At 45.4% G+C, this 72,089-nt stretch overlaps 1 protein-coding gene across 1 annotated transcript; it reads right to left on the reverse strand.

The window, feature by feature from the left end:
* Window positions 1-18,233: 18,233 nt before the first annotated feature.
* On the reverse strand, window positions 18,234-60,517 carry LOC136625041 (putative serine protease K12H4.7). The gene is made up of 9 exons (XM_066598976.1): window positions 60,323-60,517; window positions 54,998-55,179; window positions 51,410-51,642; window positions 40,540-40,675; window positions 37,926-38,040; window positions 28,416-28,617; window positions 26,303-26,393; window positions 21,027-21,235; window positions 18,234-18,775 (listed from the first exon to the last, which is right to left on the reverse strand). The coding sequence occupies exons 1-9, from the start codon at window positions 60,488-60,490 to the stop codon at window positions 18,666-18,668; spliced, it is 1,446 nt and encodes a 481-aa protein (XP_066455073.1). The 5' UTR covers window positions 60,491-60,517; the 3' UTR covers window positions 18,234-18,665.
* Between the last annotated feature and the right edge of the window lie 11,572 nt (window positions 60,518-72,089).

Here is a 72,089-nt window from a genome sequence, read left to right on the forward strand (position 1 = left end):
GCAACCAATTTCCCAATGAAGGGTTTGAGTCTATCTGCTCCCCGAAGAAATCTGCAGACTTACCTATTTTCTATTAGCTGTGTATCAAAGAAAGAACTAAGGGTCCCAACCTGTACCTTCAAGGTTCTAGGGCTTATTCCCTTATCTAGGCCCTCTTGTAGAAAATCTAGGATTTTCGTAAAATCCAGGCTGCTCAGGTCTGGTCTATCTAATCCGCACCAGCTACGGAATTTCTTCCATACCCTAGAGTATATAGCGAAGGTAGAGCCCTTTCGGCTCTTTAACCCCTTCCTGATATGGTACGTACAGTTACATCCTACAGGGTCGGGGTAAGTATGAAGAGAGATCGCGGGGCGACCACCCTTCATATAGCGTGAGTGTCGGCTGTTTATTAGAGCCGACATCCAGCGGCAATAGCTGCACTCAGCCGCGCTGCTGATTGGTGCTAATAACCCTTTAAATGCTACTGTAAGTTCTGACAGTGGCATTTAAATCCCCTGAACACCGGGAGCCATGCAGTGTCATGGCAGCCATGCAGGTGTCATTAGCAGACTGCATATCAAGCCGTCCCCGTGGGAAAAATCAAAACACCGCTAGTTGTTGTTCCCTGTGGGGACTGAAAAAAAAAGTTAAAATCAGAACAATAAAGTTTTACTAAATATTAAAAAAAATAAATAAAAAAAAGTTAAAAAAAAACAAACCTTTGCCATATTTACAATAAAAGAATCTAATAAAACTAAAATACATATTTGGTATCGCTTCGCCCATAAAAGTTTGATCTATCAAAGTAACACATTATTTTTCCCACACGGGGGAAACGTCATCCAAAAAAAAAAGTTTTACTGTCTCCCAGAAAAAATGCAATAAAAAGCGATCAAAAAGTCATATTCATACCACAAAAGTCCACTTTGGTACCAACACAAACTACAGGACGTCCCTTAAGTAAGCAAGCCTGTTTGCACCTTAATGACCAGGCCAAACTTTGGAAATCTGACGTGTCACTTTAACATAGAATAAAAGTTTTGTATATCCAAGTGATTCTGATATTGTTTTTTCGCCACATGTTGCACTTCATTTAGGTAGTAAAAATAGGCTGATAGAATTTGTGTATATTTATTTAAAGCACCAAAATTTGGGAACATTTTGAAAAAAATTGTCATTTTTTTCATACTTTCAACTGCAATCTCTCAAATATGTGCAAACATACTGTACACATTTTTGATAAGATATATATTTCCATCTGTTTACTTTATTCTGGAAGCACATTGTAAAAACTTCAGTTTTTTTAACAATTTAGGAGACGTACAAATTTAACATTACTTAACATTTTGAGGAACATTTTTTTTTCCTGCACCAAGTAAAGATTACAAAGGCTCATAGGTGTCAGAATGATAGATACCCCCACAAATGACCCCATTTTAAAAACTTCACCCCTTAATGTACTCACTGAGGGGGGTCAGGAGTATTTTGACCCCACGGTTTCTTTTCAGGAATTAATGCAATTTAGAGGAGAAAAAATAAAATGTCATATTTTTGCAAATATGTCAGTTTAAAGACAGGATTTTTTTCCTGTAGCGCACATGAAAATGAGGATATTCCCCTTAAAATGGATACACCTGTTTGTCCTGTGTTCAGAAACATATCCATTGTGGCCCTAATCGTATGTCCGTATGCACAACGGGGCCCAAGCTGAAAGGAGCAGCCGATGGCTTTCAGAACAGAAATTTTGCTTGAAGGTGATTTAGGCCCCATTGCACACTTGTAGAGCCCTTGAGCGTCCAAAATGATGGAAAACTCCCACAAATGACCCCATTTTGAAACCTAGGCCCTTAACACAATCATCCAGGGGTGTACTGCATATTTTTATCCCACAGTTTTTGAATATATTTGAGCAAAGCAGAAGAAAAAAATTACGATTTTCATTTTTTTTGTCAGTTGTCATTTAAAAAAAAAAGTTTTTTGTACAGCACACACAAGAATGAAGACTTTCACCAAAAATGGATACACCCATTTGTCCTGTGTTTAGAGACACACCCATTATTGCCCTAATATTATGTCTCTATGCACAACGGGGCTCAAACCGAAAGGAGCATTAAACTTTAACTGTGCTTTAACTTTTACGTAATCGCCATTATTTATTGGATAACCGGGAGCATGTGACCAGAGACCGCTCACCACGTCCCTTAGTCACTGCTCTAGGCTCTCAGCTACCTTGAGTAGCCAGGAGCAAGGAGACTTTACATTTTTCCGGGCCTTTCACAGCTTCTGCGCTTGTGTCCGCCATTTTGCAGATGGGCGCATGCGCCGAAGTTGGGAAAAAGTCCGCGGATCAAGATCATGTCGGGGAATATGGCCGGAGACCTTAGGTAAGTAATTTCCCCTCCACTCATGGATCTTATCTGTGACCGGAGATAAAACTTTACCTTTTTTTTACTTTTACATGATCACCATTTTCCAATAGAAAACCACATGACCAATGACCACATACTGCGAGCCCCCATGAAATCTCCAGGCTCTGGACTATGTTTGATAGCCAGGAGCACTAGATTTTAAATTACCCTGGCAATCCGTGGATTTTGTACACGCGTCCGCCATCTTGGCGACAGACGCGTGAGCAGAATCCGAGGTGAGGTCTGCGGATACATCCAGGTCTTATCTACATCATTTCATCTTCCCTCATGAATATGATCCGTGAGGGGAGATGAAACAAACTTTTTTTTTAACCTTTTTTTTTTTTTACTTTACATTGGATAGCAATGATCATGTGACCGTGAACTGCATACAGCAGTCCCCGGTGACATCTCTCTACTCCCATCTACATGTTAGCCAGGAGCCAGAGAGATTTAAAAATTTTCGGGCCATGCGCCCTTCTGCGCACATGCCCCACGTCTGACGTCTGGCGCACATGCTCAGAAGGCGCCATTGAGAGGCCGGAACGCTGTAGGACATCGCGGAGGACACTTGTCAGTACTTTGTTGCCCTCATGGATCTGATCCATCAGAGCAGCTGAATCTTTAACTTTAATTTACTTTTAATTGACTTTCATATGATCGCCGGCAGTTGGTAAATGCTGACGATCATGTGACCAGGAAGGGGGGGGGGCCAGGGGGGGCCCTCAGCCTAAGAAGACAGCTCCAGGTTATCAGCTACCTCCCGTAACCGACAGCATGGAGCTGTCACATTCACAGTTTGCAATCTTTTAATGCCTGCAGGGAGCACGTTTTTAAGTCCCTGGGGATTAAAGCCCAGCAAGCCAGGACATAAAAACACTATGGGGTGGGCACTAATGGGTTAACATGTCATTTTTGTTGCAGTTTGTGCGCCATGGAAAGAAGACACACTGAAAAAAGATGCACCAGAATGTATTTTAGTACATTAAATAGTACAATTGAAAAATACAACTAGTCCCGCAAAAAACAAGCCCTCATACAGTTACGCTGATGAATAAATAAAGGGCGGGGAAACAAAAATGGGGGGAAAAAAGGGTTGCGTCATTAAGGGCTGAGTGGTTATTACCTTGGACGACATGGTCTCTCAATCTCTGCCTTCCAGTAGCCAAACTGTCAGCTTCATCCTGTAGATCTCTTGACAGAACACTGGACTGTGGGATAGAAGGTCCTGCCTGAGAGGCAGTGGAATCGGGGTCTGAACTGTCAGTGATGACAACACAATGGGAACCAGGGTTTTTTTACATTCATGCTGGGGCGATGAAGATTACCCTGGTCTGGCAGTTCAGAATTTTTTTTAGTAGGGCGCAGGAGGTTAGGGGGAAAAGCATATGCCAAGTTCATGTCCCTTTTTTGGAAGTGCATCCAGTGCCAAGAGATTGTCTGCTGAGTTAAGGCCTCATGTCCACGGGGAAAATCAGGCCCGCTACAGATTCTCCATGCAGAATCTGCAGCGGGTCCCTCCTGCCCCGCGGACAAGAGGGCTGAAAATGAGAATAAATCAGAATAAACTTACCTCTCGCACGCTCCGGATACTTCCTTCGATGCAGCGTCATCTTCTCTGCGTCGCGGCCGGATCTTCTTTCTTCGGCCCGGTGGATGCGCAGGATGACGTCGGTGACATGCCCCGCGCATGCGCCGTCCCGAAGCAAAATGATCCGGCCGCGACTGAGAGAAGATGACGCGGCAGCGAAGAGAAGAAACGGAGCGGGTGAGTAAAATCTGATTTTTGTCTCCCGCGGATCCGGACGGCTTCCATAGGCTTCAATAGAAGCCCGCGGGAGCCGTCCCCGCGGAAGACCCGCATGAAAATGGAGCATGGTCCAGATTTTTTCATGCTCCATTTTTTTTTAAATCACTTTTATTGACCATCCGCGGGTATTTATCTACCCCGCGGGTGGTCAATGCATCCCTATGGGGTGCGGATCCGCGGGCAGGAGAAGAGTTAAAATCTGCTGTGGATTTTAATTCTTCTTTTGCCTGTGGACATGAGGCCTTAGAGAGAAGAACCTGCACCACTTCGAGTTTCTCCTTGAGGCAAAGAAGTCTATCTGGGCCTGACCCCACTGAGACGTTAACAGAATGAAAACCTCCATCTTCCCAGACCATGCCCCTGGGCCTAATTTCTGTTGGCTCTAAAAGGCTGCTATGTTTTGGGAGCTTTTTAGATGAATGGCTAATAAGGACATGGTTTTGCCTTTTCGCCCAGGAGAATATTCTTTGTGACAGATATTGGAGATAAGGATGTCTGGTGCTGCCCGGATGACAAATAAGAGACACTATTTTAATGTTGTCTGCAAGCATTTTAATGTGTTTCCCTGAATTTCTTATCTGCCACCTGCACCCCCAACTATCATTAGTGGTTATTGAAATAAATATGGATAGGGACCATTGAACCCCTTTTTTAATGTTTCAGGGTGGCAGCTACCAATCTAGGGGTTTTTTTTTATTGGGTAGACAACTTAAAGGGGTGGTCTCGCGAAACCAAGTGGGGTTATACACTTCCGTATGGCCATATTAATGCACTTTGTAATGTACATCGTGCATTAAATATGAGCCATACAGAAGTTATTCTACTTACCTGCTCCGTTGCTAGCGTCCTCGTCTCCATGGTTCCGTCTAAATTCGCTGGCAGCTTGCTTTTTTAGACGCGCTTGCGCAGTCCGGTCTTCTGCTCAGCGCGAGCCGCTTCAGTGTGTTAGACGCTACAGCTCTTCTGCGCATGCGCAGACGAGCTGTAACCTCTCGGGAGCGCGCTGGAGCAGAAAGGTGCAGAAAGTTCAGCAGCCCAGCCGAGCGGAGACGAGAAGCCCAGCCGAGAAGCCGCCCATGTAAGTCGCCTGTCCCCGGAGCCCACCGCCTGCCCCCGGAGCCCACCGCCTGCCCCCGGACCCCAACGCCTGCCCCACCGCCTGCCCCCGGAGCCCACCGCCTGCCCCACCGCCTGCCCCCGGAGCCCACCGCCTGCCCCCGGAGCCCACCGCCTGCCCCCGGAGCCCACCGCCTGCCCCCGAAGGTCACCGCCTGCCCCCGGAGCTCACCGCCTGCCTGCCCCCGGAGCCCACCGCCTGCCTGCCCCCGGAGCTCACCGCCTGCCCCCGGAGCTCACCGCCCGCCCCCGAAGGTCACCGCCTGCCCCCGAGCCCGCCGCCGTGCTGCCCGAGCCCGCCGCCGTGCTGCCCGAGCCCGCCGCCGTGCTGCCCGAGCCTGCCGCCCCCGGAGCCCACCGCCTGCCCCCGGAGCCCACCGCCTGCCCCCGGAGCTCACCGCCTGCCTGCCCCCGGAGCCCACCGCCTGCCTGCCCCCGGAGCTCACCGCCCGCCCCCGGAGCTCACCGCCCGCCCCCGAAGGTCACCGCCTGCCCCCGAGCCCGCCGCCGTGCTGCCCGAGCCCGCCGCCGTGCTGCCCGAGCCTGCCGCCGTGCTGCCCGAGCCTGCCGCCCCCGGAGCTCACCGCCTGCCCCCGGAGCTCACCGCCTGCCCCCGAGCCCGCCGCCGTGCTGCCCGAGCCCGCCGCCGTGCCGCCCGATGCTGCCCGAGCCTCCCGCCGCCGGGACACACACACAGACAGACATATACATATATATATATATATATATATACACACAGACAGATAGAGAGAGAGATATATATATATATATATACACACTACCGTTCAAAAGTTTGGGGTCACCCAAACAATTTTGTGTTTTCCATGAAAAGTCACACTTATTCACCACCATGCGTTGTGAAATGAATAGAAAATAGAGTCAAGACATTGACAAGGTTAGAAATAATGATTTGTATTTGAAATAACATTGTTTTTACATCAAACTTTGCTTTCGTCAAAGAATCCTCCTTTTGCAGCAATTACAGCATTGCACACCTTTGACATTCTAGCTGTTAATTTGTTGAGGTAAGCTTGTGAAATTGCACCCCACGCTTCTAGAAGCATCTCCCACAAGTTGGATTGGTTGGATGGGCACTTCTGGCGTACCATACGGTCAAGCTGCTCCCACAACAGCTCAATGGGGTTCAGATCTGGTGACTGCGCTGGCCACTCCATTACCGATAGAATACCAGCTGCCTGCTTCTGCTGTAAATAGTTCTTGCACAATTTGGAGGTGTGTTTACGGTCATTGTCCTGTTGTAGGATGAAATTGGTTCCAATCAAGCGCTGTCCACTGGGTATGGCATGGCGTTGCAAAATGGAGTGATAGCCTTCCTTATTCAGAATCCCTTTTACCCTGTACAAATCTCCCACCTTACCAGCACCAAAGCAACCCCAGACCATCACATTACCTCCACCATGCTTAACAGATGGCGTCAGGCATTCTTCCAGCATCTTTTCATTTGTTCTGCGTCTCACAAACGTTCTTCTTTGTGATCCAAACACCTCAAACTTGGATTCATCCGTCCACCACACTTTTTTCCAGTCTTCCTCTGTCCAATGTCTGTGTTCTTTTGCCCATCTTAATCTTTTTCTTTTATTGGCCAGTCTCAGATATGGCTTTTTCTTTGCCACTCTGCCCTGAAGCCCAAAATCCCGCAGCCGCCTCTTCACTGTAGATGTTGACACTGGTGTTTTGCGGGTACTATTTAATGAAGATGCCAGTTGGGTACCTGTGAGGCGTCTGTTTCTCAAACTAGAGACTCTAATGTGCTTATCTTCTTGCTTAGTTGTGCAACGCGGCCTCCCACTTCTTTTTCTACTCTGGTTAGAGCCTGTTTGTGCTGTCCTCTGAAGGGAGTAGTACACACCGTTGTAGAAAATCTTCAATTTCTTAGCAATTTCTCGCATGGAATAGCCTTCATTTCTAAGAACAAGAATAGACTGTCGAGTTTCAGATGAAAGTTCTCTTTTTCTGGCCATTTTGAGCGTTTAATTGACCCCACAAATGTGATGCTCCAGAAACTCAATCTGCTCACAGGAAGGTCAGTTTTGTAGCTTCTGTAACGAGCTAGACTGTTTTCAGATGTGTGAACATGATTGCACAAGGGTTTTCTAATCATCAATTAGCCTTCTGAGCCAATGAGCAAACACATTGTACCATTAGAACACTGGAGTGATAGTTGCTGGAAATGGGCCTCTATACACCTTTGTAGATATTGCACAAAAAACAGACATTTGCAGCTAGAATAGTCATTTACCACATTAGCAATGTATAGAGTGCATTTGTTTAAAGTTAGGACTAGTTTAAAGTTATCTTCATTGAAAAGTACAGTGCTTTTCCTTCAAAAATAAGGACATTTCAATGTGACCCCAAACTTTTGAACGGTAGTGTATATATACACAGACAGACACACACACACACACACACACACATATATATATATACACAGACAGACACACACACACATATATATATATATATATACACAGACAGACACACACACACATATATATATATACACAGACAGACACACACACACATATATATATATACACAGACAGACACACACACACACATATATATATATATACACAGACAGACACACACACACACATATATATATATACACAGACACACACACACACACACATATATATATATACACAGACACACACACATATATATATATACACAGACACACACAGACACACACATATATATATATATACACAGACAGACACACACATATATATACACAGACAGACACACACATATATATACACAGACAGACACACACATATATATATATATATATATATATATATATATATATATATATATATATATATATATAATGTGTGTGTATATATACACTCACGAATACGCGTATGCGTATACTCGTACACACGTATACTATATATATCTCTCTATATATCTATATATAGATATATAGAGATATATATATAAAAGATGTGTACACGCATATATACACACACACACATTATATATATATATATATATATATATATATATATATACACACACATACACATATATACACACGCATATAAAAAACACGTGTGGGTATGTGTGTGTATATATATATATATATATATATATATATATATATGTGTGTGTGTGTATATACACTCACGAATACGCGTATGCGTATACTCATACACATGTATACTATATATATATCTATCTATATATATAGATATATATATATATATATATATATATATATATATAGATATATATATAAAATGTGTACACGCATATATACACACACATATATATTTAGGTGAAAAAACTATTTCATCTAAAACAGTGGCAAGTGAATTGCAGGGAGGCATTACAGTACCTTCTGCTGAGAATTCAGCACTGGACAGCTCCCTGCTATTACGAAGCCTGGGTTACTTGTGCAGGGGGAAAGGATCAGCACTGGACAGCTCCCTGCTAATACGAAGCGTGACCGGCGTCTCGGGAGCGAGCACGTCGGGCTGAAGCAAGCGCAGGGAGAAGAAGCGGCGGCCATCTTTGGGAAACTTTTTATAAGTTCATGAAATGCCAGAACTGTAAGTAGGAACCGGCTTTAAAAGCCATTTACATTGGTACTTAGTAATGTATGCTGAAGAAGGGGGACTGGGCAAAAAAAATATTTCACTGCTGCCTCGAGACATCTCCTTTAAGCTTTTTGTCTAATGATGATAATGACACATAAGGTCAATTGCAACTGGAGTGGGAGCTACTAGGTTGATCCAACATGTGAGAGGAGCATGGAGGTAATGGGAAAGTTTTGAGGTTTGCAGCTCTTGAACGGTTGGACTGTCCAGAAAATGGAGGAGATGGGCATCAGTTATTGCTGCAGCGAGAAGCAAAATGGATCAGTAGAACTAGTGCTCTAGAAGGATTGGGCTTAAATGACAAATTAATTGCACGTTTATGATTTTTAACTGCTTAATTGTTTATTGGTTATTAGGAAACAAATGGGGCGTTGCTTTTTGCAGTTTCCTAGGATGTGTGAAGGCTTTAAAAAAAAAAAAAAAAAAGTCATGTGACAAAACAGTTGGCGCCTATTTTTTTGTGCACCGTGTCTTGGTTTTGCATCTTCCATTTTTTTTATATATATATATGAAATAAAGTGCTGTTTTAATTCTAAATACCAAGGAATGACACTTTTTATCTTTCCTTTCTGGATATCTAAAGGGCCATTTACACGCAAAGACAAATCTTTTAACTAATTGAAAGTTTTAGCAATCATTTTGCATAAAGTGTTAATGGACACTAATGTCCATTAAAACTTTATCATCTTCATTTGCGTGTAAAAGAGCCTCCAGGGGCTGTTTGCAGAGCCCAGCAATGTAATCTCCCAGCTCCCGCTGAGAACACAGCCTTCAATCTGTTGAGAAATGCTTTATCTCTCTGCAGCTGAAAGATGGATTTTAAGATCACCTAAAATCATCACTCAGACGAAAAATGCACGATGTGCGTGTTTGCATGCAAAGATTATCGCTCATCTGCAGTCGTTTGAAAGAATTTTGAACGATAGTCATTGCGTGTAAATGGGCCTTAACTCTGATAGTTAACTGTCTAACCCAGGTGATTCTCCATCGAGCCCAAGCTGTCAGATAGAATTAGTAGATCACCTAGATAAGGAACAATGTTAATTCCTATTCCCCTGAGATAGCCTATCAGCTCAATCATTACTTAGAGTGTCTTTTCAAAGTGCAGTGGATATACCGAAGGACAGACAAACTGGAACTGAACAATCTTTGAACCCATTTCAACCGCAAATCTGAGATATTTTTGGTACGTCAGGTGGAAGGGAATATGGTAGTATGAGTCTTTGAGGTCCCTCACACACGACTCTGCCCTGATTAAATCAGGGCAATTGTGGATCAAATAGTCTACATTTTAAACTTAAAACCTCAAACGTACTGATTAAGGGATTTTAAATTAAAGAATGGTTCAAAAGGAACAGATCGGTTTAGTAACCAAAAAAAAGGAATAATAAAAAAAATGTAAAAAAATTGTTCCTCTAAAAAGGAACTGGGATAACAGTTCGCAGTTGTATTAAGTCCTGAACTCCCTGCTCTAATCTTTCTTGAAGAGGAGACTGGTCTAGCGTAACTGAAAAATTTTTAGTGGGAAGGGACGAGAATTCTGTTCTGTACCCCAGAGATGGAATCTCTGGGTACTGCAGATTATCAGTTATCTGGTTCCATCTCCCCAAAAACAGAGCGCCTACGCCCCACGGGCCTTTATCTGGATTTGGGCTGTCTTGGCTAAAGAGGGAGCTCTTACCTCTGCCTCCTTTACGGTAGGACCATCTACCCATTTTGCCTTTCTGCTCCCTAGGCTGGTACGCCTGCTTACAAAAAGGAGGATTCTTCTTGGGTAGGTAATCAGTTGGGAAAACTTTCTTTTTATCCCCCAATTTTTCCAGAATTTTATCTAGTTCTGGCCCAGAATAAATACTCCCTCTGGAAGGGAACGGAGCATAGTTTATTTTGGAGACACTTTCTCCTGCCCATGCCTTAAGCCATAGAGCACGCTTTGCGGAGTTTCCCATCACAGTGTTTTTGGCTGAAAAGCACATGGATCTGCTGAGGCATCTGCCAGGAATCCAGTGACCATTTTAGGCAAAGACACGCACCTAATTTCCTCCATGGGAGGTCCTCTGCTTTAGATAACTTTCTACCTACAAGAGCCACAGGTACATAGAACGTGCCACAGGAGGTGGCTGCTAGATTTGTTTCTAACAGACTAGCTGTAGTCTCCCATATATTTATTTATTTTTTTAAGGGCTTTCTTATTCATGGTATCTTTCAGCTGGGAAGAATCCTCGATCGGCAAGGTAGTCTTTTTAATTACTTTGGCCAATTGAATATCAACTTTGGGCACTTCACTCCTGAGTTGTGTATCTTCAGGCGCAAACAGCAGCCTATCTTTGAATTCACAGGAGATGGCCAGCATTTTCTAACACTCATGTTTTACAAGGTGTTTTAGCGTCTTGTTCCTGGGGGAAGACCAATTTTTTGCCTTACCTTAAACCCCTAAACAATTTGTCCTGGACCTCCATAGTATTCTGAACCGCTTTTAGCAATTCCTCAATATTATGGGTAGAAAAAAAATATTTATCATCTTTGACATCAGGAGGGGCTGTTAACCATCTCCTATAATGTGGATGTATAGGACATCCACAGGCAGCAATATGTTCTCTTTGATATCGGTGATCTTCCTAAATTTTAATTTGCGGAATTCTTCACTAGTCTAATGCATATGGGGGTTGCCAAATGATGCTGCTTAGTTTGCTAATCCTATTATTTGCCCTGAAATCCCCTTTCCTGGCAAAACATTCCCATATCATTTCTAGGGATTAGAAATTTCGTAGAAATGTCCACCCTGTGGACGTTCTTGCTCAGTTCGCCATTGGCACAAAATGCAAATTCCAAAAGATGCAAGGGAAGACGACTCGTGCTTTGGATCCTTTATAGAGCATTGCTGCGTGTAAACTCCCCAACAGACAAGCTTTGGAATCTCTACCTCTACAATTCTTCCCATTTGCCTGCTACACTGATTATACTTCTTCAAAATTCCCCTCATATATGGAGTAACAGGTAGAGTCCCACCTGCTGGGTAATTAATTCAGTGAGTGGATATTTAAAAGGCAGCTTAAAGATCGGTAAGTGATCTACCTAGGGGCACAGAAAGCTGCTCTGTGCAAGTTTACAAAAATGTTCTGTGAGGTTGCCAAGTCTGTTCTAGCTGGCAGAAAGAAGCTCTCCAGCGGATATGGAGAACCTGTGCATTAGTTAGTGCTGGACAGGCAAAGTCTTTTTTTTTTTATTGTTCTTGCTGTGTTTTTGTTTGCTTGCAACCCTATAAATAATCCTGACCACGTCAGGTAAATCCTATTCCGTGTGGTTTGGCTTGGTTTTGCAAGAAAGGTGTCCTTTGACCTCAGCAAAAAGTAATCCAGAGTTCAACCCACGCAACAGTTTATAGATGTCTGTGCATTAGTGTACTGTATATCCAATAAAAAACGGGAATTTTTTCTTACCGATAATTCCCTTTCTGGAAGACATCATGACAGCATACGCTGGAGGTTGCTCACCTGCTGACCTGAAGGGACAGGAAGAGGCAGAATATAAAAAGCACCTCCCCTCCACCAACACCAGTGCGTTCCAAATGACCACAGTGACCAGTTACTTAACCAGAAGGTGTGTTTTTATTGACATCACACACCTCAGAAAACAAAGTTAAAGCATACACATTACCTCATGTGTTGGACAAACTAGGGTAACCATGTTGGTAAGGGGGGGAAAAAAGCCCGTATGCTGTCATGATGTCTTCCAGAAAGGGAATTATCGGTAAGAAAAAATTCCCGTTTTCCCCCTGACATCATGACAGCATACGCTGGAGGAATACCAAATAAGTGGCATGGGCTTTTTAGGGAGGGATTACGGCTTGGAGCACCTTCCTACCGAAGGATGCGTCCTGACTATATTTAAAGTCCAGCCTATAATGTTTGATGAAAGTATGGCCTGAAGTCCATGTGGCTGCGTTACAGATTTGCTCAATTGATGCGTGCGCTCTCTCCGCCCAAGAGGATGCCACCGCTCTCGTTGAGTGGGCCTTCAATCCTTCTGGAGGGGGGATGTCCTTGGCCTTGTAAGCCTCCTGGATGGCTCTCCTGAGCCACCTGGCGATCGCATCTTTAGAAGCGGCCTTTCCTTTGGCCTGCCCCTGAAATTGAACGAAAAGTTTGTCAGACTTCCTGAAACTTTCTGTTGCCTCGAGGTACGCTAGTACCGCTCTTTTGACGTCTATATTATGGAGCTTTTGTTCTTTTGCATTTTTGAAATTTTGGCAAAAGGCTGGAATAACTATTGGTTGGCCCCTGTGGAAATCTGACAATACTTTAGGCTGGAAGGATGGGTCTAAAGAAAAAACTATTTTGTCCGGGTGGATAGTCATATATGGGGCCCTTCGTGAGAGGGCCTGGATTTCCCCCACGCGTCTGGCTGACGTAACTGCCACAAGCAGGGCTACCTTGTATGTCAGCCAGGCGATGGATAGATCCGTAATCGGTTCAAATGGGGGGTCGCATAAGGCCTGAAGGACTATGGTTAGATCCCAGGGTGGTGCCGTGGCCCGTGTGGATGGATGTAATCTGCTCGCCCCTCTAAGAAATCTCCTAATCCACCTGTGCTCCGCTAGCGCGAGATCGAAGAATGCCCCCAAGGCCGCAATTTGGACTTTGAGCGTATTCGGACTCAAACCTTTATCCAGGCCCGCCTGGAGAAAATCTAAGATTTTCCGGACGTCTGGCTGATCCAGCTGCTGGATGTCCTGGCCTAACCACTCCGAAAATTTTTTCCAGACTTTGGAGTAGATTTTGTGTGTCGAGGGTTTAAGGCTCTCGCTAACGGTGGAAATAACCTTAGGGGAAAGACCCTTTCCTAGGAACTTTACCCGCTCAAGCTCCAGGCCGTAAGCCTGAACTTGTGAACTTCCGGGTAAAGAAGAGGGCCCTGCGACAGTAGGTCCGGTCTTGTTGGAAGGTGGAAGGGCTCTCCCACTGACAGGGATCTCAGGAGGGGGAACCACGGTCTTTTGGGCCAATATGGTGCTACAAAAATTACTGTTAGGGTTGACTGCAGTAATTTCCTTAGCAGAAGCGGGATTAGTGGTAGAGGGGGAAAGGCATACGCTAGGTCCCAATCCCAGGGGTGAGAGAGAGCGTCCGTGCCCAGGGCCTGTTTCTCTGCGCCTCTGGAAAAGAAAAGCCGGCATTTGGTGTTTGCGCTTGACGCAAAGAGGTCTACTTCTGGTACCCCCCACTTCTCCACAAGAAGGCTGAACACCTCTGGATGGAGTTCCCACTCTCCTGGGTCCACTTTCCTTCTGCTTAAAAAGTCCGCGGCTGAGTTCTCGGCTCCTCTTATATGAAAGGCCGATAGGGACTTTGTTGTGCCTTCCGCCCATTGAAGGATCCGCCCCGCCAGTCGTTGTAGTGGAGGATTCCTGGTGGTACCCTGGTGGCGAATGAGTGATACTGTTGTCATATTGTCTGAGAAGATCCTCACATGTTTCGCCACTAATCGTGTTTGCAGGCTACGCAGGGATTTCCATACAGCTTTAAGCTCCCTAAAGTTCGATGAGCTAGCTTTCTCGTGAACGTCCCAGGCCCCCTGTACATAACCGCCTTCAAAGTGGGCCCCCCACCCTTTGGCGCTGGCATCGGTCGTGATTATTACGGCCGGGTCCAAGTTCCAATCGGATGCCTGAGACAGGTTGTCCGACGACACCCACCAACGGAGTGAAGCTCTGGCTTCCGCAGAAATAGGGATTGTCTGATCAAGCGAAGCCTGCAACTTGTCCCAATTCTGGAGAATTAGTGACTGGAGTCCGCGACTGTGGAATTGGGCCCAGGGGACCACGCCGATGCACGAAGTCATTAGTCCCAGGATCCGCATTGCGTCTCTTATCGTTACCCTATGTTTTTTATATAGGTTGGAACATTCCTCTATGATAAGATGTTTTCTTAGGGGAGGAAGGGACGAATTTTGTAGACTGGAATCCAGGATGACACCCAGGAATTTCTTCCTGGTTTCTGGCTCCATGTTGGATTTTGACTCGTTAACAATCCAGCCAAGCTCCTTAAATAATTGCAATGTGGACTCTAAGTGTGATCTCAGAGCAGACGGGGAATCTGCCACCAACAGGAAGTCGTCTAAGTAGGGGATGATCATGACACCCTGATTTCGTAAGAAGGCCACCATTTCCATCACGACCTTGGAAAAAATTCGCGGAGCCGAGGAGATTCCAAATGGTAGGCAGACGAACTGGAAGTGGCGGATTTCCCCCTCTACCCTCAGCGCAAACCTCAGAAATTTTTGTGAGTTGGCGTAAATAGGGATATGAAAATAGGCATCCTTAAGGTCTATTGTAGCCATTACGTTATCCCTGGCAATTAAAGGAGTTGCAGTTCTAATGGTTTCCATTTTGAATCTCCTATATTCAATGAATTTATTCAGTTGTTTTAAATTGATAATGGTGCGGTGGGAGCCGTCTGGTTTGGGAACCAGAAAGAGGGGGGAATAGAAACCTTTTCCCTGTTCCTTCTTAGGGACTGGGATAATTGCGCCGAGACCCTGCAGGTTCCGTACGCCCTCCAACAGAGCCTGTTCTAGGCCTGGAGACTGGGTTGGGGTTATCATAAACCTGTCCGGGGGGCGGAATAGTAGCTCGATCCTGTACCCCTCCGCCACTAGGTGCAGTACCCACTCATTAGTTGTAATACTACGCCAGCTATTGGCACAGCGAGTCAGTCTACCCCCTACCGGGCCTGAAAGTATGGGCTGAGGGACAAAAGTTAAAGTCTTACCCCTTCCGCCCTTTGGATAAGACCATCTTCCGGTCTTTCCCTTCCCGGCGTACGTAGACGAGGGATGAGGGGTGAAGGGTCTCTTGGGTGGTCTGGTGGCAGGCAGTCCGTGACTCTTGTCAGCTGCTTTCTCCAGCAGACGATCCAGGTCTGGTCCGAATATACGCCCGCCCCGGAACGGTAGGGTACATAGCCTATTTTTGGACGCTGCGTCCCCTGACCACTCTTTCACCCACACTGCCCTTCTGGCGGTGTTCGATAGGGCTGCCATGCGGGCTCCGAGGCGGACTGTTTCCATCGAAGCATCTGCCAGGAACCCTGTTGCCATTCGCAGCAGAGGGATGCCGCTTGCGAACTCCTCCCTAGGGGCTTTTTGGTCCACTAGGGCTGCGAATTGGTCCAACCAGATTGCCATGGAACGAGCCACGGAAGTGGCCGCGATGTTAGCTTTCATGATGAGACCGGAAGTAGACCAGGCTTTACGCATGGATGTGTCCACCTTATGGTCCAACGGGTCCTTTAAGTGGGACGTATCCTCAAAGGGCAACCCGGACTTTCTGGATACCATGGCAATTGCAGCATCGACTTTAGGTATCTCGTCCAAAAAGGACACTTCATCTCCCGGAAATAACAGGCGTTCTTTAAATTCCCTGGGGATTAGCGGAGCCTGATCCACGCTCTCCCACTCATTTAGAATCAGCTGCTTGAGCGTGGCGTTTACGGGGAATGAAGATTTTTGTTGCGGGAGTAACCCCGCGAACATATCCTCCTGGACTGTGCGGGGTTGCTGCACATCTTCCTCCACCTGCATGGTCCTGCGTACTGCTTTTAGCAGCTGATCCATGTCCGTGGTAGAGAAAAGATATTTCTTGTCCTCCTGCGTCACTTCCCCGTCAAAATCCACATTTTCCGCTATGTCGGAGTCAGACTCAGACACCGCCGGAACCGACCTGCGTGTAACCCCGGAAGGCCCAGGTTGGAGGTCTGAGAGGGAGGACTGCACTTCTTCTCGGACAACTGACCGAATTTCGGCCATAAGGGAAGTTTTTTCCTCCTGCATAATTTTCGCGGAGCAGGTAGCGCATAACGTTTTGGTGCAGGAGTCGTCAAGTTTGGTTAGACATACTGGACATTTTTTACTCCTGCGTCTAGCCTCCCTCGGTTTTTGAGTATCCCTGTCCTGTAAGACAAGGGAAACTCTGTTAGTCGGGAAGTGTATGTAGTGCAGGTGTAGGTTGGTCCACTGGACCACTTACAGTTAGGAGGGTCTCTGGGTCCTCTCTGGTCGACATCTTGCGCCTTGCAGGAACGCTTCCTGTGCTTAGGATCGTTCCTTAGCGTGGAGAAACACCACCAGCTGATGCAGGGGCAGCAGATTTTTGAATTTGGCGCCGGCCGCGCCAGGCCACGCCCCCTTTGCGGAGCGCCTGACGTCACCGCGCTGTATCCGAAGCCACGCCCCCTGGAGTGCTCCTGTCGGCCCTGGACCCGGAGATGGCGGCCGCCGCCGTAATGACGGCCGCAGTGGTGCCGGCAGCCCGTACTTGGACCCCGGCCCACCGGAGATGGCGGCCGCCGCCCGAAATGACGGCCGCAGTGGTGCCGGCAACCCGTACTTGGGCCCCGGCCCACGCAGTCCCCGGAAAGCTCCCAGATGGGGTCCTTCCCACTGGGTTTGCCGGGGCTGCCCGAAAGATCCACGCCGCCGCTTCGCCGGTAAGTCCTCCTCCGGCATGGGACAGCGTTGCTGGAGTTCTGCCGCTGCTGTCCTGAAGGGACAGGAAAAACACTGGTGTTGGTGGAGGGGAGGTGCTTTTTATATTCTGCCTCTTCCTGTCCCTTCAGGTCAGCAGGTGAGCAACCTCCAGCGTATGCTGTCATGATGTCATGGGGAAAGTCTCAGTTCACATCATCTTTGGATCATATGCTGGACGTATACACCGGAAAAAAACAATTCACTAGGAGCTCCATCCCGGCCACTTTGAATATATGTGATACATATGCAAACACCGGCCATTGACAATGATAGCAATATATACTTGATAGGATTCCATTTTATTGAGAATCAAAGGGGAAAAAAAAGGTATTAACATACCAGAGAGATGTATGCAAAAAGCAGACATTTGGTACGCTAGATCACATACCAATGTGTATACACAATTTACACATTAACCCTTCCCAATCCACTGTCTGACCTCTGAAGACATTGTGATTTAAGGCTGTACAGCTCCGATGTTGGAAGACATCCGTCGGGGTTCTCTTACTGTATATTGCCAGCCTTTCTGCTGTTCAACGTGTCACCTCATGCAGTACTGGCTTTAGCCAGCAGACAGCACTGTTGTATAACAGCAAAAAAAAAGTAAGCCCCCTAGGAAAACCAGGATACAAATTGGACTGGAAAGGGTTAAAACATGCCACTTCAGTGACTTTTCTCCAATCTGCAGAGGACTATTTTTATTAAGGTCCATAAAACAACACTACAAGGATATTCAGAGGATGGAAAAATACTCAAGACAAGTTATTTTGCAAAAATAAATAGCAAGTTTATTGGAGCTCTAACTAAACAAGATTTGCGCCAGATCAAAAACCAAGGAGTTTATACAAACAGTGAAATAAAGCCACACGCTGTGTGGTTATATTGACACAGAAATTATCCAAAAATTTGAACGCCATCTGCAGGGTCTCCAGAATGTTCCAGACATTCCAATACCGCGATATTCTGTATTATCCAAGGCAACCTGGGGCTTTCCAGATGTCGACAGACTACAGCTCCCAGCATGGAAAGGTTTGGCAGGATATACTGTAAGTTCTAGCTTGGTAACCTCATCACCAAATTTGAGGCACAAAAAGAATATCTTTACATTTGACTTCACCAACTTAACAGACTAAACACTTTATAATCATCGCCCTATAGCAGCAAGCTATAAACATCCGATTTTCTGTAGAAGGTTTATAACTGTAACCATAGTTTAAGCTGCTCAAATATCCGTCTTCTTGTTTCCGGTAACTCTGCAGGCTCCTCAGGTCGGGCCGGATACATGTCTGCACAGTGAGCAGCATCTGTAACAAGCCAGAAATCAGGTTATATCACTATGAGGGCTTATTCAGACGGGTGAGACTGACGCAATTTTGTGCGTTGCAAGACGCGCGAATGTGTATGAACGCCGTTCTTCGGAATGGACTTATTCACATGAGCAATTTTTTTCCCTCGCAGTAATGCTGCGAGGATAAAAGTCGCAGCACATCCCATCTTTGGGTGCATCCTTGCAACACTCGCTCATTGCTTTCAATGGGAATTTAAAGACATTGCATGGTACTGATGTGCCGTGTGATGTGCATGCAAGTGTCATGAGATGCTTCCCACTGAAATCAATGGGAAACACTTGCTATCCTTTCGGATCACAATTTGCCAGAAGTGATGCGAGTAGTTTCAGATTCAAAAAAGCATCTCACCATATGGGCCAGAGTTTTAGCACAGTGTCGTACTCGCCCGTGTGAATGTAGCCCAATACAGAAAAAAAATTACACAAATCTTGTAGATATAGCTGACAGAAGGAACCAATGTTATAGCAAGCTTTCAAGGCTCCTTAGGTCTCCAAATATATATGCCTGATGAAGAGTCCCATTAGCAGCTTGCTGTAACATTGCTTTTTGTTAGCCATTATGAAGGTATATCTACAAGATTGTACTGTCAGAGAAGCAATAGGACTACATTTAATGTGATTGCTACTCTTAGATTTTGCCACGAATGCATGTACCTTCACATTCAATGTAATGGCCATGTGCAATCCACAGTGAGAAACCCACAGCAATTACATAGTGACTGAATCCACACCTAAGTGGTGAACATTTGGCCGTGGATTTTAACTTGCGCAGTCAAAAATTGAAATCCGCGGGATCTGCAGATTTAGAATTGTTGGTAGTTTTCAACCCTGCTGTGGATTTGTTGGGGACAATTTCTGCACCGTGCGAAAGGCAACTCTTAGTCTGCTCCATGTGGCTTGTACTGTAAATGCTGCAGAATTTCTCTAGCAAATTCAATAGCATTTCTGCCATATTTAAAGACGTGGGGAACTCGACCAGATATCTCGCTCGCCAACGTGTTTTTTCTACGTCGATGCGAGGCAATTTTCATTTAAAAACGCCTCGCTTCTGTGAAATTGTGATCCTTAGGTGTGTGTTGCAGGCTCATAAGAGGATGACAAGTGTTTCCCTTTGATTTCAATGGAAAACATTGCATGGCACTCACATCGCGCAAATTTGGGAGTCTCTTAAGGTGCCATGGAAATCAATGGGCAAGGTGTTCCAAGGGAACGCCCAAAAGTTCGCAGAATGTTCTCTCTTTGCGGCATTGCTGCAAGGGGAAAAAAAAAAAAAAAGTGAAATATAAAATTATATATATAATAGAGTTCCTATTCTTGCGAGTTTTGTGTACCTCATAATACACAAAACTCACACAAGATTCTCACCTGTGCGATTAAGCCCTTAGGCTACATTTATACGAGCGTGAATCTCTATCACTTTTTGTGCATTCCAAGACGCATGAATATGACTCCATTTTTTGCATCCCTCGGAATGCATCACCCATTGTTTTGGGACAATCAAACATATTGCATGCCGTGGGGTGTGCACAAGAGTGTGAGGTTTCCCATTAAAATCAATGGCAAACACTTGCTAATCCTCCGACATGCGTGAAACAGCCATCGGCTTGAGATCACGTAGCTTTATTGTGTGATATCTGACACATGGATATTTCCTAGAAACAAGGTATAGGTCTTGCTATTAGAGAATAAAAAGGTGTATTCATGTAGATTACTTACAGACTTTCACCCTTTACAAAGCAGAAGGTGAAATCCAAGGTTAAAACGTTTTATATTCAAGCCCCTTCTCCCACCCCCCATCCCCACAGTGACCTAAAAACGAATTGTGGGCTGACCAAGCATGCACAACCGGCACTCCTTTCATCTCAATGGGGTTGGTGGAAATACCCGAGTGCTTGCTGCTTGGCCATCTCCGCAGTCCCATTGAAAGTGAATGTAGTAGCAGCGCGCTTGTGTGACCAGTGTTCCTTTCAGTCTCCTCACTGCAGGGGGGCAGTAAACCCAGAGTAAGGGAGACTGGGAACCATGGACCCCTGTTCCTGAGATTGGCGAGACCCCCACCGATCAGCATGTTGGTAGGGAATAACTTGTGATCCTGGTACAACTCCTTTAAGTAACAAGATTACTCCAAGAGAAAATAAAGGAGAGAGAACTGAGGTTTCATATACTTCATCGACTTCACTAATAAACTAGATACAGAAGATATTTACCTGCCATTGGAAAAGCCAAAAGATCACTGCTAAGATCCCAGTTTATCCCCAGTGCATGCCACGGGTCAATGAGGCCATTGGTAAAAATTATTCTGCTGCTCTGGACATTAATGCCGCCATAATTTTCATTTGTCTGCTGAATTGCGCTGTTTATCAGAGGTAAATCAAACACCTTCCCATAAATATCAGCACATTGCTGGACGTGGTAACTGCAGGAAGTGAACATGATTACAATACAAAGTCTTACTTACAAGCCTTGAAATGTGCATTTATGCTACATGACAATAAGTACTGAAGACTCATCTCCGTTTATTAGGCTGAAGGAGCCTCTCGAATACTATTATTGTATAGCTAATAGGTGAAAAAAAAATTCTGTACATGTTAGGGATTTTTATATCACCAAAGCTCCAAATCCCCTGCATAAGAGATTAAACCCCTTAATACCACCAGTATTTAAGATCTTAAATGACCAAAAGTAGTTTTCACCTTTCTGCCATCAACACATTTAAAGGGGCTTTCCAAGCAAAAACTACTGAAGACTTATCCTCGGAAAAGTCAATAGTTAATTCAGGGACCCCCTGCTCAGGATCCTTGGCGATGAGCTGATCACCTGGATCTCTGTCAGTGCGGCTGGCCGGATGTGCATCATAGGTGACTGGAGCAGAAGTGCCCTAGGTGGCTTCACTCCCACCGAAATCTATGGGAGCTGAATGGGCTATTGCACTTCCATGGAAGTCCCCCGATGTAAGGAGCGCAAGTGCCAGCAGTGTAATAACCAGCTTCAGCTCCCATTGATCTAAATGGGAGTGAAGCCCGATAAGACACTTCTACGCCTGTCCCCTATGATGCACTGGACAGTGGGCCAGGCGATCAGGTGGAGCACCAGGAATTCCGAGCAGCCTTTAACCCAGCACAACTGTGCATGGTTATGACGGCCTCACACTGGCATATTACCTGCACAATGTATGTGGTGAATGGATCCAGTGAAAGTACATGGATTTTCTTTGATCCAGTCAAATTTGCCTATACTATGCACGAAGAAAAAAAAAAAAGGGACCGCAGCATGTTCTATTTTACTGCATTATAGAGCACTATGGTTCTCTATGGACACAATAAATGCTGTACATATGCAATTACATGTTTATACGCACTATTGCCAAGTGCAGTCCAAAATTGCTACTATATATAGCAAAACGCCTGCTCATACAGCATTTTACGCTGTCATAAGTGAACGACTGCCTGTTTACATGGGCCGTTCTGTTCAGTTTTCTGCACGCACAAACTGAACAATGTGCGAGAAGTGAACAAATTCTCGTTTGTCCTTCAGTCGGTGCCTACATACACTGAATAATTGCTCAGATTCCAGCTGATCCCCGTGTAAAAGGGCCCTTATTCCCTGCACCATCATTCCTGTGGGCAAGTATCACCCTTTGCCTGGCATCACCCCCCAGTCAGGTCATGTTGCATATGCACAGATATAAAGTGCATGATGTGTGGAGGATACAGTTGGATGAAGGGATCAAATTCTGGAGAAATACCGCAGGAGAGAAGTAAACAGAGATGTTAGATTAGGGAATGATCAACCTTTCTAAAAATGCATCTTAGGCCAAACTTAAAAAACTGTGGATGTTCGGAAATAACTCCGTTGCCTGCGGTAGCACATTCTAGAGGACTGATGCAGCTTAAGAAAAGTCTCGAAGACAGGAGTGAGATGTTCAGATTGTGGAGGTAGTTACTTTCAGATCACTGGCAGAGTGGAGAGCACGGGTAGGGTGGCAGACAGCAATAAGGAAGGAGATGTGCAGCACTGTGGAGAGCTTTATGCAGGACAGTGAGAAGTTTAAATTGTATTCTAACATGAATGGGTAAGTGGCACAGGGTCGAGATGTCGTGCAGCTGTTGGACAAAAAAAAAAAAAAAATGATGGACCTGGCTGTTGCATTCAGGGTGGATTAGTAAGAGAAAAAACAATTAATGAGTTCTAGCAATGAAGACGAGAATGAATCAGTTACAATAAGTTTTGGCATTTCCACAATAATGAAAAAAAGGACAGATTCTGCAGAGGCTTTTGAAGTGCAGGTGGCATTAACATGCAAACAATTGACTATAGGGAGTCACCATAATCCGCAGATGAAGAGGTCATCATTGCAAGCCATTATCAATGGAACATAAAAATCACATAATTAATATGTTCTAACCATCTTATTCATGTAATAGAGGCGCTACAGTGTGCATGTGGTTACTGCATGAAAGGTCAGGAATTATGACTATATAACCTGCTTGCTGTCATAGGGAGCAGTTCTGTTCATGAGAAATCATTATTCCCTGTTCTTTCAGAAACAAGTCTACAAGTAACACTGAGATCTGTGTGCGTTCTTGCTCTCAAATCACTGCCGGCGTCCATACTTCCTGATAGAAAGATAGCTAAGGATGTGTATAGACCCCACATCCCTCAGCATGCAGACAACCAAAGCGCTATAGGAAGGAGAATACACAGATGCAACATACTGATGAACAACCTACATATTGTGGGGGGGGGACTGCTTAGTATAATACTTGCACATAGATAAGGCATACAAAAAAAGGGTGACAGTCCCACTGACATATATAGTGCACCATGCAGGCCTACAATCCATTTAGGACGCCCTGTATAAAAAGCCTGGTGGACTGTTCTGCAGTATGTATGTATGTATGTATGTATGTATGTATGTATGTATGTGAGCGATGAGGTCACCAGGGGTGGAGCATTAGAATCAAAGTCCTACAACCTATATAAAACACAGAGTCTGACCAACAGAAGAACAAATTAAAGGGGTTGTCCCGCGGCAGCAAGTGGGTCTATACACTTCTGTATGGCCATATTAATGCACTTTGTAATATACATTGTGCATTAATTATGAGCCATACAGAAGTTATAAAAAGTTTTATACTTACCTGCTCCGTTGCTGGCGTCCTCGTCTCCATGGTTGCCCTTTAATTTTCGCCGTCTAAAATGGCCTAATGGCCAAATTAGACGCGCTTGCGCAGTCCAGGTCTTCTCCTGTTCTCTATGGGGCTCCGTGTAGCTCCGCCCCGTCACGTGCCGATTCCAGCCAATCAGGAGGCTGGAATCGGCAATGGACCGCACAGAAGAGCTGCGGTCCACGGAGGAAGAGGATCCCGGCGGCCATCTTCACCGGTAAGTATAGAAGTCACCGGAGCGCAGGGATTAAGGTAAGCGCTCCGGTAAGCTTTCTTTAGGTCCCTGCATCGGGGTTGTCTCGCGCCGAACGGGGGGGGGGGGGGGGGGGGTTGAAAAAAAAAAAAACCCGTTTCGGCGCGGGACAACCCCTTTAACAAAATGAGAATCAAGCTATTGTGTGCGATATGCCACCAGAAACACTGGCACTATAATTTCCTAATAATAAGCGGCGGAAGGCTGTGTTGCAGATCTGGCTGAACAATAGTGACACACACACACACCTAAGGGTGCTTTTACATGGGGCGATCTGTTGGGCACAGATACCCAACAGGTTGTCCTAGCCATAATAGTTTCTGTGCTTTTACCAGCATCGCTGACTAAATGGAGGCGGAGCGGGTCAGGGGATCGTTCCGTGGCGCCTGCCTGTTTATATGGCACAACCCATCATTCTGTTTTCTGCATGCAGAAACTGAATGACGAATGAGAAGCAAACAAGTTCTCATTCGTTATTTATTCACTGCATAATTAGTTCAGATTTACCATAGATTACGGGAATCCGAGTAATTGTTCTGTGTAAAGCGCAGCTTAACCCCTTAGTGACCACCAATATATGTTTTCATGTCCTGGGTGTCTGGGCTTTAATCTACAGGGCTGTAGAAACACACCGGCCCTGTAGACTAAAGCCACAGGGTCTATGCGTGTGACGGCTCCCTGCTATCAGCTGCTGGAGGAGCTGCAGTGTGCGACTCACAGTCATGTGACAGTCGGTATCCAATGGATAATGGCAATCGCATAAAAGTAAAAAAGGTTAAACAAAGTTGAAATTTCATCTCCCCTCACGGATCCAATCCATGAGAGGAGATGAAACTATTCACCTCTTGCCTCGGTGATATGGTCCTGAAAAAGACCTGCCGCCACTGTCTACGCATGCGCGTCAAAGGCAAAATGTCGGGCACATACACAGAAGGCCGGAGAGCTGGAGAAAATTAGAAAAGCTCCCTGCTAGCAGAGATAGCTAAGAGCAGGGAGAGGTCACCGGCGGCCGCGGTAGGCGGTCCCCAGTTACATGATCGACATTATCCATCATGTCAAGTTTAAAAAAAAAAAAAGTTTTCAAAGAAAGTTTAAAAAGATAAAGTTTCACCTCCTCTCACAGACCAGATCTTTATCAATGGATCCTTTTGACTTCTGCACAAATCGGCAAAATGGCGGACGCATGCGCAAAAGCCAAGGATTGCCCTGGAAATTTAAAATCTCCCTTCTTCTGGCTACCAAAAGGTAGCAGAGAGCCTAGCGATTTCAGGGAGGTCGGGGGGGGGGGGGGGGGGGGGCAGTAGGAGGTTCCTGGTCATGTGATCGATGTTATCCAAAAGGAAAACAGTGATCATGTAAAAAAATAAATAAAAAGTATTACCTTCCCTGACAGATCGGATCCGTGAGTGAAGGTAAAATTACGGCAATGTCCCCTGATGGGATGCTTATCCATGGAACTTTCCCCGACTTTTGCACATGTGCCCATCAGCAAAATGGCTGACAAACGCAGAAGCTGGGGAGTGCCCGGGAAATTTAAAATATCCTTGCAAATAGTGGCGAGGGGCGGGAGCTCAGTTCCTGCTGCTGGCTCTTCCAACCTCCCCCCCCCCTGCAGACAAAGGCACTGTATATCGGCTCAGAGTGAAAACCGAGCCAATATACGGTCATCTGAATCCACCCTTAAAGCGCAAATAGGCTTGGTCACTAAGGGGTTAAGGAAATCTGCCCATATCTTCTAAAAAAACGGTAAATGATAAGGTTCAATAGTGTGACTTTTGCCTGCAAGATTCCTGGAAAGGTAAGGAGTACTCAGGATTTCTGCGCAAATTGTTTTTAATAAAAGTGATTTTTAGGTTTATGTGAAGCCGGAAAATAAAGACCATTTACCAAAACATGCTCATTTTACAATGGTGTGATCATTTAGGTCAAATCCATTCTTGCCCTTGCATCATGCACATTATAGTGTTTCCAGTAATATGCAAAAGGACAATATACTTTTTAAATGTATATATTGTATGAAAAAAAACAAAAAAAAAAACTAAAAAAAAAAAAAAAAAGTTACCTTAAAGGAAACCCAGAAAACGGTTGATAAATGGAATCCGAGGACTGAAAATATCCAAACGCTGTGCATGTCTGGTACATCCACTGTCTACCTACAAGGAGCACAAAGAGAAAAAAAAACGTGATTATTGTAATGGGACTATACTGACTGAAGTGACATATGCATCAGGGTAAAAGTCAGATGCATGAGAACCGCTCTCCATACTGTATTCCTGGCAGCTGATACTTCCTGTCAGTGCAACTGAAACAACATTGGTAATCACAACCACATGGTTGTTCACATATACCGTAGGAAGACAAGACTGTGGCTTCAATCTTCAGCTGTTGTGCTACTACTTCATCCAACTCTACCAAGGGACAGAACTTGTAATCTTTGATTCTCATGAGAAAATAAACATCTCCGTACGCGTCCTACTACAGAAAAAAGTAGGTCATGGACCCACAGCTACGGCTCACCGAGGTGGTTCTACAGAACAGGCAATAGCATGCAAATCATTCTAGGAAAAAAAAAAAAAGTTAAAGTTGGCATAGCCCACTAAAAACAAAATTGCATTCAGATTTTCACTCTGGTGCCGATTAAAAGGAAGAAAGCAAAGATTAGGTTCAGCTGTGTAGAGACAACAAAAAATGGCTCATTAATTCTCAGGATTGGTGGGGAGCTCAGATGATGGACCACCAGGATCAGAGTGTGAAAAAACTAAGTTTTATAACTATGAACCCCTTTATAAAGGTCAGGTCTAAAAAAGGTATTGAACACTGTCTGTAATTCTTCGACAAAAAAAAAAAAAAACAAAAAAAAACAAAAAACACACAAACACAGGCGTAGATTGAAAATCTTAAAGGGCAAAAAAAAAAGTCTCGTTGGCCCCTGCTCAAGTACAAGCCTGCTAGTGGAAAGATACAGGAGACAGGCCTCAGACACAGCTGTGTAAATGAGCCCTTGTGCCGATGAGAATTCTAGTTGATGTTCAGAGCGGCGTGTACACGCTCCTCGGGCCAGCCCAAACTGGACAATTGTATTGTTGCTGCATGTGTTTATATTTATGCTTGTGTTTTGCTAACTTTATCTTCATTTTAGCATCGCGTATCAAATGTTTTCTGGCACATATACTTTGCTTTGTGCAAAAATATAAATATTTTGATGAGAATGATAAAGTTGGTTGGTTAAAAAAACACTTCACATAAAAAGAAAAAAAAAAGAAAGTTTGACTAATGCAAACATAATACTTCCAGAGTCTATTACTACTACAGTGATACTCAGGGCAGCTTGAAAGATTCTCATTGGTATAGACACTATTATACCCCCCACTCGGAGAGATCTAGAAAGGCAAACGCCTTCAGCCATGACAGTCTTCTTGACCATCAGTAATAAATAGAGATGAGCGAGGGTACTCGCTAAGGCAAACTACTCGAGCGAGTAGTGCCATATGCGAGTACCTGCCCGCTCGTCTCAAATGATTCGGGTGCCGGTGGGGAGGGGGGAAACTCTCTTTCCCCCCTCACTCCCGCAACTCACCGCTCTCCCCCGCGGGCACCCGAATCTTTTGAGACAAGCGGGCAGGTACTCGCATAAGGCACTACTCGCTCGAGTAGTTTGCCTTAGCGAGTACGCTCGCTCATCTCAAGTAATGAATTATCCCCACAGGTATGGGATAGTCCTAGGCAAAACTGACTTCAGGTATTGGTTTCTGGTTGGCCAAATGAAGCACACTGGTATGAAAAGAAAAAAACTCTACGTATGCATAAAAACTAGAGGGTTTCTAGGATACGGGGTGTTTGAGCTTCTTGAGGGCAAATTCTACCATGCAGGTTTTTTCCCATCCCTGCACTGCCAGAATTAACCAAAGTGTCACTAAGGCCCAAATATAAACAGACCGAAGTTAAGCAAGGTCACATAACTGTTCGTGGCTCCAAGAGAATATTCCATCTGGACAAACCGAAATCAAGCCCAGTTCTAATGACGAGCCGACAGAAGCCTGTCAATGGGGAGCAGAGTAAGAATTTGGGCATTAAATGTATTAGAAGTAATCTACTCATCGCTTCCTAGGAAATTATAGATTTATACTGCAAATGCCTAACTGTACATTGCTAGTTTGATAATCTATATGCGTTACCTCCCGATGAAGCTGACCCTTCCCAGTGGATGTCTCTCATGTCATGCAGAAATTGCTTGTAACTTGCTTCAATGCACTGTTCCTCTCGGGCTTTCCTAATGCTCTGGACAACTTCAACATATCTGTCATATGGTGAACCAAAGGATTCGTTGGCCATAATGTCACAGACAACGTCGATTGTTATATTTCCATCCTTCACACCCTTAAAAAAAAAAAGAAACAAGACATACGAAAAAGTTTTAATTTAAGGCTAAAGTCAATCTGTGGTCCTCTAGCTGCTGCAAGACTAACTCCCTGCAGGTCTCTGCCATGTAGGTTTGCAAACATCATAGAGCCAAATGGTTGTAGAACTCTGTGCTAGGGTATAGAGATCCAGCGATTGAGTAAGTGGTACACATATAGGAATAATCACTAGTTGATATATCAAAATGGCATAGAGGGCAAACATGAAAACATGATTATACCACACATGGACTATTCTGCACAATTTGGTGAGAAACACATGATTAACCCTTTCCAATCCACTGTCTGACGTCTGAAGACATTGTGATTTAAGGCTGTACAGCTCCGATGTCGGAAGACGTCTGGCAGGGTATTCTTACTGTATATTACTGGCCGCTTTGTTGTCCGGGGCCTCTCCAGTATGTCCCGTACCGCAGTACTGGCTCTAGCCAGCAGATGGCGCCATTGTATAATGACAGAAAGAGAAAGTCCCTTAGAAAACACGGAATCCAAAATTGGATTGCAAAGGGTTAAGGCAAGTAACTAATTTTTATTTTATATTCAGGTCAGTAATTGTAACATGGTAACACTAGAAGCACGTTGCCGTAAGGGCAGCGAGTGAGCCCTTTGAGTGATTTATTTGGGCGACTATTGCCTTCTGTAAAAGAACCCCAACAAGTGATAACAGGCGACTGTCGGTCCATGTAAACACCGAACTCGACAGCAAACCAAGCGATTGTTGGCCTGTGTAAAACAGGCGGCAGTTCATTTAAAAAAAAAACAAAAAAAAAACACCCACACAACAAAAACACACAAATCTAAAAAAAGTTTCAATAGTTGAGCTCCAAGCTCCTGAATACAGCGGACGCATGACGACTTGGATATTTGGTTTTGTCAGCGATCATACAAAACCGTATTTTGCGTGGCTAGCTATAACAGCTCAGCAGACCGGTCGTGATAAGATGGTTCATACATCATGACAGATCTGTTTTAAATTGAACAGCAAATTACGTGAAAAGGGAAGGTTTGTTTTTTCTTCCCATGTTACAAAAGACATTTGGACAGAATGACGGAAGGTTCAGAGAAGATCATTTTTGGAAGTTAAACGCTTTAATCTTCCACCCATGCACATTTTAAGAGGCTTCACATAGTTGTACACACCATTGAATCCAAAACAAACAAGCCGTACCAAATCTTGGCTTCTTCCGCTCTCTAACATGGGAAAACATTTTTCATTTTATACTAGGCTACACAGTTGGAGGGAATAGAAAACCACAATGTTCAGTCTGGAAATGAGTATTACGAGCTAACATCAAACATCTGATCAATTTAAAATGTCAAGGAAGGAGGATGCAGACATGTCTAAGGGCTTAGGAAATGTCATGCTCTTAACTATTGCAACAGCAGGATCAACAAATTTGCAATACAAATACCGCAAGTCACGAAGAGAAAAAGTTAAACCTGATTAAGCTATTGGCCACTGGAGTGCACTTAACTCATTAAGGACCAGGCACCGTAAATTTACGGTGCCTGGTCCTGGGCTTAAAGCACCGCCAATGGTAAAATTACAGCGGCGCTTTAAGCCTCCTGCTCTGCAATCAATTACAGCAGGAACTAGTTATCAGCTGTTAGTGATAGCTGATAACCCGGAGAAGGCAGGAGGGGTTTTTAACCCTTTCTGCCTTCTGCTTCCCTGAGTACACAGTGCTCAATGGAGCACTGTGTACTGCAAGTGAAAGTGGAAGGGAGTCTTCCACTCCTGGAGTCAGGGGGGGGGGGGGGGGGGGGGGGGGGGGGTCATGTGACTGCTGGGGTTCCCTGCTATAGCAGAGATGGAGGATCATACTAGACAGTGGCCAGCTCTGCCAGTGACTAATGTCACTGCAGAGGTTGTTTTCCCCTGTAACTGGGGCTCCTATGGATGCCCCAGCTACAGTGGGAAAGTGTCGAAAACAAAATGCCCCCCAGAGGTCTTACATGACATCATGGGGGACATAGATAGTAAAAAACATAATCCCATACATAAGTAGAACAATACTACAGAAAAAAAACGATACATACATAAGAAAGAAAACACAAAGCCGACGCCAACCAAAACAGTCGCCGTATGCGCCCTCTAAACCAAAACCACACATACTATCAAAACATCCAAAACAAATAGAGGAACCCGTTCCCGTACTTTATTTTAGCATAAATACACTAAATTAAAAAAAAAAAAAATCTATAAATGTTAAAAAATATATATCTTTTTAGCATTTTACCCCCAATAAAACAAAAGAAAAAAAATGTGTCAGTGAAAAAGACATTAAAAAAAGAAAAAAAAAAAAGCAGTCAAAATAATTTGGGTAACTAAAGGAAACAAAATAGGGCAGTAAAACCACCACATGGGTAAAATCCCTAAAAAGGGTCTGTTACTTTTAAGGTACAAAACAGCTTGGTCCTTAAGGGGTTAAACGGCCACTACACGGAAAACACTTTTTTTTTTTTATCACTGCCATGCAGTGAAGCATCCTATCTGATACTCAGACACTCTTGATTTTTAGATCTCCCTTTGCTTTCTCTCCCTCTGCTGTGCTATTGAGATGCATCAGCAAAAAAAAAAAAATCACATGAGCAACTACAGCTATGGTAGTACCATTTCTGACTGCTGAGAGGACAATGTGATAATCAGTACCCTCTATAGTCACCTAAGTAAGCTAAAGACCCATAAGTATACAGTCAGTAAGATGAATCATCATCTTCATTATAACTGTGTGACAGGAGCCTTTAATTAACAGAAACTGATTCTTCACAAGGACACAAACTCCTGTCACAGTCCATGCAATGTCATCATGCAGGAAATTCTGTTGACAGAATTACTTGTCTTTGTTCTCTCCAGGAGTCACTGTCTTAGACAGTCAGAATGAGATGACATGAATCACCTAAGAGAAAGACTTCAGGAATTTTTAGATAAAAAGGAATAACTGAGGTAATACACTAGCTGACCTGTATAAAAAAAAAACTGCAGAGAGGCCCTTTAAATGCATTATGGAGAGCACTAACAATGGTTTTCCCCAACACTCATTTAAGTTCACTTCAGATTGTCAAAATATTATTGGACTACAAATACTACAGTATATTCTCTAATCATCCAAGTAAATCTATAGTTTGTTTCATGAAAACAGCCACCTCGGCATATAGGCCAGTGCAACAGGTTCAAGTCCTGGGGACTCCAGCTGCTGTGACCAGGAGAAGCTCTGGCTAGCCATACATTTATTCTGTAGGCTAGCCCTCCAGGAAGGGAGCTGCTCTTGCCTCACCTCTGGCTCATAGAGGAGAGTCTTCCCTCAATGATGTCCATACACTGTAGCAAAACCCCTGAAACAGTTGTCTGTATGGCTTTCTGGCTTAGTTTTCAATTCCCAATCACTGTTATAAAGACTTGTTTAAAAGAGTCTGACATGAGGGACTAATTTTAAGGAATGCTGCCATCCAATAGGTGGCGCTGCAGAGGAGCATGCATGGCCTTAAAGGCCCTTCACTCACATCCTAAGCATCTCCACACACCTAGGGGCTCTCCTTAAAAAGGAGAGACGATACCCCTCCCAATTCAACTCCGTAATACATAGCCCAGTAAAAGGTGTTCTATTAATCCAGTTCTTCTTCTGCACAGCTACATCGGATCTCTCCCTTTAGATACTCTTGTGCTCCGATTTGAAATCTGGCAACACTACCAAAATCATTTCAATGAGACAGTCAGAGATAGTTGGCCTTCTGTCTACGCCATTGAGAACATGTGTGACCAGCGGTTTCATGCCTCACTACAGAAATGGAAGACTAACTTGAAGTGTGAAATAAGGGAGGGGGGGGGGGGGTGAACAGGGGAAACATGCTCCCCCATTCTCGGGATCAGAGGGAGTTTCAGCAGTTGGACCCCACCAATATACCATTCAGTGAATTGGTGGTACTAAAGTAGTTCCATCACCAGAATATCCAGTCATTCAATGACAAGAGGTCTAAAACAAGAAAAAGTCCCCACCTTCATAACTTAGATTTTGGTCAAAATTTACGCATTACACGCCAATGGTATCAAAAGAAAAATTCCCAAAATTCTAGGTTCCTACAGCTAATGGTTCCTCAGTTAGACCTCCCTGTTTAGGGGGGTGGGGGGTGGGGGGCTAGTCTGCAAGTGTGTGAACAATGAATTAAATTGCATTTTTAGCCATTAATAAATGTAGAACAACATTATTCTGAAAGCTAAAAATTTGAGGTCCTGCACAACGTTTTATACTGAGTTTAACGGTACCATCGTGAACCTTTCTGGTTTAAAAGCTACCTTGAAAACTTTTCTCAAAGGGTGCCTCAAAATCTGCCATTCTCCGTGGAAGGAAGTTTGGGCCAGGCTTTGGGCCACTGTAGCATCTACCCAAAAGGCGATACAAACCTGATATTTGTACCATGCATTATACTATTGATAGTCCCTATTTTGGTGACTTTTTAGGTTCTGAAGACCTACAGGCACTTCACAGCAATCCATTAAATAGGTCATTGTGGACAAAAATTAAAAAAAAAAAAAAGTTACCACTTTTTAAGCTTAAATTATAAAAAGTCAGCTTAATTTTTTTTTCCTTCTTACTGATACTATGTGAAAGAGAATTTGTAAGCACAACATAGGTGGCTTTGCAAAATTAAAATGTACTGATCTAATAGGGGGGGTTGGTCTAACTCAGGAATTATTAGCTGTAGGAACCTAAAACTTTGGAGAATTTCTTTTGATACCATGGGACTGCAATACACAAATTTTGAACAAAATCTGAGATATGAAGGTGGGGAGCATTAGACCACTTGACATGGAAGGACTCCCCTGCTAGTAATATTCTAAGGATCTGCATTTGCTGAGAGCAATGAAATTATTCTAGAGAAAATGGAGGGAGGTCAGTGGCAAAATTTCTCAAGAACAAACCATATGTATTAAAATGATTCCCATAGGCCCCCCGTCCACGGGCGTGATTTCGCCGGCAGTAAATCGCCGGCGAATCATGCCTTCTGAAGCTTTCCATAGCGTTGCTATGGAAAGCACTGACCCCCTGTCCACGATCAGAGAATCATTGCGATTCTCCGCTTGCGGCCGGCGATTTGCAGCATGCTGCAAATTTCTGCGATTTGGCAGATAGGCTGAGAGCGGAGATCCGTCTGCCGGCTCCTGCTCCCGGGCGACCGCAACGCCAGTGGACAGGGGGCCTTAAAAGGAGTCAGAAAAAAAAAAGGGACCTTGAGTGACACAGGGCATTGCATTTAGTTGGCCTCAGCATACAAAAAAAAAAGTTCCTTATGTAGAACTCAGACTCAAAAAAGCATAAAATTAGACAAGATTTCCAACGAAACTAGTTCGACAATCCTTTTCATTTGATAGCGTGTTGTGGAATCATACACTACTGGAGGCCTAGTGAACAAGTTTTCATGTACCATATTTGTACCACTACAAGGATTACACAGCTGAGAAATCTAATTTCCTAATGGTCAACGGGAGTCGGTGGTTAGCTGCAATTCAAAGATACTTGATGCAAAAGGGGTCAATAGTCTAAGTATTGCACAGTTCCCATTAAAACCAGAGGGCTGTAAGAGAGAATGTGCTATAGATGCCATTCAATCAAGTCAGAACTTTCTAGTGGGGCAATTAAAGAGATTTTGCATCTCATGCACTAACTCTAAATCCATGTGTTTTACCTGTACCAGCCATGTAGATGAATACTTCATTGCACATGTCACAAACTGTGTGAGCAGCCAGGCTGGTAAGAAGGCGGCATGGGCAGCGGATTTATGTTTATTTTACTTTTATGCCAGAAACTGGCATACATTTGACAGCCCATGATGTGCCTAATGAACTTTTTTTAAACATTAGTTGCATCCTGTGACTGTACCATGTTTCCCCGAAAATAAGGCCTACACTGATAACAAATCATACTCTGGTTTTCAGGGAGGGGGGCCTTGAAATACAAGTCCTCCACCTAGCAACACTACATAAAAAAAAAAATATAGAATGACATCATTGAATGCCTGCGATTGGTTCATCGAGCGCCGGCTTAGATTATTTCAGGATCGCCGCCTTAGCCCATCACAGCAATCAATTGCTGGAGGTGGGGCATTCAATCCCCGGTACCAGGAAGGTAATGCTCTCTCAGCGCTGAGAACTATACCGAAAACTGCCAGAGAGCAGCAAGGGGGACCCAAACAGCGCCTGCCAGGTGAGTATTAAGCCGCCCCCCCCCCCCCCCCCCCAAAAAAAAAATGTAAAAATTAAGACACTGCTTCTTTTGGGGCAAAATATAATATAAGACATGGTCTTATTTTCAGGGAAACCATAGGTATCCTTCAGATCAAACATTTACAAATCCCCACCACCACAGAGTTTTTATTTGGCTACCAGCCTTACTTCAAGGTCAGTACAGACTCAGGCAGTTCTCTTTTTATGACGCTTATGTGTTCTCAGGAAACAAAGGACTGAGTAAAGAAAACATATTTTTGGCACACACTTCTCCATTCAGGGGCCTTCCAAAAAGTGAACGTGTAACTAGACTTCGTGAACAGAATAAATCCTAGTCCGAGCCATCAGGAGGATTAGATTATCCTAATAAAACTGGTTACAATTATTTCCTGGCCTTCCTTGTGGTACTACGCCCTGAAAGCTCATCCACCATATAAACACAGATTAGCAAGATGTACTGGAGGAGAACGAAAGGAGTGTCAACTGGAAAGCAGTAGTGCTATGGGCGAGAAGGGTGATCCATTACTACAATTACCATTCGACGGCTTGTACAAGGGAAGGAAAAAACACCCGTGAAGAAACTATATAGAATACATGTCAAACTCAACGCCTGCGGGCCAAAACAAGCCCACCACCTCGTTTAATGTAGCCATGCAACAACCGAGCAGACATTCCACTCACCCAGCCTGCAGCGGAAGTGCAAAGTCTGCGACCGCAGCGAACGCATAGCGGCCAAGTCTGCCCTTAAAAGCTAGATTCTCACAGGAGAGCACAATACCGGGCTGAGAAACTCGTCCCAATATCACGCTTGCCAAAAAGCGTGTTCTTCACGTCAAATGTCTGAGAAGCTCCTCGCATGGCAAACCCCTTTAACACTACAGAATACAAGTGATTTGCAACAAACCCTAACACGATCCGGTCTGTAAATTAAGAGGGTTGACCACCATCAGTTCTTTTTCGAAACCTGGACAAAACACGCGTTTGTCACTTGGGACCATATCTTCTGTTCAAGACTTTGCAGTGCACAGTATGAGCCCTTATGTCCAGGACGTACGCATTCACAGATGAAAGTCACACTATGCATCTATGGAAGGGGCATGACGACATGTACAGCAATATGCCCCTACATAGGTTGCCATTTTCTGGACAGCACCATCCAGAGGGACAGAAGCCCAGACATGCAGAAGGAAAGGTAGGGCGGGCTTGAATGAAGACGACCTTGAGACCCATAAAACGCGGGTTGAAAAATCGCAACTATTCGAAGCATTCGATTCCAATGTATTTATTCAGATGGGTGATTTTCTGGTGCGTAAAGTCGGCCAGTCGAAAGAGATAGCTCATATAGAGCGCATTCCGGACAGAAAAGATAGGTTTTGTCCTATCCATCTTTTGCCGGAATACAACGGCTGTTCCCATAGATTCCTATAGGAGCCATCCATCAGGAAAGGAAAGGGAAAAGGGAGTTTAGCTGTGGCTCCCCTTGCCAACAGTTTCCACAGGTTGGGGAGGGAGGGGATGGAGTTTAGCACGACTAGCTAAGCTCCCGCCCCCTCCCCTTGCTGGCAAGACGAGCAGAGAGGGGGAGGGAGTTTAGCAGAGATGGACTCTCTCCCCCAGCCAACTGAATGGGCGAGAAAACAGGAGATGCAGCCGACTCTCGTTAATGTGATTTTCGGCCAGGATTCAGGCAGCTAAAATCACAAGGCCTGTGTGAAAGAGCCCTGAAGAGGAGATATATCTTTTTTTTTTTTTTTTTTTTTTAAATGTGGACCAAACCTAGCATAAAGTGGCCAATTACCTACTGCATAAATAAAAATGTCAATTTATATGGATGTGCAGTGATTTTCCTATGGTGATTGGCTTCATCTGAGGTCTTGGTTCGGACTTCATTAGGAGACTTGCACCAGTAATTTTAGACTCCACTGCTGCTTTATTGGGAATTTCATTGATAAATTGGCTAAACCCTTTAAAGTAGATGCCAGCAGAGAGTTCATGGTACTATATTCCCTACATATGGGCTTATTCACATCCTACATTTGTGCACCCATTCAGATGGCCGTGGCTCTGCGCATATACGCCGATCCTGCAATGCCGTTGGGCAAGGGGGGGGGGGTGAGAGAGACTGTTTAGTTCTGCTAAACTATCTCCCCCCTTATTATTGCTCTGCAAGGGAGGAAGAAGGATGAGGCGGAAGCCAGTATGATAAGCTGCAGAGAGGAGGCGGGAGCTTGTCCCAGCCAGCAATGGGAGGGGGCGGGAGGGGGTGGAGCTAGTTGCTAACAGCCAACAAGCAGCGGAGAGGAGGAGGGAAGGGGGTGGGAGTTTTGCAGTCATGCTGCTGAACTCCCTACCACCTCCCTTCTCCGGCAGCTGACATAGGCTCCCATAGAAGTCTATGCAGCTGTCGGCGTAAAAGTACTATCTTGGCGGGCCGCTTTTACGCCACGGAAATACGTCCAGGTGAACTGTTGCATTGTAAACGCATCAGAGGGGCAGTGTATATCAGCCGGGTGTAAAACACGGCAGATATACGCTCAAGTGAATCCAGCCTTAAAGTGCAGTCCAGATACCACAGATTTCACCGCATACACTTCAAAGGGCGAAATCCACAGCTTTTCTGCAAAATAATGATTTGAAAAAAAATTGCAGTAAGGGCTCGGTCACACGGGCGCATCGGCACCCGTACACCGGCACCGATGCGCCCGTGTGACTGAGCCATTACTGCAGGAAGTAGACGGCCGTCTCTGCAGCGCTGATGAAAGAACACATGACCGGCAATGAAGCCGGTCACATGTTCTTTCCTCCGACGCTGCAGAGAGACGTCCATCTTCAGGTACAGCCGTCTGCTACCTGCAGTAACACGGGCGCCGATGCGCTTGTATGACTGAGCCCTAAGCGGGCATTTCCGTGCAGATTTATTTCAGCCATGTGCAGATGCTGTTCCATAAGCTTCCCAAGTACATTGCTGCAGCATTTCTGCCACGTCTTAGCTTGCCCTAACCCTGTGATACTGAGAATAGAGTTACCACTGGAAACAAGTTTACCTCAAATCCTCGGTTGTCATTGTTATATTGAACTACATCCATGATATACTCAGCAATAGTCTCAAGGAGGAAGGACATGTCCATCTTTGAACGTATAACTAGAAATTGACAAAGGCTTAAAGAAGAAATAAGAAAAAAAAATGAATTAGAAAACACATTGGAATATATATATTTTTTTGCAGATACAGCAGATGCAGCATTTCAACAAGTGTGAGAATTTAGAATGCAAACACAGACGGTGCCAAAATCGAATTCAACAAGTTACTTTTATTCATGGATGTCCAATACAAGACAGCCTGTTGCCAAGGTGCCTAGACCATCATACTAGCTTTTTTAAACCTTTTTAAAGACCCCTTCTATATAGGGAAAATTCAATGTGGTCTGTCAGGTGAAGGTATCAGTCGTTCAGCGAATCCGGCAGGATGGGGGGGGGGGGGGGTATATAGGGAAAAAATATTTTGAACTCACCCAGGAACAGAGCAGGGGATAGTACCGGGCGATGGAGTAGAAGAAGCAGCAGAGGTCTGAAAAACCAGAGCTCCGTGTCACAGTGGCGATTGTGTGCGGCAGGAGGAAGGGAAGAGGCAGTTTGGTGGAGGCAGGGAAGCGGCAGCAGTTCCCGCCGATGCTCACCACCTATTAGCGGTACGTATGGGCAGCAGTGGGGACGAAAGAAAACTGCTGATTCATTCGTGCGGTCGCACGTAAAATTCACAATTGCGTAAACAAATGGCAATTGCGACAAATTTGCACATTCGCTCTATAGGATGCAGCGTCTTAAAGTGCGAAAAATATGGTCCACTATTCAACACAAATTTGTTGGACGGCAACTATAACCAAAACCAAGATTTTCCCCTACATTGATTGACATCAATTTATTTCCTGCCAATGTCATCTGGCCAGAGTCCTTTCCAGAAATCAGATCCTTGAAGACGTTCTGCTACGACATTTCATGAGGCGCTGCAGTCTTTGGAGGACAGTAAAATGTGTACACTGGCTTCAATGCAGGACAGCAGTGCTCCCTCAAAGCTAAGATAACTGCGAAGGAAAGAGTTACAAGCCTACTAATGAAGCCAGGGAGTCCAACAATTAGTGCAGTATTTTTAAGTCCATCATTTCCAGTGCGGACAGCTTAGAGGGAAGAGTGCTGCAGACCATAATCAAATCCCATTATATCTTAGCTCATTAGTGGCTAGTAAAACACATAAGACCTTGGCTCTGGCCTACAGGAAGAGATGGTATGTACACTGTTACAACAGTTCTATCAAAGTTTTACTTTCTGCATTATTTGCGGTCATCGAATAGTAAGTAATATATCGGTATTGTAGGATACTCAAAAACATTTAGAACGGACAACTCTGGAAGCCTAGGCTACGAAAATTGAGTGACAGTAATGCAGAGTGCTGAATGGGGGGGGGGGGGGTCATTAAGGGCTCATTCACATGGGTGTAAAGTTATGCTGCCCATTATATGCAGTGAATAAAACCCATCGATTTCAAAATAGGGCATTGAAGTGAATGGCACTGCACAGATACGCAGTGAACACGTATGATACATGCATATTTGCACATGAAATGCATGGCCTTTTTTAGATTGCATTTGCGATATTATGTTTGTGCATGCATAGATAAGCAGCGATTATATACAGGAAAATTAATAAAAATTGTAAGCATAAGCCAAAATACACAGGGAATAGGCAATTTTCAGTCTGTGAATATGCTGCATATTCACAGACCGAAATACACTTATGATGCCCATGTGAATGAGTCCCAAGGGTGCTATCTTAAGATGAGCGAGCATACTCTGTAAGGCGATATACTCGAGAGAGCATCGCCTTTTTTGAGTACCTGCTGGCTCATCCCTGAAGATTCAGGGGGGCCGCAGGGGTCGTCGCGGGGCAGTGAGGGGGAGCGGGGAGGAGAGTAAGAGAGAGATCACTCTCTCTCTACCGATCCCCTCTGCAACCCCCCGCTCACCCCTGCGGCCACCCCGAATCTTCAGGGATGAGCCAGCAGGTACTCAAAAAAGGCGATGCTCTCTTGAATATATCGCCTTGCCTTTTTTGAGTATCTGCTGGCTCATCCCTGAAGATTCAGGGGGGCCGCAGGGGTCGTCGCAGGGCAGCGAGGGGGAGCGGGGAGGAGAGTAAGAGAGATCACTCTCTCTCCCGATCCCCTCTGTAACCCCCCGCTCACCCCTGCGGCCACCCCGAATCTTCAGGGATGAGCCAGCAGGTACTCAAAAAAGGCGATGCTCTCTCGAATATATCGCCTTACCGAGTATGCTTGCTCATCTCTAATGCTGTTACATGGGCTTGAATTATTCCACACCAGAGCCCACAAGTCTCATTGGGGATTTTGATATGAAATTGTAAACCGATTTAAGCCATTCCAATTCCACGCCAAAATCTGCATGTTGTGCAGAATAATTCTGTCCATGTGAAAGGCCCCTAAGGAAACCAAGATTAGAGCCCCTATGGAAGCCGTCACTAGGGCCAGATCACCCAGGCTTCTCTAGAAAGGCTATTTAGGGCCAAATAATCTTTAACGACTATTAAACAAATACCTCTACAGAGTAGACAATGCTTTAAAATAGATTCGGACATAAAACTTACTAAAAATCCTTGCTTATTTTCCCATAATTCTCCTGGTAATCCAAGAGCTCAATCAACGTGTCGAAGGCGATCTTAATCATCTCAGAGCAATTAGTGTGATTTCTTGATAGGGAAATCTGTACAACATCCAGGTATGCTGCAAAGAAAGAGCGAAAACCTTGTTACAATAAGCACCTCAGTATGTACAGGCCTTCAGGAGAAAAATGGCCCAGTCACATGGTCAGATTCCGCTTTTTATTCTTGAAGCGCAGTTTATAAAGATGAAAAGCGAATATTGATTGCTTGAGATTCTGTGCAATGAGTAATTTCACTTATTACTTTCAGCTGGGAAAAAGGGATCCCCTCTGTTATCTCCCCTGCATGCCATTAACATAGATTGTGGCAGGTAAAGGGATGTTATCAACCATCTGCAATAGTGTACTGGCCTGCCTATGCTCGCTATTATAAGCGAAAAAGCACTGCCATACAGAAGTACGGCAATGCATTATCATCATGATCAGAGATTTTATGGATCAAGTGCCATACAGGAAAAAAAAAAAAAACTTTTTGCACACGTTCCCGTTAAAAAATAAATAAATATTTAAAGAAATACCACATTCTTCGTATCATTGTATCTGGAAATTGTACAGCATTTATCCTGCACACCAAAAAACGGAAAATAACCCCCCCCCCCCCCCCCCCCCAAAAAAAAAACCAAACAAACAAAATAAAAAAAAATAAAAAAATTAAAACCACCACATGCAATAAAAGCTCGTCCTGCAAAAGACTCTAACAGAGCTCCGTCTATTAAAAAAAAAGTAGTTTAAAAGAAATGTTGTGGGACTTTGAATGCAAGGAGAGATCCCTCTATTATACACACACACACACACACACACACACACACACACGGCAGAATTGATGCAATTTCTCTCGTACTCCAAACAAAACAAAGTGTTACAATACATTATATATACCCCAAAAATGTTGCCAATTAAAAACTAGTCTGCAAAAAAAAAAATAAATAAATAAATAAATAAATAAAACATTGCAGCCTTATGGCCATTGAAGTGAATGAAACTAAGCTGCAACACCCCACACAGCCTGTGGACAAGTGTGGCACTGTTTTGGGGGAGAAATCTGCCAAAACCACCCCTTTAAGTTCCGCAAGTTGTGTGGTGGGCCCTTCATATAGCCTACAGATGGTTGATCAGATGGAGATCTGGAAAATAGGAGGTCAAGACAAATACCTTGAATTCTTTGTCATGTTCCAAACCATTGCCGAAGTGCGACTAGGCACATTATCTTATGGTTGCAGATCAAGTACACCTCTTCATAGAAGCTGTAATTCCATATTTAGGTAGGTTTCCCAGAGCAGCACACTTGCCTCCGCCAGGCTTTTCATCCCATAGAGCTTTGTCAAGCTCCGATACGCAGATGCCCATTGTTGTTGCTTTCAGCAGTGGGCAGGGGTCATCATGGGCACTGAACACTAAGCGGCTATGCAGCCCCAATAAGCAGCAAGCTGTGTAACACTATGTTCTGACCCCTTTATATCATAGTGAGAATGAACTCTCAGCAATTTGTACTATAGTAGCCCTTTAGTAGGACAAACCCAACAGGCTAGCGTTCTCTCTCCATGGATATCAAACAGCCTTGAGTGCCCTTGAGCCTGGATCACTTCTGGTATGTACAAACCACTCCATATTAACACCCCACAAAACCAGTTGTATAGGAGATGCTTTGATCCAGTTGGCTATCCAACACAATTTTCCACCCGCTGTTCCCCCTTTACATTTCCTTTATTCTGCCGGCAGGGCTGACAGCTGAGACAATTTAATCAGCACTCCCCAGGCAGAGCACAGCATGCAGTCCAGCTTATCAGCTGTTCTGACGAACGATGGATTTCATGCAGTGAAAGTCATAGTTCGGCAGTAAAGTGAAAGATGGGCACATTTACACACAATGATTATCACTCAAAAGATGGCCTTTGAGCAATAACAGTTGTGTCTAAATGGGCCTTTACCCAGTCTGCCAACTTCAAGAACTCACTTGCTGCCCAATATAGCCCAACCCTGTGACAGATGCCATTGTCATGAGATAATCAGTATTATTCACATCACCAGACAGTGGTTTTAGGCTTAGAACTAAGGTCATCAATGCATACCAACTTTCTCATAAACCGTAATAGTATGAAATAACTTTAAATAGTACGCCAAAAAGTTTCCTTCTGGCATATGCTTAGCCAGCATGGGGATACTGCATCCTCAACTATACTGAAAAGTGCAGTTAATTAGGTTTTTCAGTACAACTCTCTACAAAAATCATGCATACTTTTCAGTATTGATGGAATAACCTTAGGATAGGCCATTGACGTTTCACTGCTGCTGATCTCTGAGGGGTTTCTGAGAGCTGCCATCCTGGAATACCTCAAGGAAACCAACAGAATAACTCCTCATTATGGGTCATGAGCGATCGATCATGTCAGACCAATCTGATCAGCTTCTACGATGAAGTAAGCTCTAGGCTGGATCGGGGAGACTATTGATTTCGTATATCTGGATTTTTCTAAAGCATTTGACACCGTGCTGCATAATAGGCTGATATATAAACTGAGACAGCTTGGATTGGGCGAAAAGATGTGTATCTGGGTAAAGAACTGGCTCAGAGATAGAAAGCAGAGGGTGGTAATAAATGGTTAATACTCTGATTGGGCCACCATTGCTAATGGGGTGCCACAGGGCTCAGTATTAGGCCCCATTCTGTTAAATATATTTATAGTAAAATATCGATATTTGCAGATGATACAAAATTATATAAGATAATTAATACAAACGATGGACATTGTACGGCTGCAAACGGACCTAGATAAGCTGGGGGCTTGGGCAGAAAAATGGCAAATGAAGTTCAATATTGATAAATTTAAGGTTCTGCACATGGGCAGGAGAAACAGATGTCACCACTATACACTTGGGGTACTGCTAGGGAAAAGTGATATGGAAAAAGACCTGGGGGTACTAGTGGATTGTAGACTAAACTGGAGTAACCGATGCCAGTCAGCTGCTGCAAAGGCAAATAAAATCTTGGGGTGCAATAAAAGAGGTATAGGAGCGAGAAAATTATTCTTCCACAAGGCACTTGTCAGGCCTCACATGGAATACTGTGTACAGTTCTGGACACCGTTACTCAGGAAAGATGTTACAGTGCTGGAGGGGGTTCAAAGAAGGGCAACTATGTATAAATACATTAGGGACGATACAAGGATCTTTCTCATGATCTGTTTATACCCATGACTGCGACATAACAAGAGGACATCCTCTACGTCTAGAAGAAAGCAGGTTTCATAGCCAACACAGAAGGGGGTTCTTTACTGTAAGAGCAGTGAGACTCTGGAACACTCTGCCCAAAGATGTGGTGAGGGCAAAAATTAATGGAGGAGTTTAAGAGGGGACTAGACGATCTTTCAGAGCGCTACAACATTGCAGGAAACAACCAGCAGGGTGGTTGATCCGGGATTGGGGGCAGGTAGGAACTTTCCAATGTTGATCCAGGGATGATTCTGACTGCCATTATGAAGTCGGGAAGGAATTTTCTTCCACTAAATGGGGTAAATTGGCTTCTGCCTCATTGAGGTTTTTTTTTGCCTTCCTCTGGATCAACAAGGAGGGAGTGGAAACAGGCTGAACAGTGTCTTTTTTCAGCCTTACATACTATGTTACTTGGATTGCAAGAGAAAGCTTACAAGTGTTAGGTGCGTCGGAGTCCAACTGCTGGGGCTTCCATCAAGTGCTACCTTGTCCATCAAGTGCCTAGAACCAGCATAACTTAAGTACCCATAACGCCCTACAGCATATAGTTGTGCAATGTGCGGACACCATACATTACTTGTCCAGTCATCATGCAAAACGCATATAAAAAACACGTCGGCACGCAGATTCTTCAAACTCAGATCATGGTTCAAGTGAAGAACTGTTCTAGTGAAGGAACATTTTCCATGCAAGTTCTGTTACAGACAGAACTCGAGAATAGGCGGTTGTGTGAACACAGACTTAAAAGCCATATGCCCTGTTGTTGAAGTCTTTGCATAATCCCAGAAGGAGACTTCACTGCATTTAGTAGAGAAGTATGTAAACATCTACTAATCACGAACATTATATCCCGAACTACTCTGGTAATCTAAGGCAATTACAGCACCAAAGCTACAGATAATCCCTTTTATCTCCACTAAATTAAAAGCAGTAAACAAACTACTGTTGTTCCCAACAAAAGCCTTTGATGTAATTTTGTATCTTGTAATGAGTATTGTCTAGTGATGTGGCATTTTAGACAAAAGAAGAGAGAGTTAGCATATGTTCACACGGGGTGGAAATGCTGCGGAAAAACTCAATTACGTTATGTATATTATACAAATGGGAAGATGGAACAACACCTTTGCAGCGCCACCTATTGGAAGGCAGCATTCTTGTGTTAAGGTTGTGCTTCTGGGACCTTGTGCACACCTTCACAGGTAGGGGTTTATTGAGATGGCTGGGTATGGAATTCTCCACCAGCCAATCCCCCTGGTCTGCGGCAGATAAATACCAGCAAACTCTTGTGAGAGATTTCTGGTCATTTTAGTGCTTTACTCTGCGTTGAGCCTACACAGAGCTGGTGTTTGCATGCTTGTCTGTAGTGTCCCTCAGTCCCTGAAGACAGTCTGGACACCTGTAGTCCTTGTCTGTATCATATGCAGACCTGCTCTTCCCTTCGACAGATGTGGCCTCCAGATGTCTGATGTCCTATGTATGTGTGTCAGATGGGTGATGCCTGACACTGTTCCCTCTCTATTCCGCTGGTGTGAGGACACTTGGACTGACTATGGTTGACCATCTTTATGCATGTGAGCTCTGGGTGGGGTTCCTGTTATACGCACAACCATGTATGTTGGTGTGAACAGTGACATGTGTTATGTCTGTTCAAGTGGCCAGACATGTGCTTTATATGCAGTCCTGTTCTGTGTTCAGTGTGTGTGAATAGTGTCATGTCCTACGTGCGTTTTGGGCACTTCTCCAGGTTCCTGATCAGGGATAGCCAGGTCCCAGATGAAGACAGTGAGGCCGACTTCATCGGGACGATTACCCTGCTTTTAGGCAGGGGTTCCCCACTTTTCCTGATTAGTAAGGGACAGGGGTCCTTCCATCATAGCCTGGAGAGGTGCAATTGCGGTTTTAAAAGGACACAATCCTGTGTCCGTATCGAGGCGGGACGCTTTAGTGCGCCGAGCAGATGCAACATCATGCAAGTCAATGTCAGACTTTTTAATCAAGCCTTATAACAATGACTGGGTATCGTGAGCCAAAGCCAGAATACACAGACTGCTGTTTCAAGGTGGTTGCCACTCATCAGTGTGCAGTAGTCTGACATCGACTTGCAAGACTGCTGCCATCCAATAGGTGGCGAAGCAGAGTTATTGTTCCATCTTCCTATTTGCACATTTCCCCAGAGGAACATGGATGGCCTTATAAGTCATCTCCTTAAGAAGAAACGATGCTCTTCCTGACCCATATATTATACACACACACAGGGCTCATTCACACTTGTGTTTAGTCTGTGTTAAGGATTTCAGTCTCCGTTTAAGAGATAGAGTTAAAATGGAATCAATACCTTTTACTACCATTGATTTTAATTACGGGGATTTTAACCATTTAAAACAAGTTTTTGTGGAGGGAAAAAAAAGGTTCAATTTGTCCATTTTTTTCTTATTAAAATAAAAATAAAAAAAAAAAGCAAAAAAAAAAAACTACTACTTTATTGAACTTTTCTTTGACACTATTATTTTAGTCCCTGTAGGGGATGTGATTGCTTGATTGCTCGGATAGTACACTGCATTACATGTGTAGAGCATTCTACTAAGCCTATGACAGTAGCTTATTAGACTCTGTGGGAGGCAAGGCCTAATCTGCTGAGTTACATGGCAGACATGGAGGCCTTTGCCAGGCTTTCAGCTGCCATGGGAACCAATTGGTAACTTGCACTGTGGAGAGCTGATGTGTGATAGAAGAGACCTCTTTCCCGTGTCTGGTTATATGGTGCAGTTGGTATTGATTGTGGCATGTAAAGTGTTAAACTGCCAGGATCTGAGCTTTCTCCTCTTCTGGCAGTTAGAGCAGGAGCCGGCCACTGACTTAAAAAGATGTATGCAAGGTTTTAAGCCTATTAGTGAGGTCAGTAAAAAGACGAATTAGCTGTCACTAAGGGGTTAAACAAATGAATATATTGATACATCTGGTTACCTGTTTTGTTTTTTTTATCACCATCATGTACATTGTGTGTTTTTTGACCAAGTTTGATATCATCTTAAAACATTTAGGTCTTCATTCATTTTCGCTGTGATTATACACCTATGGGCTCCATGTTAGTTAGTGGCACGCTTTCACTTCATGGACATATACTTCTCATATACACAAAAACTGTGTGAAAACTGTATACTAGGTGTGCCTTAACTTATAATTATCACAATAAATGGCAAAGCCAATCAATTTGTATCATATAATTTGTAAATAAAATGGATTCAAATTTCTTGGTCACGTGATGTCACCCCCAACAAGTTTTTCACGTGATGTGAGCTTGAGTGACTTGAGCCTTGTTATGGCTTGAGAAAGGGGGGGGGGGGGGGGCAGTGCGACTCAAACACGTCACCAATAAACTAACCTTCCTATATTGCCCCATCCTGATTGCTTACTTCCCAGCGGTGCGGGAAATCTCCATTTTCTGCTTTTCGCAGTTTCATGCACGTCATTTTTCATTCCAACAACAATCACAGGAAACCACATCGTGATTTTTGGGACATATTGGGCCTCATTTATTAACCCTTTCCAATCCAATGTCGGGCCTGCCCCGACATCATAATTTCCTTCCACAGCTGCGATGTCGGGGCAGGCCCGACACTGCAGAGCAGGAGTGCATCTGCACCTGATCGTCAGACACATCGGGTGCAGAAACACTTCTGCACTGGTCCCCATCGAGGACCCCCGAGGAGAAGGCAGAAAGGGTTTTTATCCCTTTCTGCCTTCTCCTTTACACATTACATAGCACTCAATTAGCGCTATGTAATGCACAGAGATTCCGGCCGGCGATCATGTGACCGCCGGTGTTACCTGACCCCCGGCAGTCACATGAACGCCGAGCCGGGAGCCTGCACAGTGGGGGGGGCCTGCTTACCTGTCCGGCGTCTTCCGCATTCTCCCTCTGCCTCCCGTCTCGGCGATCATGTGACCGCTGGGTGCCACCTGACCCCAGCGGTCACATGATCGCCGAGCCGGGAGGCAGAGGGAGAATGCGGAAGACGCCGGACAGGTAAGCAGGTCCCTTTATGGTGCAGTGAGCATCTGCACCCTCCTGAACTCTGTCAGTTCAGGAGGGTGCAGGGAAATGTATTTTTTCTCATCCATTCTCCCCAGCTCCGATTTATTTGGAGCTGGGGAGAATGAATGAGAAAAAATAATTGGATTGGAAAGGGTTAAAGCCGTCTAATAGTACAAATGTCTGTTGCCCATAGCAACCCATCACAGCTCAGCTTTTATTTTACCATAGCAGTATAAGGAAAGAGAAGTGGTGCTGTGATGCGTTGCTATGGGCAACAAAGACAGTTGTACAAGTCGATGGGTTCGATACATGAGGCCACTGTATAGTATGGAGGAAATTTACTAAGACCAGCATATCCAACACTGATCTTCGTATAATTTCCCCTTGTGCACGATGCACCTAGTACATGAGCAGGCTCACACCTCACCATGCAGTAAGCTTATCTCAGCACCTCAATGCGCCCACATGGAAATGTAACCTAGATCCGACCCACCACACTTTATGCATAAATCTGGCAGGGAGGCCACGCCCCCTCCAAAAGCCCCACCCACTATTTGTGAAAGTGGTGATGCCAGCACAAAAAGCAGAACAGTGGCAATGTTTTTGTGCAAGTGGGGCCTGCAGTAAAATTTGCAACTGTTCTACACCAGAATTCTTGTATACCGACATTAATAGGTGTCCCTGTATATGATCTGTCTAAGGCCGGCTTCACAAGGGCATAAGGGCATTTGCGTGCGCCCGAGCTCTGCGTGTTTCAGTAATGAACAATTTTTTTTTGCATGCACATAGCCTTTTTTTTTACTGTACTTTGTGACCGCACGGCATGTTCATGTGCGTGCAGCCAGATACCAGATGTGTTTTTTGTTCAGTCGCATTGCAGAGTGCTTCACGGATCTCCTTGTGTATGCTCCTTCTGGGTCCTTCAACCTGAATTAATATAACCTGCATTTTCATTCTATGATACCGTGTTCCCAATGCCGTGTTCTATGTTACCGCGGTGTCCCAATGCCTCCTGATGGTCTTTGGCGGCGCTGCAGTAAACTGAGTCCTCCTTGTCTCACAGCTGAGCTTCTTCCTGGTGACAGGGCTTTGAATACTCCACTTGCAGCAAAGCGAGCGCTGTGATTGGCCAACAACAGCCGGCGCTCGTTGGGCCAATCATAGCCATTGGTGCCACTGAATGGCTGTGATTGGCTGCTGGCACTCGATTAGCCAATCACAGCGCTCTCTTTGCTGGAGGCGGTGTATTCAAAGCCCCGTCACCAGCAGAAGCTGAGATAACAGACGGGGAGGACTCAGCAGTTTGCCGCAGCGCCGCCGGAGACCCATCAGGACATCGCGGACCAGGAGAGCATTGATTTTTTTTTTTTGGAAAGGGGGGGGCATGTTAGCTAGATCCTATTTTTGGGGGAGGCCTTATATTTCAAGCCTCCCCCAAAAACTCAGTAGGTCTTACTATTGGGGTAGGACCTATTTTCAGGGAAACGCGGTATACAAAATAATCTTATTTTATTGAGTAATGATCTCTGTACTGCAAGCACAAATAGGTGCACGTGAAAGCAACCCAAGACTCCCTACACACAACATTGTATAACAAATGTATAGATTTGGACTGACTGTCTGGATTACCCTCAACATACATCCTCGATGTGACTACAGTAGTGCAGGTTACCGTACTAACATCTACTTGTTTTGTTAAAGCGAACGCGAGGATGCGTTTGGCACCAACAATTAGAATTCTGGGCAGGTCACGGCTCAGCTGTACAACTAGCAATCATTAACAAGAGCTCAGCTGCAACTCGACCTCCGCTGCCAGAGAGGCACCATTGAATCTCTCAGCTGCGCAGGAAATGCTGTGTGCTTCACATTTGGCACACAGATAGAATGTTTTTTTTTTTTTTGTTTGTTTTTCAGCTGCGCAGGAAATGCTGTGTGCTTCACATTTGGCACACAGATAGAATGTTTTTTTTTTTTTTGTTTGTTTTTTTAATCTGAGGAAAGATAAAACATACTTTTAACCATCAGCGGAAAATGCTAGTAAGAGACCCCATATACTAGTAGTAACACTTATGGATGCCGCTGGATCGGCACAGATCTGTACGGAATGAGTAAGGGTCCATTTACACCAAATGATAGAAAACCAAAAGCTGGAACCCAAGTATATTTAGATCATAAATCCAATGTGTAATAAAGGGTTAGCAAAGGCGTGAGTTATCGTGTGTCTGATGCTGAATATTTGACATAATTAAAGGAGAAATCTCGTGTAGAAGCTGGCAACTTTATTACACATTGGATTAATTGTCTGCTGCTGAGACATGCAGATGGCCAAGACTCCATGCAGAGATCTCAAGGAGCAGTGCTTTCCTAAAGCCTAGGATGATGGCGAGCGTTTCATATCTTTTTTGAGATATAAAGTCCAAGTTTATATTTCGATCACCAATCTGAGTTTTAGGGTACCTTTACACAGGACACCTGTGCCTTACACAGGAGTGATAGTCATCCAGGTGAATGGAGGCGGAGCGGCCAGGGATCCTTCCAACCACCCGCCTCTATTCACAGTAAACAAAAGTCGCTCAACATAGAGTGGCTCCAGTTTACACGGACTAGCAGTCGCTTGGTGTTTAGTTCTGCTAAAAACCAAGTGACTCTTGCATTGAGCTAGAAATCGCTCACCTGTTCTATTGGTTGCCGCAAGTATACAGGACAATTATCGCCTGAATTTGGCTAAAAAATAAATAAATAGATCCTGCATTTATGGTACCCGCCTTGTAGTGCTGATACATCAGTCTTCAGGCTTACACAAGTAAAAGATGGGAACAGAATGATGAAACTTGATTTTATGTCAATAATTGCTGGTAGGCCCAATGAAGGTATCCTATAACAATCCACGCATCGGCTAATGTTAAAAGGAGTTGTTCCACTTCCAGCAGTTTTGCAGCAGGAAGTAGACAGCTCTGCACGTTGTGTAGTGGCCTGGCTTGGTACTGCAGGCTAAGTCCTATTGAAGAGAATAGGACTCAGCCTGCAGTACCAACCCGGCGCCGGATGCTGTCTGCTTCCTGCAGCAACATAGCTAGGAGTGGGACAACCCTTTAAAATCTCTTTAGGGAGGGTGGTTAAATATCTCCAAATCCTCGCCTTTACCTGTACTGCTTTGTAGACTAATCGGAGGATGCGTGTTTGTTTCCATGCAAATGATTAGGAACGTGTAGATAGAGTATTGGTTGGTTAAGGTTGCGTTCACATGTATTGAGTTTGGTGCAAAATCTGCACTATTGGTGCAGCTTTTGACTTACATCTGCAGCAGACTTTACCACTACAACTGAAAGGGTGATAACTGCTGTGCAAAATATGCTGTGGATCTCTTCCAAAAAATGCCACATGTGATCACCTCAAAGCGGTGTATTTCTGTAGATTTACAACAGGGGAGTTAGGCTTATGCATCTTTTTCTAGTAAAAAAAAAAAAAAGTTACCCAAGGCAGGGTCTTACATGGCCCTACAGATGTAATTCACAGGTGAAAGCATCATAACTCGTTCATTTACACTTACCTGAAAAATTCAGAGCAGCTACTACAGGAGCGCTGCTAGCAACAGCTGCATGCACCAAGTGGGGATATTTTTTTCGATACCATGCTGCAAGACATCCAGGATAGGAACCGCCAAACACAATCCATTTCCTGTCACCTAAGCCCAGTTTTTCAGTCATCACAGTCTGGAAATGGGCAAGATCTGCTAAGGCTTGTTGACTGCTCAGGTAACGCAAATTCTCCACACTCATATCCCTACAGGAAAGAACAGAGCGGGTCAAGTGGGTTTCATTATATCCTTTCTGACACTTAATGAACTGTCTGAGGCCACCATGTAGCATATGCTGCTAGCTACACTACCAGTACCCCATAGCTGAGCCACATACATTGCAGAGCTCTGTACTAAACACACATACATCTGAGAACATACACTGATACGATTAGCATTTTCTAATTGAAAGATGGAGTTTTTGCAATTAAAAATCATTGTTCAGTTTGAAATATTGTGCTCTTATGTTTCCGTACATGCATCGGTTCTCAGATGCCAGGAAAAAATGTAAAAAAAGAAACATATCATATTTATATATATATGATCTGATGCATTGGATTCCAATATAGCGCCAGGTTGAAAAGATAGTCCTGGAACTAGCTTTCCGTCCAGAATACATCGGCCGCTTCATAGACTCCTATGGGAGCAAATGACAGCGGATGGAGAACGAAGTTGGGAGAGAGTTTAGCAGCGTGACTGCCAAATTCCCTCCCTCTTCTCCTCTCCTTCGGCTGTTTGCAATGAGCGAGGGTGAAGTGGGGGTGGAGCCAAGATCCACCCCATCCCATTGCTGGCTGCAGACAAGGGGCAGGTGCTTAGCTCTGCCCCTGTCCCACCCACTCCCATTGCAAACAGCTGGAGGGAAGGAGAGAGGAGGTGAGCCAGCAACAGCATTGCAGCCTTGGAGTATATGCGCCAGGGCCTGTGCTGTTTGAATGGGCGCACAAACGTTAGATTTGTGCGCTAGTTCACATGTTTTTACGGCGTCGGTGGGTGCATGTAAAACCGCCTACGACTATGTGAGAGAGGCCTTAGGCTGAATGCTGCATGAATAGCAACCCAATAACGTCCTCACCAATGTGAAGGTGCCCTTAATGCTCATGGCCAAACCAGGGGGCTAACCAAGAACACATAGAATAATGGCCTACCTACACGCAAAGACAATCTTTAAAATGATTGAAAGATTGACAGTCATTTTACATAAAGTGTTAATGGACACTAATGTCTACTAACACTTTATGAGCTTCATTTGCATGTAAGAGGGCCTCTGGAATCTGTTTGCAGAGCCCAGCATGTGGTCTGAGCTCTGCACACAGCTCCTTTGTTCTCACACGGGCTGTCGGCAGAATACAATGCAATCTCCGACTCCCGTAGAGAACACAGCATGTGGTCACAGTCATCTTCTGTCCGGCTGAACGATGATTTTAAGCTCATCTTAAAAATCATCATTCAGCCGAAAACTAAACAATTGCAGCGTTTACACGCAATGATAAATCACTCATCTTCGGTCGTTTGACTTCTGAGCGATAATCGTGGTGTGTAAATGGGCATTAATTCAGGCAGCATGGGCATAACTATAGTATCAGGGTAGCAGGCATAGCAGGAGAGTATTTTGGTGACTGCTGGCTAAATTTTGCAAGTACTGTATATAAAAGACAAACTTGATGAGAAAACAAAAAGTGTTAAAAGTTATTAATGGAAAATATAGTATTGATTCTGGGATGATATGTGGACAACACATATCAGCACCACACAGCTGGTGCGCCAGCTTCTATCCCAGAGCAGTGTTTAAAGCCGGCTCCACTCTGAAGCGCTGCACACTTTACAACCCATGTGTTGGAAAAAGGGTCACAGGAGTTTCCCAGAAACGCTAGCTTTTCTCCTTAAGTAGAGCACCTAGACGGTGAGTGAGGAGACCTGAAAGGCCATTTTTGCTCCTCTAGGTAATATGCAAATAAGGGAGATGAAACAATACCTCCACAGTGCCACCTATTGGAAGGCAGCAATGCCTAAAGTCAATGTTAGACTCTTCATACAAGCCTTGCAACAATGACCAGGAATTAAAAGCACAGTCAGAGTTCATGCATAGACAGCTGTTTAAGGGTTTTTGCCCTTCAATGTGCAGTAGGATCCTGACTTTGCTAGAGAGAGGCCTGGGATGTGGGTCGGAAATGCTATCTTTTCTCCTTAAAAACCCTTAAACAGCTGTCTGTGTGTGGGCTCTGACTTTGCTTTTAATTCCTGGTCATTGTTGCAAGGCTTGTATAAAGAGTCTAACATTGACTTTAGGTATTGCTGCCTTCCAATAGGTGGCACTGTGGAGGTATTGTTTCATCGCCCTTATTAGGAGTTTCCCAAAAATGGCGTTTGACCTTAATGTTACATATTTTTTATTGTACTTTTAATTAAATGCATGGATTAAAAAAAAAAAAAAAAAAAAATACAAATCTGTTTAATTTCTTATTTTGTCATTTTCTCATTGTGTGTGAAGAAAAAAAAAAAAAAAGAACACACTAAAAAGTGATAGTTTGAGCGTTCATCGTTGCGTCTAAACGCGCGCTCATCGTGCACTGTTAGCTGATCGTTAAATTCAGTCCAAACTAAAAATCGTCCTTCAGCCCTATCAGCAGTTCTCGTGGATAGTGCTGATAGCATGGTTTCCCGTCAGAGAACAAAGGAGCTGAATGCAGATAAGAGCCTTCGGGCTATTAACTGCTTTCAGCTAAAAGGCTTCATTTGCACGCTTAATTGCTATTAAAGGGGTTGTCCCGCGCCGAAACGGGTTTTGTTTTTTTTCAATAGGCGGGGGGCTACGGGGGGTTCGGCGCGAGACAAACCCAATGCATGTGCTAAAAAAAAAACAAACATTTAGTACTTACCCAAATCCCCGCGCTGCGGCGACTTCTTCCTTACCTTACTAAGATGGCCGCCGGGATCTTCACCCACGATGCACCGCGGGTCTTCTCCCATGGTGCACCGTGGGCTCTGTGCGGTCCATTGCCGATTCCAGCCTCCTGATTGGCTGGAATCGGCACACGTGACGGGGCGGAGCTACGAGGACCAGCTCTCCGGCACGAGCATCCCCATTCACCAGGGAGAAGACCGGACTGCACAAGCGCGTCTAATCGGGCGATTAGACGCTGAAATTAGACGGCACCATGGTGACGGGGACGCTAGCAACGGAGCAGGTAAGTGAATAACTTCTGTATGGCCAATATTTAATGCACGATGTACATTACAAAGTGCATTAATATGGCCATACAGAAGTGTATACCCCAACTTGCTTTCGCGGGACAACCCCTTTAAGTAGCTGAGTAGCTACTTAATAGTTTATGCAAAATGATCGCTCAAAGCTGTCACAAACTGTCGTTTGTGACAGATCTGTTTTTTTTTTCCCCGGTTTGATTTCAGTTTCTCTCCTGCAAAAACAGAGCAGAGAGATGGAAACCCTAAAGTGAGCCAGGTGTGAAAGCGGTCTATTGTAATAATATTTACAAGATATACAAGAGAACGCATTTTTGACCGCAGATCAGCCAATCTACACGTCATCATTATCCCTACTCCGTTGGATGACTTTTGCCGTAGAATCTGTGTTCCAGAAGTAGACAAAGTGCTCCCATCTTCTCAGCATATGTTATCCAAGTGCCCTGCGTCATCCAGGCTGGATTAGCGGCACCTTCTCCTCCGATCATCAGGAACACAGGACCGCCACTCTGGGTGAAGGAGTCGTTCATAAAGTATCTCTGAAGAAGAAAAAAATACACTTGTTCATACTTCCAGATCATCATTGGAACAGACAATGGCTTAGAAAAAAGTGACAATTTCCATTCAACATACACAAAAAGTACATATATTAGGCTAAAGTGACACGTTTTATAGGCGCAAGATTTCTGCATTCCCTCAACGACTGCAGCTTCAGCCTTTCCTTCTGCACCACACACTGCAGCCTATTCCCTTTATTGGAAAGTTATCATACAATCTAATTGCTATAGAATTGGAAAAGGTGACAGACTAATGAAATAATTAGCTTTTTTATGGTGTAGCGACCCGTGCTTCACCACCCTGAAATAGACTGCAGTGCCTCATGCTAGGTATGCCAGGGCTTGCTTGACCCCTAGTGGCCATATTAAGTAGTAAGCAGTGTTTGTTCCGCACTGAAAACCACATCGGACATCTCCATATATCTGTGGAATAAGTCATTAAAAGCGAACACAAAACACCTCTCATACGCGTCCTTACAATCTTCTCACAGGAACAGTGGATTTGCTACAAAAGTGATAACCTTTTGCCATTTGACCCAGTACCAGGATGGTATCACCTATGCAAATACATGGTGGGTCACGGAAGAGTAGCCCACCTCTGACAATACTGTTACTGGAAGAATGAGCAAGGGGATTTTCAATTCATGTATTTTTTAAAGCGTTACCCACATTACAACAAACACTGGAAGCAGTTCTCGTTCACTTCTGTGTGTTGTGGGGCAATATGCAAAATGTTGGCTGATACTGCCTACAGCTCTTCAACGGTGATGCTGTGGAAAGTGTTCACGAAGTTTATCTTGACCATTTATGGTATGCATACTGGTGTACACAAACTGCTTTAAATTTCCCCAGATAAAAGTCACACGTGGACAAGTCCAGGGAACATGGTGGCTATAACTTCCTGCTCAGTTTGCTCTTCTGTAAACACATCATGAACCCGTGCTAGTGAGTCGCAGACAGTTACCCCAATCTTGTTAGTAAAGGCAGTACATTCTTTCTTCTGATGTTAGTTGGATGTAAAACTGATCAACCCAGTCCAGATAAAGTGTGATATTCCGTTGATTTGAAGAGATTTGGACCCATTATTCGTGACACTGCGCACCAAACACTAATTTTCTGGTCATGCAGTGGAGTTTCGCGAGTCAGGTGGGGATTGCCAGTAAACCAGTGTATTCCGTGAACTCACGTGACCTGATAAACGAATCGCCACTTCATCCATCATAGGGTGCAGCAATCAGTCCAAAAGTCCTCTAGCAGTCATAGGCAGCAATCATGTACAGTTAACCCTTTCCAATCCACTGTCTGACGTCAAAAGGCATTCTGATTGAAGGCTGTACAGCTTCTGATGTCGGAAGACGTCCAGCAGGGTATTCTTACTGTATATTACTGGCTGCTCTGTTGCTCTAGCCAGCAGGTGGTGCCATTGTATAATGGCAGAAAGAGAAAAACCCTTGGAAAACCCTGAATCCAAAATTGGATTGCAAAGGGTTAATCCATGCATTTCGCTTTATCAAGCTCTTTCAGCTCGCACAGTGTTTGCAATCCACCAACTTGCTGACAGTCTCAGAGTTGATTTTCAAGGGCAATTTGCTGCTGAAGGACACCAACTACTTTGGACCTCCAGACCACCGGAGGCCTCAGCTTCGTCCTGTCTGTGACAGACCTGGTCTGCCACCATTTCTGGCTCTGATTACAACATTTAGCAAGTGGTTTTGTACTTGTTGGCATAGGCCTCTTGCGTACCCTTAATTGGTCGACTTCGCACGTAGCCTCCCACTATAACTATTCACTGTTGTGGAAAGATCATCCTCCTTCCGATGCGTCACCCACAGGAGGGCTAGAGTAAGGCTGAAACACAGCACGAGTGGGCGACACTACTTCACCAGACCGGGTGCAAGGGGCTACAGCCTCCTCCAAGGACTGTGCTGCTGGGATCAAAGACAGACTACTTTTCCGTGGGCCACTCTGTGGAATATAATGACTATTTATAAGGAATTACACAACATAATCAGAGATAAACGGCTTTTGTTGCCCAAAATGGATCACTATGTTCGTCAAGCCACATTTTGGATGTCAGCAGGGCCGCGACCCGTTGTTGGTTCTAGCTAGTAGCAGGTCCTCTTTAATGATTTTGTACAGTATGGCTAGAAAACAGATCCACTTTAAAAAAAAGTTTAGATAATTAACCAAATCACATGACAGCGCGGTGAAGTTTTATTCAGCTTTTTCACTTTAGACGAGTTTGTAGGCTCGGCACATACTGAGCGGTACACAGCGTACAGTACGAAGGTCATACTCTTCCGGTGCCTGCACACACTGCAGACCTGCCCGATTGGCAGTCGGCACAGCAACAAGTCCGTGTGCCACCTAGCAGCCAGTGGAGAGTCACAGCATTAAGGCTGGGCTAACACAACCATATGGTAATTGCGTATGTACTGCGTTGCGAACACACCCATAGAAAACAATATGGCGGGTTTTTTTATTTTTACAAACACAATATACACAAAACGTTGATATGAAAATCAATACGAAGCGTTGATGTAAAGATCGCCATTCACGCGCACGTACATTGCATGTGCAATACGCAATTCAAATACGTGTGTGTGAGCCCGGCCAAAGCACATTGCATTTTTTTTGCGTGCGCATTTCGCCTGTTGTGTGCAAGAGGCACTTTTGCCGGTAATGCACAGTTAGTTACTGCATATTGAGCGTGCAAAACCCGCGTCTGGTACTCTGCAAAGAACGCTTGTATCAGAGAGCTCATTTCCATGGGCGGATCATTGATCCGTATTACAGGATCTTTGTATCCACATAATACAGACAGCATAAACCTCTTTCATATTGTATAGGGTTATTCAGATGTGAGATATATATATATATATATTTGATGATGATGAATGTTTTTATGACTCTTAGGCCGCCTGCAGACGGGTGGAAATTCCGCGGCGGGATTTCCGCCCCTGGAAGCTGCCATACGATTGCGTTAACAAACGCAATCCTAGGCAGACGGCCGCGGTTTGGCTGCGTGAAATCTCGCGCAGCAAACAAATCGCGGCATGCTCTATTTCTGTGCGGGACTCGCAGAGCCCCGCACAGAAACGTCACTCACCGGCCGCCCGCCGCGCCAGCCACATCACGTCACATGACACGCCCACAGCGTAATATGACGCGGCAGCAGTAGGCAGGGAAGCGGTTTCACGCTATCTTCCGCTGTGCTATAGCGGAAGATAGCGTGACGGACGGCTTCCATTGACTGCAATGGAAGCCGTCAGCGCGTACGCCCGCGGCAAATAGAGCATGCCGTGGGTGAGGTCGGGTGATTTCACGGTGCGGAATTCCGCGGTGGAATTCCGCACCGTAAGCCCTGAGCTATTAGGTTCAATAGAACTTAATAACTGCGGGCAACGCGGCGGAAATCCTTCCGTGGGAAGGAGCCCTAAATGTCTGGTCTGTTACCAAGAAAGTGTCATTAATCATTCTGTTAGTGAATGGTCATTATAATTCACAACAAAAGCTCTTAATTTAAGTCTTATAAGGTTCATATACATTGCAGTTACCTGTAACTGAATAAAACATCTTAAAAAGTAAAAAAAAAGATTCTTATTTTTAGTAAGTTTACATTCAAACACGTCCTGTCTGTTACCATATGAAAAAATAAATTAGGGGTGTTTATAACTAACAGATCAGAACAAGTGCAAAACAGATAATCTTTTAAGACTATACTGGAAATAATGCGAAAGTCTTGATTATATATTAACTAAGAGAACAGAAATTTTGGAAAAAACAAGCATTCTGCAATTGCTATTCTTGTGCATGTCCTGTCTGTTACTAAATCTCACATGTCATTTACTAAGAGTTGGTACAAAGCTAGGAGGTAGATATGACTGATACATTTGTCACAGTGCATAGTTTAACTACCTATAGCTATTTTTAAAGTTTCGGATAAAAATATATTTTAAAAAATGTGAAAAAATTTGCATGTGCGTGTCCTGTCCGTTACCATGGAATGCACTGGGTTTTTTTGTGTATGTATATAAAAGCAGGTATATTTTGTGCCTGAAAAAAAAAACTGCAACATGTCCCATTTTGGTCCGCGTTTATGGGAAATACACGATTACATGCACATTCACCGCAGTTTTACACATGTTGGCAGGGGACAGTGGATTTTAAAAAATTGTGACATTAATTTGGGCCTTCGTGCGCGTGAAAAAAAAAAGGGAACTGAAAGCAGATAGAACGGCTCCTGTTTGTTTCTGTTCTGTCAGGTTTCCGAGTTTTGCGCCATTTTTCTAAGGAAAAAACAGAAAATCTGACAGAACAGAAGTGAACAGATAACCCTTTTGTTAACACTGCATCCATTAAAGGAGATGTCCCGCGCCGAAACGGGTTTTTTTTTTTTTTTAAACCCCCCCCCCCCCCCGTTCGGCGCGAGACAACCCCGATGCAGGGGTTAAAAAAACCACCCGCACAGCGCTTACCTGAATCCCGGCGGTCCGGCGTCTTCATACTCACCTGCTGAAGATGGCCGCCGGGATCCTCTGTCTTCGTGGACCGCAGCTCTTCTGTGCGGTCCACTGCCGATTCCAGCCTCCTGATTGGCTGGAATCGGCACGTGACGGGGCGGAGCTACACGGAGCTACGCGGAGCCCCATAGAGAAGAGGAGAAGACCCGGACTGCGCAAGCGCGGCTAATTTGGCCATCGGAGGGCGAAAATTAGTCGGCACCATGGAGACGAGGACGCCAGCAACGGAGCAGGTAAGTATAAAACTTTTTATAACTTCTGTATGGCTCATAATTAATGCACAATGTACATTACAAAGTGCATTAATATGGCCATACAGAAGTGTATAGACCCACTTGCTGCCGCGGGACAACCCCTTTAACACAGGTGGGAAGGGGTTAACGTGAATCGCCACACATTGGTGGCATATGATGGGGCACATGTGCGCTTTAAATACCAGGGATGATGGTCACCTCCATGTGACACTGGTGGGCACGTCACCCCCTGCAGTGCAATACACTACTACACTGCAGTACCAGGTGTGCCCACACACATACACAGCTCTGCTACTCCATAGATAAGCACTAGTTACTCCACTGGGTGAGCCGCGTCCTGTGACTTGCCTGCTGCCAAGCCCTGGTGTCGGCGCCATTGTAGTGGTCCAGCCTCTGTGTGAACCAGCGCTCCTGCCCCTCCAGCAGCACGCCTGGGGCGCTCGGAAGCCTCCTGTGTGTGAGGGCATTACTAGCTGCCAGCCCGAGGGCAAGCACCAGCAGCAGTGCGGCCGCCATGTTCCGTCACGTGACCTCGCGCTTCACTTCCCCTCACACATATACGGCCGCCTGGGGAAGTTCCTGGCAAGGTTCCCCCAGCAGGTCATGTCGGCAGGGTGTCTGATGGCATCACCTCTGAGGAGACCCTGACAACATGACCTGCTGGGGGGCAGTGAGGAGGAAAGGGTTAAAAGCACTGTGAGCAGGAAAGGGTTAAAAGCACTGCGAGCAGGAAAGGGTTAAAAGCACATTATAATCAGGGATTATAGCCGGAATAATTGCGCCATGGCAGATTGGCACGCTATTATTTAACGCCGAAGCGGGGAGTAGATCCAAAAGCAGAAGTGTAATGGCTCACGAACACCAACATATAGCCCGGGCCTCTTCAGACGGGCGCATGCGCAAATATGCTTGCCACGATAGAGCGCATTTACGCATGAATAAGTCGAGCGTCTTCGTATTTTGGTCCAAACTGCACTATTGCGCACAATAAAGTAAGCAGAACGACAGGCCGGACCTACGAATACAAAATACAGGAGAGAAAGACAGGGCAAGGCCTATGTTTTCTCATGACTCAGAATTGTGCGCGCAAATCACGCTCTTGGGAACGAATCCATTAAAATCGAGGGCTTCACTCTGACGCAAAAAGCTCCACGAACACGTTGGCCTGTTTAAGACCGCAGGGATTACACAGATGAGCGTGATTTTGTCCCATTATGTGGCCATGATTTTCACGAAACCATTGATTTCAATGGTTTCCTTTCACTATCGGGATCCTCAGGCGTTATTACCACGGAATATATAGGCCGCGCCCTAAACGTCTCGCACGTACTTTATCTCACGCGCTACAGGGCAGAATTCGAACAGTCGGAAAAAAACGAGTCAATGCACAACTCCACTTCGTAGCGGCGAGCTTAGTAGTATTCTGAGAATGGCGCATACATCCGTGTGTGTGCGCCCTAAGGCTGCGTTCACACATCGCTGATTTGTTACGGATCTGCAGATTTCACCTTTTCAATTGAATTCAAATTGAAGTTGTGAAATCTGCTTCAGATCTGCACCAAAATCCGCAGCAAATCAGCGACATAGGACCGTACCCTAATGGCGGCCACATACAGATGTAAGCGCGAAAACCCTCATTCTTGCGCAACATATATGTGCAGCGGCGGTGATTTTTTTGCTCAGGCCTGTGCAATTACTGAGCACCGCACAGGCTCCGCCCTGATTTAAAAGGCTAATTAGCCTTACAAGGTAGCGGTGTTCGCGGGTGTACGCAGTGGTTTGTGTATAGCCATGCGTACATACATGAGGACCCCCGTAGGCTCCTATGGGGACCAAAAAAATAGAGCATGCTGCAGGCTTTTTTCTCGCAAGCGAAATGTGCGCTCGAAGAACCTTGAGAATGAACCGATTAAAATCAATAGGTTTTATTCATTGCGTACTGCACACGCAAAAACTGCCCACGGAAATACGCCTGTGAGCAGGAGCCCGGGCTGTTCACACAGGCATGAGTGCATTTTGGCTGTGCAAATCCACAGCATATTTTGCGCACAGATCGCACGTGCGGGAAAACACCCACAGCATGCTCCATTTCGTGCGGGTCTCCCGTGGCTTCCATTGAAGCCTATGGGAGCTGTCCGGTCCCACGGCACACCCGCAGCTGTATTTCTGCCGTGCCGCGGGAGAGCAGGGGTTCAAAAAAAGATGTGCATGGTGCATGCGTGCGGCACGCTGTCGGCGTGCCAAGCACATCCGCCGGGCTGCAGAAAAAAGATCCGTCCGCAACAGAGGGCAGATCCGCAGCATCTGGACAGGTAAGTATATCTTGTTTTCAGGCTTCATGTCTGTGGGAAAGGAGGGACCCGCTGTGGGATTCTGCATGGAGAATCCGTGTGGACCCGAATTTCCCGGTGGACATGAGGCCTAATACACACAAATGCGCACCAAGATGGGTCATGCCCCTTTTTTTCACTTAATCACACGTCGCGTAAAAACATACGCTCATGTGAAGTCAATGAGCTCTATTTACTGCGTATTACGCACGCAGAATTCTTATGTGTAGTGTTCTGCTCAATTACATTTGTGTGAATGAGCCCTATAGCCGAATTAACGTGAACATATGTAAATTTGCACGCACATCGGCCCCACATTGCTGCACATCAGGCATTGCCTATTTGTGTGCGCAACAATGTGTCTTTATTGTACTTTTTGTGCGCACAGGTTGTACGCACTTGCATGCGCAAAAAAAATGCACCAATGAACGACGAACAAGAATTTGTTTGCTTCTTGTTCATCGTTCAGTTTTTACATGCAGAATACTGAACAATGGATCGGCCCGCGTAAACAGGAAGCTGACAAGTCGGAACGATCTCATTCACTGAAGCTGGCTTCACATGCGCATAAGTGCATTTGTACCACGTTTTTGCTCATTGGGTGTCACATATTTGCGCATGACTCTACCTTCTTCGGTACTTTTTGCATGTGCAAAACGTGCAAATTTACGCACACAAAAAAACCGCAGCCGCGGTCCCGTACGTTGAAATGGCTAATTAGTTTCATATGTTCTATTTTCCTGCACAAATGCGCAGAAAAGTAGAACATGTTACTAATATTTTGCATGGTGGAATTGCGCATTCATAATATGCGCTTGTGAATGAACCAATTGAAATCACTGAGCCAAAGCCAGAAGTGGATTCAAAAGATATTGGAAAACCACTGACGTCACGGGATAGCAGTATGTTAATTGGTGGAGGTAATGACTTGGAAGCTCCCACACTTGTATATATTGTGAAGTTTAACATTGGTCAGTGTACTCATGGCAAGGCGCCATTAATTCGGAGTTCGAATGAGGCATGATAGTGTCAGACAGATAGCACATTCCATTTCCAAATTTGTGTTGGTGAGACCCCCGCCGTTCTGCAAAATGGGACTCCTGTGTCCCATTATCCTGTCACTGCTTCATCCCATGCAGTGACATCAGTGTCAAGGAAGGACTGGCAACTAGAGATGAGCGAGCATACTTGCTAAGGGCAATTACTCGAGCGAGCATTGCCCTTAGTGAGTACCTGCCCGCTCGGAAGAAAGATTCAGGTGCCGGCGCAGGTGTGCCGTGAGTTGCAGGGGGGGGGGGGGGGGGGAGAGAGAGATCTCCCCTCCGCTCCCCGCCTCCAGCTGGCACCCGAATCTTTTCTTCTGAGCGGGCAGGTACTCGCTAAGGACAATGCTCGCTCGAGTAATTGCCCTTAGCAAGTATGCTCACTCATCTCTACTGGCAACACATGGGAGTCAGTGCTCCATTCACTTCAATGAGGCTGGAGGAGATACCTAAGCGGATCAGGTATCTCGGCAGTCCCACTGAAAGTATATGAAGTGCTGGTGCGCCGGCACAACCAGCAACTCATTCAGCCTCCTCCTCACTGTCGAGGGTGCAGTAACCCCGCAGTGAGGATGACGGACACGTAACCCCCAACCTCAGGATCGGCAGGGGTCTCAGCAGTGTCCATATTTCATAAATCCTTTGCTAAGAAATGAAAAAACAAATAACTGGGCCTGTTTCAGGTATTTTTTGTGAATAACGGACATATGGACCTCTTCTGCCTGCATATCAAACTGCTCATGTGTGAAAAAATGTACATTAGGGTATTTCATCCTAGGAGAAGAAAAAAAGTCAAACAAGCCGTTTCTCCTGCTAGGAAACCCAAAAATGACTCAATAACCTTTTAATTTTTATATGGACATGAAGGAGATTTATAAAAAGTATTCGAAAGAAAAACTTTGTTTGTTGCTAATAACAACCAATCAAAGAGCAGCTTTAATTTTTAAGAGCATTATTAGGTCTGAAAGCTGTGCTGTGATTGGTTGCTACAGGCAACTTGACAGTTTTTCTTTGAGACAGTTCCATAAATCTCCCTATACGTCTATCGACGCATCAGACCTCTCAGCGAAGTAGTACCCACGACTTTAAGATGCGACCACCAGACAGACGTTGGACTCTGCGTTCCACAAACATGTACTCATTAGAACAGTGAGTGCTTACTGTTTACGAATACTAATAAACAGGTTTATTTAAACAATGTCAAAGGGCATTTCAGAATAAGTATTGTGAAGGAAGGGTAACAACAAAATCCTGGATTCACAAATTGGTGAAGAATGAAAAATTAAAGGAAGGTTACTGTCAACAAGATGTTCGCAACGTGCCGCACATGTAAGACAAGCCTGAGGGAAATTGAAAATTATTGTGGTGACCGATTCATTTTGAAAAATCTGTGCCCGCCAAGATCACCAGATCTGATGCCACCTGATTTTTTCTTGTCGGGTTTTCTGCAAACTGTCTATAGAGCAATAAGCTGTGACCAATTACCACCCTGAAAGACGCAATATAGCAGGAGGCAGCTGCCATTACCAATGTTACAGTTGTCTTTACCAATATGTAGGCTCGCATACAAAAGTACTTGGATGCTTGAGTGGCCATTTTCAGCATATGCTTTTAGGCCGCCTGCAGATGGCCGGGTCGGATCCCGCTGCGAGAATTCTCGCAGCGAGACCAGACCTGAGCCCCTGCAGGGACCAGTGCGGCGCTCGCCTCTCCCGCGGCTCCTGCTCTTTGATGTGCCGGCCAGCCGGCGTATGCGCAGAGCGGAGCCGGCGGCTGGGGAGTGACATTTCTGTGCGGACCTCTGCGAGACGCGCACAGAAATAGAACATTTGTTTTCCGCGTGTAATTGGACAAATTGCGGCCGTCCACATAGGATTGCGTATTGTAATATAATCCTATGCAGGCGGGCAGGGGCGGAAATTCTGCGGGAAATCCCGCCGCAGAATTTCCGCCCTTGTGAGTATGATGAAATGCCCCCAGCAGCTGATTGGCTGCCGCAGACGTACCCTCCTGAACTTGGCTTCCTGCTTCATCTTACCGGCCCCCTGGAACACATGCTGCTGGAAGGGGCGCTGGCACTGAGGCAGCGGCTACTGTTGGGCGGCCAGCTCCAACGTACTAGAATCTCAAGCCACTACTACTACTGCTGCTGGCCGCACCTCATCTGTCAGTCCTCACTACAACCACCCAACACAGTGCAAGACGGGGTGCTGACTCACACCACCGTCCCCCGCAGGGTCTGTGCCACTGTCTTCTGCGTTGTGTGCCAGGTTGTCAGCCGCCCCTACGCCGCTCTGGATGGAATAGCACTAACCACCAGCAGCCAATTGGCAGCTAGGGGCATGACCAGGGCGTACCCTCCAGCTAAGCCTGGTCAACCCCTAGTTTCCGGTGGAGACAAGATGCACCACTACTGTGCCAAACATATAAGGCTACTTTCACATATGCATTGGAGGTTCAGGTTTCCTGCTGTATTCAGGAAGCAGGAAAGGGGAATCCCCTGGCCAAACAACCCCGTCTTATTCTACCGGGAAAAAAAGCGCTGCATGCATTTTGTGCTGGATCTGCAACGGAACCTCTGACTGGATGTTACATCGCAGATGTGAAACTGCCCTAATTATCTTTAATTTAAATTGCATTACTGCTATATTTACTACACCCTGGCTCACGCCTCAAACGCTCTTCATCCGGCGGTGCCCTAGAAGTGCTGAACGGCTGTGGAGGAAGTCGCAAATGTCCGCAGACTTCCTCCACTACAAATTCATGCTCAGAACCTACAACCTCGCCCTCCACCATGCCAAACAAGTCTATTTCACCTCTCTAGTTTCCTCACTATCACACAACCCTAAACGGCTCTTTGATACTTTTCACTCCCTTCTCAGCCCTAAACCGCAGCCCCCTGTGACGGATCTCAGTGCTGAAGAGCTGGCTGCTTACTTCAAAAAAGAAAATTGATGACATCCGTCAGGAAATAACTTCCCAATCCCAGACTCGCCCTGACCCTAGTCTTGTCAGCACCGCATCTAGCTCCGCTCACTGTCTGTACTCAGACCAGCAACAGAGGAAGAAGTCTCCAAATTGCTCTTCTCTGCTCGCCCCACCACCTGCTCTAGCGACCCCCTCCCCTCGCATCTCCTCCGTTCCCTCTCCCCAGTGGTCATCTCCCATCTCACCACTATATTCAACCTCTCTCTGACCTCTGGCATCTTTCCCTCTTCTTTCAAACACGCCATCATATCCCCACTGCTAAAGAAGCCGACTCTGGACGCAACTGATGCTGCCAACTACCGACCCATCTCTAATCTCCCCTTCATCTCCAAACTACTAGAACACCTGGTTTACTCCCGCCTTGTGAGCTATCTATCAGAGCACTCTCTCCTAGACCCCCTACAGTCTGGCTTCCAACCTCAACACTCGACAGAAACTGCCCTAACAAGGGTATCCAATGACCTACTGACAGCCAAATCGAGGGACGATTACTCCCTACTGATCCTCCTCGACCTTTCTGCAGCATTTGACACTGTTGACCACAAATGCCTCCTCAGTATGCTTCGCTCCATCGGCCTAAAGGACACTGCTCTCTCCTGGTTCTCCTCCTACCTATCTGACCGCTCTTTCAGTGTCTCCTTTGCTGGCTCTACCTCCCCTCCTCTTCCCCTTGCTGTTGGGGTCCCCCAGGGCTCGGTCCTCGGCCCCCTTCTTTCCTCTATCTACACAGCCCCTATTGGACAAACCATCAGGAGATTTGGCCTCCAATACCACCTCTACGCTGACGACACCCAGCTATACACCTCTTCCCGTGACATCTCTGCACCTTTCCTCCAAAACATCACCGACTGTCTGTCCGCTGTCTCTAGCACTATGTCCTCTCTCTACCTAAAACTAAACCTCTCTAAAACTGACTTACTGATATTTCCACCCTCCACTAACCGACCTCATCCTGACATCTCCATCTCAGTGTGTGGCGCCACCATAACTCCTAGACAACATGCCCGCTGCCTTGGGGTCATTTTCGACTCTGATCTCTCTTTTACCCCCTACATCCAATCTCTTGCCCGAACATGTCAGCTGCACCTCAAGAACATCACAAGAATCCGCTCTTTTCTCACTGTGGACACGCAAAAAACCCTTACTGTTGCCCTCATTCACTCCCAGCTCGATTATTGCAACTCGTTGCTGATCGGCCTCCCCTCCACAAGACTCTACCCTCTCCAATCCATCCTGAATGCGGCAGCCAGGCTCATCTTCCTGTCCAGCCGCTACTCGGACGCCTCTGCCCTGTGCCAGTCAATGCACTGGCTGCCTCTTAAATACAGAATTCAATTTAAACTCGCTACCTTCATCCACAAAGCCCTCCACAGTGCAGCGCCCCCTATATTGCCTCCTTCATCTCAATCCATCACCGAGCCCTGCTAACGAAACCAGACTGCGCTCCCCTTTAATTTGAACTTCTCACTCCCGCCTCCAAGACTTCTCCAGAGCAGCACCGGTCCTCTGGAATGCGTTACCAAAAGCTACCAGGGCAATCCAGGACTCGCAGAACCTCAGGCATGCTCTAAAAATGCACCTCTTCAGGGAGGCATACCGTATTCCCTAAACAAACCCCTCTGTACTCCGCCTGATAACATTGCTCCCTGACCTATTGACTGCAATCCCTGCTAGCCATCATAAGCCGCTCCTGCAGTCATACCAATTCTGCCATCACACGGCTAAATGTCTGACCATTGTCTATGTGTATAGCATCCCTCACTCTCCACCTCACCAAACCGTGCACATCTCCAGCCCGCCATACCGCACATATCTCCAGCCCCTTTACCTTCTGTATCACCCTATTACTTGTAGTATGTAAGCTCGTTGGAGCAGGACCAGCACCCCTATTGTTTCCATCAACTGATTACTATTTAACCCTGGTTCTGTAATGTTTGTATTTTTTGTCTTTCTTTATCCCCCGTCTATGTAAGCGCTGCGGAATATGTTGGCGCTGTACAAATAAAGATGATTATCATTATTACCTGCAAATTTTTAAATCAAATTGTATGAGCCCACCTGCCAAAACAAGGCGACCTCACTCAGATGTGTCCGTACCCTAAACAGAGTACGGGTTCAACAAGAGACTTACCCCTCTGCTGTATCTTTATGTGCCATTGCCTTTGCATTGCAATCACAGCAGATTTGCCCCAGCCTATTACCAAGATCGTGTTGTGTCATTGTGAAAGAAGAAAGGCGCAGAAAACATTCTCTATGGTTTTATACAGTACTGTGCAGGCAACAAAAGGCTTTAAAATATAGACAGATAAGATAAAGCTCAGCACTGCTTTTATTCTCTCTACCTAGCAGCCAATTATATAAGCATTGGAAAATCAAATCCAGATTGTTCCCACTGAGTATATTCTCCGCCGTGCTGTTTTAATTGCCTTTTACTGCAGTCCTCAACGTGAAAACAAAACCTTTTCTAGTTATAGAACATTCTATGCAATTTGCGATGTTTCTTGTTCTTAAGAACTTTTGAAGACTCGCATAGTGTTAGTCCCCGGCAGGAAGCCACAAATTACTGACCTGGAATTCTTTGTATTCCGACACAGGGATCTCTCAAATAATCCATCAGCAGTATAATAGGTGGAAGATAGTCACAATGTGGTTAACATCTTTTCACTGAATGTTTATATTCTGTTGACAAATGGTCATCATGCCACTCTATTTACATAGCGTTCCACAGCATTCTACGCTATTCACGTATATTAACCCTTTCCAATCCACTGCCTGACCTCTGAAGACATTATGATTTAAGGCTGTACAGCTCCTATGTTGGAAGACGCCCATCGGGGTTCTCTTACTGTATATTGCCAGCCTCTCTGCTGTCGGAGTCTATCCAATATGTCACCTCATGCAGTACTGGCTTTAGCCAGCAGATAGCGCCGTTGTATAACAGCAGAAAAAGAGTAAGCCCCCTAGGAAAACCAGGATACTAATTGGATTGGAAAGGGTTAAAGGGGTTGTCCCGCAAAAGCAAGTGGGTCTATACACTTCTGTATGGCCATATTAATGCACTTTGTAATGTACATTGTGCATTAATTATGAGCCATACAGAAGTTATAAGAAGTTATTCACTTACCTGCTCCGTTGCTGGCGTCCTCGTTTCCATGGAGCCGTCTAATTTTCAGCGTCTAAGCTCCAAATTAGACGCGCTTGCGCAGTCCGGGTCTTCTTCTTTTCTCAATGGGGCCGCTCGTGCCGGAGATCAGCTCCGTGTAGCTCCGCCCCGTCACGTGCCGATTCCAGCCAATCAGGAGGCTGGAATCGGCAATGGACCGCACAGAAGCCCTGCGGTCCACCGAGGGAGAAGATCCCGGCGGCCATCTTCAACCGGTAAGTAAGAAGTCACCGGAGCGCGGGGATTCAGGTAAGCGCTGTGCGTTTTTTTTTAAGTCCCTGCATCGGGGTTGTCTCGCGCCGAACGGGGGGGGGGGGGGGTTGAAAAAAAAAAAAACCCGTTTCGGCGCGGGACAACCCCTTTAAGTGAGTGAACGACATGTTATGTGTCTAAAAACATATAATGGATCCAGAATAAAACATACTCCAGTTTATTGAAGCAACCTAAGTCAGAATTCTGGTGCATTAGGTTAGTCTATTCCCTGTAGAAGCCTGTGTCGATCTAACTCCAGTTCTGGTCTATATGTTGGGTCCCTAATATGAGCAGAAGAAAAGTTGGAATCTATTGCTCTAGATTGTTCAATAGGTTTCGGGTTACTTTCATGCTTGGTGGTCGTTCACTATTTATGTAACATTTCTTAAACAATGGGGCATATGCATTAAAGTTTGTATGCTGTATTTCTAGCATAAAAAATTGCAAATTATGGCATATGCTATATTTTTGTAACTTTTGGCTTTTTTACGCCAGCCTCTGCCATGTTTTGAAAAGGGGACTTGGCTGCATTTTTTGGTTTATCAGATTTATTATAAATTATGCCAGAAACTAGCATATATTGTAGCTGAAAACTACGGGAGCTACTAGCTAGCATAGATTTCAGCTTTAGTGTATGGACAACCCAAAATATGGGTTGTCCAGTTGTCAATTATTGATGACCTACCTGAAGGATGCACCATTAGATGTATATAGGTAGGGGTCTGCCACCCAGGACCCCACCGATCAACTGTTTGAAGGGCCACTGTGCTTGTGTACCAAGCTGATTTCTGCAGAAAGCAAACAGCTCAGTTCCCTCTGCAGTTGCCATGGTTGGTGCTGCAGGCATTGTTATCCTTGTAGTGAATGGGAATTTTGTCTGTAATACCAATCCTGGCCACTCTAGTGGGGACAGAGCTGTCTGTTTCCTGTAGAAATCAGCTCAGTGCACCAGCACTCTGGCCCCGCAAACATCTATCAAAGAGATTTCCAGGCAGGAGACCCATGAAGACCTGCTATGAATGGCTTATCCTAAGAAGGCCAATAGTCTACAACTGGACAACCCCTTTAATACATTTTGTGCACTTCATAGCAGTAGCACCTTTACTTATATCAGCATCTAAAACGGCAGTCTAAGTAAATATACACCAACTAATTCAATCTTCTGATTCAAAAAAACAAAAATCTTGAGCTGGTGGAATTTAATGAACAACTTGATGGAAGATGACTTGACTTTTTCAGGTGGAGTTGCTCTTTATCATACTCATTCCAGCTGTTAGGGACAGCATCATAGCTGGAAACAAAATGTTTGCCAGTATTCTAAAATACGTGTTGGTAGTTGGTTTGTAAGGTGATTAAAAAAATTAACAAGGGGGCGTGGCCTGGACCATGAGGAGCTGAGTCGCATGCTGCTGGAGCTCCATCTTCCCTACTCCTAAAACCCCCAAAAAGGCATCCAGACCCGAAAAACCACAGCCCAGAAGACACAAATGGGCAAGAAGAAGAGGGGGTGCAGCATCCCAAGAAGCGGAGAAGACGACCTAGGCCCGCTGGACTGCTTCATCACGGCCGCCGGTGACCGCCGCAAGCTGCAGGAGGAGAAGAGCGGGAAACGGCCCCCAGCAGAACAAGCAGGAAAGAAAGGAGGGAGAAGACACCGGCCGGAGGACGGAGGGGACCCAGATCAGAGCGACTACTCACCGCCCAGAACGCCAGAGGGATCGCCGCACACCAGCCCGTCACCGCCCGCAGCCCGACCGAACAAGATGGCGCCGGAAGAAAGCGCGCGAACGCGCCGACACTCCGAGCCCCCAGACAACACCAGCGGGAGAACGACAGCTAGCCCCAGCTCTCCACAGACGCAGGACACCAGGTACTCACCGCCACCGACAGCCAGGGAACCCGAGACATCGGAGCAGTGGCGCGGGTAGGTCCCACCGGAAGTGCGGGTCCGGCCGCCATCTTCCCTGGCCGCAAAACCGGAAGTGGAGGGTAAAAGGGACGCGGCATCGGAGGGAGCAGCGGGGAGAGGCGCCGCAGCCGGGGAAACACCTGCAGATGACTCAGGTACGGGAGGGGGGCACAATGCACACCCCCCACCCCCCAATATGAATTGGCAGACACCCACACCTATCAGGGGCACCGAGCCACCCAAAAGGGGATATGCAGAGGCCCTGAAGCAGGCACATAAGCCCCCAAACCACCCACAAGACAGTGAAGAGGAGTAGGCAGCCTCCCCCGGACCCTCACCTAGGCCCCAGGGAAGCAGAGGGACAGAAGACCCCAGAGACCCTGACTGGGGGCCTCCCCCCGCAAAGAGTACATGAAGGGGCAATACCAAA

This window comes from Eleutherodactylus coqui, chromosome 1, assembly GCF_035609145.1.
Source record: "Eleutherodactylus coqui strain aEleCoq1 chromosome 1, aEleCoq1.hap1, whole genome shotgun sequence".
In the NCBI taxonomy this organism is placed as follows: Eukaryota; Metazoa; Chordata; class Amphibia; order Anura; family Eleutherodactylidae; genus Eleutherodactylus; species Eleutherodactylus coqui.

Bases quoted from the DNA above. Each gene is read 5' to 3' on its own strand.
- LOC136625041 (XM_066598976.1), bottom strand. From the start codon at position 60,490: ATGGCGGCCGCACTGCTGCTGGTGCTTGCCCTCGGGCTGGCAGCTAGT. The intron at 55,180-60,322 runs GCAAGTCACAGG...TTTCTTCTTCAG, and splicing joins ACACCAGGGCTTGGCAGCAG to AGATACTTTATGAACGACTC. The intron at 40,676-51,409 runs GTAAGTGTAAAT...CTTTCTTTGCAG, and splicing joins AGCTGCTCTGAATTTTTCAG to CATACCTGGATGTTGTACAG.